Source organism: Schistocerca serialis, chromosome 6, assembly GCF_023864345.2.
Source record: "Schistocerca serialis cubense isolate TAMUIC-IGC-003099 chromosome 6, iqSchSeri2.2, whole genome shotgun sequence".
NCBI lineage: Eukaryota > Metazoa > Arthropoda > Insecta > Orthoptera > Acrididae > Schistocerca > Schistocerca serialis.
Genome location: NC_064643.1, coordinates 337284499 through 337356587, shown reverse-complemented (window position 1 = coordinate 337356587; position 72089 = coordinate 337284499).

Here is a 72089-nt window from a genome sequence, read left to right as displayed (position 1 = left end):
CTAGAAAATCTTCCACATGTTGTTGAGGCACATGTAGAAGTTTTTCCTTAACTTCAAGTGGAAGTTTGCCCTTTAATATTCGAATGATAACCTGCGTCGGGATTGGTTCATTCCAGTATTTGCTTTTATTTATATACTTCTCGAAATACTTTCTTAAAGATCCATTTTTGAAAGAAAAAGGTTGTGGGTCAAAAACTTTCTTACGTAGTCTTTCTTGTACTCCCTTATTCCAGTATTTGTGCAAGAAAGCGCGTTCAAATTGGTCATAATCTTGACACCAATCGGATGCTTCTGACGCCCACATCGATCCATCTCCATGTATGAATCCTGCAACGTACATAATTTTTTGTTGCTCAGTCCACATTCGCGGCAATATCCCTTTAAATTGCTTGATAAATACCACGGAATTGATCGACATCCTTTCCGGAATAAATATCTGGAATTGACGATATTTAAGCTTTTTTTCTTCATTCATAGTCACAGGTGTATTCTGGTGGCTACTTCGCGGCGAATGATAATCTCGATAATTTGTTTCTGGTTGATTACGTAAATATGCACCAATACATGGATATTGTTGCATGGATTCGGTTTCACTGGTTTCATCAGGAATAATGTCTTCCTTTGATAAACTGCAAGTAGTATGTGCCCCTCTAGTATTAACTAGACCTTGATGGCATGCTTTTAATGTATTTTCTATCTTTGCTTTCCAAGCAGGAAATTCATCTCCTATATTCTCCTTAATCTCTTTAACTTCTGCTTTAAGTTGTTCTTGTGCAGCTTCGTTGTTAACTTGCACGTTGGAAACCGTTTCTTTCAAGGTTTTGTCAACATAATTTCGCACTGTCTCGGTTTGCTCTTTCGCCTAATCTTCAATGTCCTTAGAGAATGCGATCTTATGTTCATTGAAAAGTTTCTCTATGTGTTTCTCGCCTTCGAGACTGAGAGTGTCTATCCTCCGAGTAAGCTCAATGACAGCTTGCTCGTTATCGTGCTTAATTGTATTCACGTCTTGCGCAATAGTGTTCTGTACATGAATAACTTCCTGCACTTGATGATTTAGTGTATCTTGACGACATAAGATGTCTTTGTATTTGTTTGTTAATTCCTGATACTGTTGTTCTTGTGTAACTATGAGTTGTGCCTGACTGGTAATCAAGTGACTCTGCTTTGTTTCCAAACTCTGGAATTTTTCAGTAATCTTATCATTTATTTCTTTTAGTTTATTAGATTGCTCCTGAGCCAAATTATATTGCGCACTCTCCAATACTTGGAATCTACGATTCATGTCATTTGCAAAAGTGGATTGCGTAGTTTCCAATGCCTTAATCCGTTGTGTTATGACAGTCAAACTTGACATCAGCTGGGATAACAAATCGGTATTCTCAGCAATTGGCGATTGTACTGGGCTTAATGAGGATTGTACCGACACAATTTTCGGTACAGTCATTTCGTTTTCGCACGCGTCTGTGTCACAGATGAAATTCATGTTGTTTGTTGGTTGCTGCATATTTCTCTGGACTTCTTTAGACATATGAATGTCGGAACTAGCAACCGTTTGTGTCGACGGCGTGAGCGCATTAATTACTGCTGGTTGCTCAGCCGTAATCGACATATCGCTAACTACGGCGGTATTAAATTCTGTGGCACTAGTTGACGATGCATTCACAGTATTCAATTCATTTTGTGGCATTGTGATGCGTGCTTGCTTACTGGCTTTGAACATAGATCTAGTTATCACCATGTAAATGAGCAATTGACAGTTTCTCCTCTAAATAAGTCCTACAAAAGTGACTATTGAACTTTTACACACGCAAAAAACGTTAATGTCCTAATGCTGTTAATGTACACTTTACAATGTGACACAAACACAGTACATAGATAACACATAAAATATTGTCTTACTATATCTACTGAAATACTGGAATTCTAGTAAAAGTAATATAGCAACACTATTTATACTTAGAAAATTAATAGATGAAAGGTCACTAAATGCATAAATGCTCCAGAAAGCTAGTAACTCAAATGTTCTGGCCTTTTTGAAGTTTCTGCTCGGCTGCTGGGACGGCGTACTCGTTCTCTTCACAAGATACTCCCGCACGTTCAGTTAGCATGAAACATACAAAGGACCATAATGTAGTTACTCTATAAAACTAGACATATATACGCACAATGAAACATTAATTACTAAATTACTAACATGGTTATATTTCATGTTCACTATGAGTGTTGTATCAGGATCGTGTCCTGTCTAACGGTAGACATTTATAAAGACTCCTTTTATTATTAGGCTAATTACTGTTTAGCTCTACAGGGCCTTTATACTGAAATCTTTCCCCACACCACCTAGTATTGTCTTTCTATGAGTGTGAGCAACTGTATGTTCACTGTTGTGGGTAAATACATACAGCGTACACAGGGCGGTGTGTGAAACTGATAGCGATTACACTCTTCCGCTGTTGTAGAAATCTGCTCCAGATGCTGCAGATACCGTGTTGAGCTGAAAGTGGTAACCAAAGTACGGAGAAATATTCTTCGGGGCTCTGATGCATAGCAATCAAATTGCTTTCAGTTCTGAGAAATGTCCAGTTACTATTGTGGATTTGAATGATCCATGAAGTGACTTCTTTTCCGAAGAAAACATCGAACTGTTTCACTAGAACTGAACGCTCCCGTCGGAACTGTTCTCAGCTGTTGTTTATTAGTAAATCACAATAGCAGTATATCGCTGGGTGTATAATAAGACGTACCTTCTTGAAATGAACAATATTTTATTGTTCTATTAACTGATTTCCTTCCATATGCACTTATATTTTACAATGTGAATCAAAAGCTCTCAATGGCGTCGATTTTTTACATCACAAGAATGGCTCTCCTCTCCTAAAATTACTCTTAACAAGAACAAAAAACTCTATATCCTAAGAATAATTATGTGAGCGCTGACCGCCACAGAGTAATAAACAATATCTTTGTCTCTCTCTCGCACTGTCACAGCAAGTTACGCTGCATGATACATCATAATACACCATTTATTAATATACCAGCATTTCAAATTTGGTTGATAGGTAATACATCATAATTAGTGTACTGCTGGTAGCATGACTGGAAAAGTTGAGAGACAGCTAGCGGTGGTGCACGCTGACGTGAAAGTGTTAAGTTATTGCATGGAGTTGAGGAATACTATTATTATTAACACATCAAAAAAAGTTTTGCATAACCTCGGTTCCGAGAGTTCCGGAACCAGTACAGAAAACTGGAGTAGAGATCAACATAAACATCATTTGCGCCCTTTTTATTGCTCATGAAAACCACACACTGCAAGTTGTACCACCATACAGCGAGACCTTCAGAGGAGGTGGTCCAGATTGCTGTACACACCAGTACCTCTAATACCCAGTAGCACGTCCTGTTGCATTGATGCATGCCTGTATTCGTCGTGGCATACTATCCATGAATTCATCAAGACACTGTTGGTCCAGGTTCTCCCACTCCTCAACGGCGATTTGGCGTTGATCCATCAGAGTGGTTGGTGGGCCACGTCGTCCACAAACAGCCCTTTTCCATCAATCCAAGGCCTGTTACATAGGGTTCATGTCTGGAGAACACGCTGGCCACTCTAGTCGAGCGATGTCGTTATCCTTAAGGAAGTCGTTCAGAAGATGTGCACAATGGGGGCGCGAATTGTCGTCCATGAAGACGAATTCCTCGCCAATATGCTGCCAATATGGGTGCACTATCGTTCGGAGGTTGGCATTCACGTATGGTACAGCCGTTACGGCGCCTTCCATGACCACCATCGGCGTACATTGGCCCCACATAATGCCACCCCAAAACAGAGAAACTCCACCCTGCTGCACTCACTGCGCAGTGTGTCTAAGGCGCTCAGCCTGACCGGGTTGCCTCCAAACACGTCTCCGAAGATTGTCTTGTTGAAGGCATATGCGACACTCATCTGTGAAAAGAACTTGATTCCAATCCTGAGCGGTCCATACGGCATATTGGCGGGCCCATCTGTACCACGCTGCATGGTGTCGTGATTTCAAAGATGGACCTCGCTATGGACGTCGGGAATGAAGTTGCGCATCATGCAGCCTATTGCGCACAGTTTGAGTCGTAACACGACAGCCTGTGGTTGCACGAAAACTATTATTCAAGATGGTGGCCTTGCTGTCGGTGTTCTTCCGTGCCCTAATTCGTAGGTAGCAGTCGTCCACTGCAGTAGTAGCCCTTGGGCGGCCTGAGCGAGGCATGTCATCGAGAGTTCCTCAGTTCACTCCAAGGAGCCTGGACACTTCCCTTGTTGATAACCCTTCCTGGCACAAAGCACAATGCGGACGCGATCGAACACCGGTATTGACCATCTAGGCATGGTTGAGCTACAGACAACACGAGCCGTATACCTCCTTGCTGGTGGAATGACTGGAACTGATCGGCTGTCCGACCCCTTCCGTCTGATATGCGCTGCTCATGTATGGTTGTTTATATCTTTGGGCGGGTTTAGTGACGTCTCTGAACAGTGAAAGGGACTGTGTCTGTGATACGGTGCCCATAGTCAACGTCTGTCTTCAAGAGTTCTGGGAACCGGGATGATGCAAAACTTTTTTTGATGTGTGTATATACTTATATCGAAAAATTAAACCGTGTCGAACTTCGAGTTCCGTACATAATATCGTCTTCTCAGAAAGTAAAAAATGCTGAATTCCCATCTACAATGTGACCTGCGCGGATTTGCGGTATTTAGCTACCGCAACAGTATGGGTGTTTGTTTCTGTTGCCGGCCGGGGTGGCCGAGCGGTTCTAGGCGCTACAGTCTGGAACCGCGCGACCGCTACGGTCGCAGGTTCGAATCCTGCCTCGGGCGTGGATGTGTGTGATGTCCTTACGTTTAAGTAGTTCTAAGTTCTAGGGGACTGGTGACCTCAGAAGTTAAGTCCCATAGTGCTCAGAGCCATTTTGTTTCTGTTGAGTCCCAGGTGGTTCGGTGGTGAAGTGCTAAAAGCCATAATAATGACTCAGATGTCAGTCCTGGGATTTTTGTTTATTACGTGTCATTTCTTTCATCTCTTGTAATAAGTGTGTGCTTCATGGGAGCCTGCGACATTTCGTCCCTTCAAAAGAATAATAGAATAACACAGGGTGTCGCTTTTACAAATGACCTCTTTGAATGCGAGTGCAGTATTTTAATTTATAAAGTAGAGTAATGCGCTACAACAATGGACAGTTTTATGTACTAATCGATTGTTAGTTTCTTCTGTCAAATGGTTCAAATGGCTCTGAGCACTATGGGACTTAACATTATGGTCATCAGTCCCCTAGAACTTAGAACTACTTAAACCTAACTAACCTAAGTACATCACACACATCCATGCCCGAGGCAGGATTCGAACCTGCGACCGTAGCAGTCACGCGGGTCCGGACTGAGCGCCTAGAACCGCTAGACCACCGCGGCCAGCGTTTTCTTCTGTCACTATTTGAATTTATTTCATCAGTGAAGTTAGAAGTTTCTCTTTGCGGTCTGCTAAAAGGCCTCCCGATAGAAGAAAGAATTGAAATTGTGGAATCATATGTGAAAACACCTTCGATTAAGGAAACTCACAAATTTTTCAGAGTCAAGTATCTCGACAGAGGAGTACGAGTAAAGAAAACAATACACAATCTGTAAATAAAAATTGGCGCACCTATTAATCTGTGCAAAATGTGAAACACCAAAGAATTCCTTCGGTTTGCAGGCCAGAAGTGATTGCAGATATTTGCCGAAGAATTGTTCAGGGGCCTTACTCGTGACTTTCCCCAACAGGTGCATGTAAGTAAGACGAGTTGCCAGAGGATATTGAAAAGTCTTAATTTGAAGCCATATCATGTGACGGTTGTGTAGCAATTACGGGAGAATTACGGTCAGAAACGCATAGATTATTGCACGTTGCTTTTAAATAAAACGATGGTTTGTTAGACCCTTTCCATTACATTATGAGCGATTAAGCATGGTTTCGCCTTTCAAGCCATTTGAATTCACAGGACACGAGGTACTGGGCAACGGAAAATGCTAACATTGTGTATCAGCAACCACTCAATGACGAAGAAATCGGCGTTTGGTAGGGTGTATCATGAACGCACATTATTGGACCGACGTATTTTCTTAGGCTACCCTAAACACTGTTACATGTGTGGAAATTTTTTATACATTTTGTGCTCAGTTAAGTGAATATGGAAAACAATACTGCTTCTTCAATCAAGATGCGGTAACATGCTGCTCGTCCAAGGTATCTCTGGATCGAGTTCATGATGATTACACTGAGGAACGAACTGTCAACAAACATTTATGGCCACCATGCTCGCCGAATCTAACAACTTATGGTTTTTTTCCTGTGAAGACACATCAAGAGCAAGATCTATGAAACAAAACCACACACAATACAGGAAATGAAAGACATCAGCTGTGAATTAGTCGCCATCGATATCCGAACTTTATGCCGGATGTATCTGCATATGCTTAGATTTGCACAGCTGTGTATTGGTGTTGCAGGGAGGTCACTTTCACTATATTTTTCACTGTAAGTAAATGGTAAGTTTTTTCAAGCCATTTGTTTCTGTAATTTCCTTTGTACTCAAGGGGGTTACGTTCGTTTGCGCCACAACGTGTATCCTCACAAAAAAGGAGATTTCAGTGAATTGCGCCCCTCCCAGGTCACTAATGATGCACTTCGACAATATCATACTTTATCTCATATCTATATTCAAACAGCTTACAATATTTCGAGAAATGTACAAACAAAATGAAGAAAATCCAGTATTGTTTACAGTACAGAAATTCGTTTCATTCAAGTTTGTATGCCGCCCTGTAATGCAGAGGTTGCTGTATGCATTTTAGTAGCTTTCTTGCGCTCTGAAGCCACATAATTCAGGCACCGAATCGCTACCTTTTCATGACACATACCGACTGTTATTCGCTAGGTTAAAATCAGTGTCTCATGTACTCAAATGGGCTTGGAACAGCTCATCAAAGGAGCACCACAACTACCAATAGAATAAGACACTTCTTGAAATGTGGTATTTATCACGCTGATAGCCACGTGTTAATTGAGGACGATTTCTTGCTTTCCATTGCCACTAGTGTTGCACCCTACCAGAAATACGGTTAGATAGCTTCGGTACACTGGCGTAAATGACATGGTAAATGGTAGGACTACCAATAGTATTGGTAGCTTTTCTAGGGAAAGAAACTTAAATGACTGTGTAAGAGAGAAACTGGGAGCCGACGAGTTCTCTATCTATTTTTTCCCCAAATAAGTAGCACCGCACATCATTCGGTGTTAGTCTGTTGTGTATTTTACACCCATACAGAATACAAACTGCACTTTAAAAGTAATAAAAACTACGTGATCATGTAACTTCTGCCCTTTTATGTACCCAAAGCAATTACTTTTGATTCAAGTGCAGTTTTCATGCACTAACATAGAAAAATGTACTCAATAGAACGTTCTTCATTACAATCAAACGCAAGAGTTTCCTGTTGTTATTAATAAATGCAAAAGTTGTGTATGAATAATAGAAACATGTTTGATATAAGTTTGAAAAAGTATTAAAGTGATATTTGATTTTTTGTTTTGTTTTGTTTTGTGACTATTTTTATTTTACCTTTTCGTTGAGTAAATTGCGTTTCCTAGCGCTATATGGTAAATATATATTGTTTTTTTTATTTTTGCTACAACAACTCTCTGTCCCACATCACAAATCAACAGTTTTCGAATAAAACCTGAATTAAACATTGACTGCTTCAGTATCGTTGTAAGTATGTTTGATTATTAAGTGACAGACTGGAGGATAATAATGTAGAACAAAAATGTTCCTCAGGTTACCTAGCCCTTTATCTATCCTCACTTAATTTCTAGACGGTTCACCACTTCCGGTTTTAAGTGAAATCTACTAAGACACCGATTTTATATGCAAAGAAAGCGACAGTTATGAGGTAACGCCCAACTGATACGCAACACACTTAACATACAGGTACAGCGGGTACGACAATAACTGATGGAAGCTATTAGGAAAACGACAGTAGTTTACCTTTATTTACGATAGTCTGCGGTAGCCTACGGTAGTTTTACAACTCTTGTTGTCACAGATCACAGTAATAATGTCCGCGGCTCGTGGTCTTGCGGTAGCGTTCTCGCTTCCCGCGCGCGGGGTCCTGGGTTCGATTCCCGGCGGGGTCAGGGATTTTCTCTGCCTCGAGATGACTGGGTGTTGTGTGTCCTTCATCATCATTTCATCCGCATTCACTCGCAGGTCGCCTTAGTGGCGTTAAAGAACTTGTGGAGCGGCGGCCGAACCGCCCCGCGAGGGGTCTCCCGGCCACCAATTCCATACGCTCATAAATACAGTAACAATGTTCATACAAGGTGTATAACTTTGCTTCCGCCGTTTTTCCCCCAACATTTGAGGCTTTAATGAAACAATTTGGTTACACACGTATCATTCAAAGTATTTTCCATAGCTGGTCACTACTTTCTCCCATCATTCGGGCAGTGTACGAATCCCGCGTCGAAAAAATGTTCATCTTTTGAAGCGATCCACGAATAGATTCAATTTGTGACTTCTTCATAAGATCTGAAGTGTTGGTCAGCCAGGCCATGAGCCATTAATCAAAACAGGTGATAGTCAGAGGGAGTAATGTCTGGAGAACACGGCTGGACTTCCGATTTTAGCGTTTCCAAGTACGTTTGACCTCTTTTGCAACGTGGGGTCGAGCGTTGTCGTTCTGCAAAATCACTTTATCGTGACTCTAGCTCTATTGCGGCCGTTTGTCTTTTAATGCTCTGCTCAAACGCTTTCATTTCGTTCGGTAACGAGCACTTGTGATTGTTTCACTTCGTTTTAACACCTCATAGTACATGACGCCGAACTGGTCCCACCAAATACAGAGCATGATCTTGGAGCGGTGAATATTCGGTTTGGACGTCGACGTGGAAGCATGGCCGAGATATCCCCATGATTTGCTGCGTTTAGTGTTATCGTAATGAACCCATTTTTTGTCCCCGGTCGCAATGCGATGCAGAAATCCCTTCCATTTTTGCCTCTGAAGCATCGGTTCACAAACACACAAGCGCTGTTCAACGTCTCTTGGTTTCAGCTCACACGGGACCCAACTTTCTTCTTTCCGAATCATGCCCATAGCGCCTTGAGACGTTTTGAAATGGCTTGCTATGTCACTCCCACTTTCACTAATAGCGTCCTTACAATACGTATTTGAGATCATTCGATGAGACTCAGTCGCTGTTTTATTCATACTGAAACAAAACAGCAACACCTCCCGGAAATGACGAGAATTAGGCTCGTAAACTGACATTCTCAATCAAGAACAACTTTATGACGTAGACACAAATCTACTAATGTTTCAATGAGATTATGCTGCCCGAGGTCCAAGCTAGCTGCCTGACGTCTCCGATCTCTTTCTTTCGACCGCTACTTACCGTTATCGCCAACTTGCGGCAGACGGCGGAAGCAACGTTATACACCTTGTAAATGAAAGTGGATCTATCCTGGGCCATTATACACAGGCTATTACACAACTACTTCAAGCAGGTCCAACTAATTCCGTCCCTGCAAAAGAAGTAATATTCACTCCTGAGAGGAAAATATCGCCAGTTCAACAGAGGAAGGGAAAGATGTCGGTAATAATGTACAGTAGTTAATTCAAAAAGAAAGATCATCTATTATGAAAATGTTAGACTCTGGCGAGTACAGCTGGAAGAATTTAAAACGAAAGTAGCTTGCTAGTAAATACGAAAAATTTTCTCTGCCAAGACTGTGATGAAGAGCTTCTTGAGCTACTCACAGAACTCTATATTGAGCGTCGAGAGTTTGAGGAGCGGAATGAATCTTTTTCATGTTAAAAACGTTATGGGTACTTCATTTTTCATCTGAGTTAGTTAGTATTTCCTTCTGATGAAATATTTTCGCAAGTTTCTGTATTTCTTATATTATGTTTTTCACAAACCTTAACTAATAAGCAATTAAATGAAATATTTCTGCCGATTGAGGCACTTATAAGTAGAGAAATCTCATATTCTCTCTGAATGTATAACCAAAATTAAGTAACAAAGAATCATGGAAGGTACTTCAGATTTAAATAATACGTAAATGTGCCCCGGTAGGAACAAGGCCGTGCCCCGCGGTCGGTTAAGACTCTGCATTTGTGTGGGTTTCTTAATTAGTTGCTCATTACGGTTATAGTTTACGTTCAGAATATACTACGCAACAGCCAAATGTCTACATGAATTTTAGTTAAAGTCTCACTGTCAAACATGAAGATTTGTTCGATATGTGACTAATTAAATATTACATGGGCAGTGTTTCCCATGTTACTCTCTTTGACTAAAATTGGGAAAAATGTCAGTTTTTCGTCGGCGAATTTCTTAGCTTCTAGAGCAGAAAAGATGAAGAAAAATCATGACATGCATGAATGACGACGCGGAAGTTGGAAATGTTTGCGAAATATTTGTCACTGCGTTACACTTACTTTGTACCTGGGTGCCGTCTTTGACACGAGCGATGTTTGCAGACTGATCTCTCCTCTTCAAACATTGGGGTACTGCTGCAACCTGTCGCCACGGCAGAGAGGGACGGTCCAAGTCGAGGTTTATTCAAACCCTGTTGTGAGATAAGACGGAGACAAAATAACAGCATTTGCATATCCCTGCGTGTCTCCCGCAGAAGCAGATCCACTCCATCAGCAAATACGCTACGGCAAGATGGGTTGGTTCAACAAGCAACAGTTGTCGATTAGGCTTACTACCTCAATGAAAAGAAAAATTACGAAGACGAATTTTTCAGACGTTAAGAGCCGTCTAAATATGTTCAGCGATTCACAGATGTTTTGAAACTCAACATTTCCGTGAATTCCTCATGTAGTGTTATCAGACGTAAAATACATGATGCAGAGAGGGCTAAAATCGGAACACCGTACAATTAAAAGTAGGGAGCGAGATCCACTACAAGAATTAAGTTTATTCTCATTTATTTCACAAGATAAATGGGATGATGAATTTAAAAAGATGTTCTAAAGTTAAGCTGAAGACTGAATTAGCTGACAACTGAGTCTCCCAAAGCATAACGTACTTAACAAACTTCTAGGAGACTTTTTGAGGGCAGTGTCAGCAGATACTCTTCCGCCTGCTATGTATCGCTCCCATAACGATTTCCTAAACTGAAAGACTACGAATAACACGCATATGGGTACATTAGCGATTGTGTTTTTCATGCTTCATCCCAAAGGAGGACGGCAAGAGATCGTTTTCTACAGTGAAAAGTAACCCACCGTCAAGCAGCTTATTATGATTCGTGTACTAGAAATGCATGTAGATAGATGGATACGAAGAGCAGTCGTAACTTTTAATTATCATCTTGAAAAAAAAAAAAGTTACGTAATTGATTGTTAGTTTGTTTGCAATTCCATGTCTGTAGTTCTGGCACACACTGAAATTCCCACAATACAATATCGAGACATACGACCAGAGAAACCAAACAAAATTCCATGTCCCACTGATAAAATGGAGTGTCAAGTAGTTATTCGTTTTCCGTATTTGAAAAGGAACAACGCTGCAAGAATATGCAGCGCCATATGACACAGTGGCTATGTCGTGCACATAGTGGAGAAATTAAAATCTGTTATGGATCAGTTCTCGAAATGTTATTGGACAAAGGTCACCGCCCACTGGGTTCCACGTGTACCCACAACCATCAAATACGCCGATCCGAGGCCGCAACGGAAATTTTAATGCTATGCTGAAACAATAAAAATGACATCTTTAGCTGCCTAGTCAGCATGGGGGGATGCAGTGAAACATGTAGAATCACCACCGCCTAAAACGGCGAAGAACCAACCAGCATAGGGCAAGGTGATACTTGTCACGATTTATTCCGCTGTGATCACTAAATTTAAGTGATAAGTTTTAGAGTTTTAGTTAATCACACAGTAAACAATTAAAACTTAACACTTAAAAGCAGCTCATGGAGCACGGTAAAATGTCTTAACAAATAGAAATTGTGATAATTGTTTCACAACAGCATTTCTAAATTTCTCTAACTTTGAACTTTGCAGAACTTTGGTATGTCTGTCAACTGTTCTTCTGTGCCGTAGCACTTTTCTCAGTATAGTGGTATTTCACATGTATGTTTGCTTTGCGAAGCTGACCTCATCTGATCGTCTGGATAGCACTTGGATTGCCTATATTATGAATGGTCTTCTCTAGTTCTTGTAGTAGGGTTTTGACGTGTTTTATTTCTTTGGTGCATTCCGCTGTCGAAATGCATTCTGCTTCAGCTGATGATGCAGCTATAGCATTTTGTTTCTTGGAACACTGACTAGTGGGAGCTTTCCATCTAGAACTAAAGTGGGTTTTTATACCCTTGCTGTCACTCATATTGAATTTTACCAGTACTTTCTTCGCATACTGACACTGATATAAAAAAAATTCATGTGAGCTAAGTACACTCCAATGGTGCTCTTTACAAACCTTAATTTTATTTGTTTGACGAAGCGTATTTGGCTAATGATTTTGGCTGCATAGCGTGATATGTATAATGTAACACGTTTTTTTTCAGCTAAAAATATGTACTGCAGGTGTTTTGTAGTTGTTTTCTGCTTTTCATTCGCATAGTTAGGTGTGTTTTGTAAATTAGGCACGTCTGTGTTTTTATAGTTTCTAGGTTTGAAGGTGGTCATCTGGAGATGGTCACTGCCGACAGAAATTAAAAACTTTTACAAAGACACATAGTGAACCGAGACTGGAATTATAATAAAGCAAAAATTTCATACTCTGACTTCATTGTTTGTATCCGTAGGTATATATATCTGGATTTTTTTACCACAGACATTTCGAAATCCATCCCAACTTTCTTCAGCACGTTTTCAGTTTTCACGAGGTTTTTCTTCCTATAATGATTCCAGCAACAGCATGTGGACCGATGTACATTTCTTCAGTTACATCATTATACTCGTATATGCACGAATCTGACTTCAGCTGAATTGGTCTTCCGTTTTTAGCAAATCAATCACAGTTTTAATCCATTTGGATGGAGCTTTCTAAGTTCATACAAAGTTTTCTTCAAAACACTATTTTTTCCATCCACTTTTTATCCTTCAGGTATCTTCATGAAAATCTCTTCATCCAGTTTCACAAGGAGAAAGGGTGTTTTTATTTTTCTCTGGTATCATGGCAGACAACAACATCAATCAACAGGCGTCTACGATAGGCAGAAAAATTCCTTGAAATCTTTATTCTCTTCGTTTTGAAAACATTTGGAAAACAGCCAGGCCTTATACGGACCATATTCTTTGATGTTAAAGATCCATTTGTTTTACCTTCTTTAGATTCACCAATTGTAGTTTCTTCTCGCTTCATTACATCCTCTTCCTTCTAGATTTTCTTCTCCTTCATTCTCTTGATCTTGAATTTCATTAACTAGATTACTGGCACTTGATTTTTTATCAATAGTATGATTTTTACAGTTTCTTTTTTCATCCTTTATTCAAATTATACTTCTCTTGACACAACAATATTTCCTCTTTCTGAATCAAACAGTCAGTGGCTACTTAAACCATAGAAAGGAAAAATTTCTTCAAGTTTCTTCAAGTGATATATCTTTTTTAAGAAACGAAAATCTTAATCCAAAATTTGAAGTGTTGACAGATTTGGGACATCCTCCCGAATCACTTTCTGCAACTGTAACATTTCAGCTGATAGTTATGGTCTATTGATTTAATATATATCAGCTTTCTATCAAATCTCATAACATTTTTCCTCTTCATTAATGTCAGATTTTGTATCCCCTTTTCCCATTGAGTTGAGGACTACAAGGAATACTAAAGTCCAGCACATTTCCTTTTCCTTCACACCATTTCTTAAACTCACAGCTGGTGTACTCACTACCTTTGCATATTGACACTTTCAGACTGAACTGATTTTCGCCGGCCGCGGTGGTCTAGCGGTTCTAGGCGCTCAGTCCGGAACCGCGTGACTGCTACGGTCGCAGGTTCGAATCCTGCCTCGGGCATGGGTGTGTGTGATGTCCTTAGGTTAGTTAGGTTTAAGTATTTCTAAGTTCTAGGGGACTGATGACCAGAGCCATTTGAACCATTTTTTTGAACTGATTTTCGCATTACAACGCATATTTTATTACGAATCTTGAAGTCCTTGACCTTTATCTTAACAAAAGTGTTACGCAACAATTAATGAAATGATCAAGTGCCGTCGTGTAGTGTCTGCATCCATTAAATATTGAGAGATCTGTCTTTCTACGCAGATCAGTAAGTATTACTTCGAGTCATCTTGTTTCTCTTTCTCTCACAGTAAAAAATTGCTTTCTTGTTAACTTTGATGTCACACTAGATTCACGTTATTTTTATGCATTAGGAACTCTACTGCACATTTTCTTGAACTTTGAAGTACAATTTAGGCCACGATGACCCAGTTTCTTGTGTCATTCTTGATTTTCTTCTTCTATCAGTAGTCATTCGATTCATGTTGTAATTGTTACTTCATACATCCCATTCTTCTTTTTGGTCCTTCAAAACTGAATATTTCATATTTACAAGTTTGAACAGAGTGAATCCTACAAAAAACACTGAGGCATCTTTTTCCGATATTACGTTTCTACTCAGTACAGAAACTTACACATCAGCCTTGAGAATATAGTTTCCATTCAGAAAGTGTCCTGTTTCCATTACCTTCATTGATTTACCTTGTCTGGTAACTTTCGCAACGCTAACATGGTCTCTCACATTTGTTAACTTGCTCACTTCATAACAGAAATGTCGTGTACATTGATATCAATAATTATGGACATTTCTTGTTTCTCGTTACCTTTATGTGAAGTATTTTCTTTGTTACATTCATACGATATAAATGCAGTGTCTTTTTCTTTCTACTACCTTTCTGTCTTCTTTCTTGTTCTCGTCAGCGATGACTACCCTTTTCTTCTCTTCAGTGACGTCTTCCTTTTTGTTTTCTTGACAGATGCCTTATTTCTTGTTTCTTTCAGTGTCTAGATCTTCTTTGATCTCTTCTAAGGCAAGAAATGATATTTTTTCGTTGTATTTGCTCTTAAAATAATGCTATTGTTCCTTATGGTTTGTCCTTTTACAGTGAGGAAGTAGCTTGAAAAGACTCGTTATTGATTCTAGAATTTACGTTTTGTTTTTAAAGTAGTGCTCTTCTTCTCTGCGTTAATTTTCATATACGTAGAACAGTGTCCTCCCTTCTTAAGATTCTTACATTACTCGAAAAGTGCCCACTTCCACAACATCTGTTGCAGATTAGATTATTTATTTTTGTTAAAATGAATGTCAGGGGCAATACCGTCTTCTCGGTGATTACGAGTCAGTCACTCCTTCTCTCGTAGGACCCCTAAAACTAGATTTTCCACGGTCTTCTCACCAGTAGATGATGAATACCACAGTGAAGAACAATGCTCAGAGCCACCTGGCAGAACACACAGTAACTTTGGTGTGAGCATAGCGTCTAACATCTTTTCCGACTAGAGATGATTCAGTTCAAATCCTATACTCTGTAGAGCACTTACTGTTCTGCCTCTCGTTTTGTCCTATTTGAAATTTCAAAATTTCAGTTTCTTCAATTGATTCAGTTCCATCCGAAATATCACACAGATCTTGTGTAATAAACAGTTCCAATTTCAACGCCCCAACTGTCGAAAGTACTGCTATCATTCAGCAAATATAACTCATAAAATCCTTAATTTTCCTGAAACATTTTTAAGTGCTCTTCTCCATTACAGTGTTTCTTAACTGATCTTACGACGCTTAGTTGTTGATTTCGCTACATTTTTACGTTATTCGCGTTCACTGTTCTTACCTTTTCTTAGATCACTAGGCCCACAACCTGCCCCGTTTTTACTTACCTGTGTTCACTTTAACTGAATATTATAAAACACATATTGATTAAGCAACACAGCCTTATATTATCTTCTACGCACATACACACCACAGATACAGACAACAAGTCGATTCACCACAGATAATTCGTATTCTGCTTTTTCACTAGTCGCCAACTTTTAAAAACATACAGAAAACATTTTGTTTTACCAGTTTTCCAGCAATGCTGAATATACTGGAGGATGTTTCCGAAGACTCCTGACGAGGTTACTGGAAGCGGTCAAGAAGAAGCATCGCGAGACGCTGATTGAGATGTTTTTGATCCACCACAACACCTCAGGTCATTCTGCGCAGGTCAGCTACACATGCTGCTTCTTTTCACTACCAAATTTTGCCACCTCGTATTCTCATGAGATGACACCAAGTGACTTCTTCCTCTTTCCTCGGATGAAGTAACCATTGTTTTGCGGCCATTTCGAAGAAGACGAGTTAATTTTCTAGATGGGACATTTCCTGAACAGCCAGAATGCAAACTTATATAACCAACGTCTCAGCCAAGCCATCCATCGATGGGAAAAATATATCGCACTTAAGCTTTAAATAGAAACATCGGTCGATGTTACGCGTTAGTAACATCCAGTCTGAGAGACTCGATTTTTCTTCGATTATACGTTGGCATACGTGTATCATTAAAAAAATTGTTTATGTGCTTAGGATAACATTTTTGTTCTTTTTGTGTGGAACAACAAACTGAGTTTTGTGGTGTCACCGCAAGGCACCACACTTGCTAGGTTGTAGGCTTCAAATCGGCCGCGGTCCGTCAGTACACATCGGACACATCGACACTGTCGACGCTAGCAGACCGAACGCCGCCATTCGGCTGTCTTACGAGACAAGCTAGCGCACTGGCCAGTACTACAGCCGACTTCAATAGGAATGGTTCACTTGTTATAGCTCCAGAGATCTCTTTTGCAGAGACGCTGGTTAGCACTGGCTTCAGCTAAGTCAGTAGCTACGACCTAGACAGGCGCCTCATATAGTTTAAGCATTGCCAATTGATCTATATGTGTGAATCAGTCAGAATTGTAAAGCAGTATTCGCAGTTCAGTCTATAACTGCACTTGTAAATATTATTCTACAAAGTCAAGATCGACGTTCATCGCTGATGCTGAATTAAAGCTGCTATTTATTTGTATTTCTGTCTTCTAACTTCTAATCACCTAAGATGTTCCAGATACATCCCATCTAGTGTAGTTCATTGATCCTCACGTCAGCCTACGTGATCAACACATGCAGTAATTGCCACTACTTGTGATCAGACTAAGAGTCAAATTGCGTGACAGCCGGGTCATCCTTCTTCCATGAGGCCCATAGTTCGGCCTCGTACACACCAGTTTGCTTTACTGATTCAGAATTAACTGTGGTTTTTATAAACAGTAGCAATATTAGTCTTGAGTAACAATGAAGCACAATATTTGTAAATAACCAACAAAAATATCTCGCTTGACGTCTTGTTTTCCATATTTATTGTTGATCTTCCGATATAGTGTCACAACTGTTGTCATCACCATCATCATCATCGTCATTATCCTCATCACCCTCTCACATACTATCAGCCTATTACCACACATTTTCCCTCTCTAATCATCTTCTCTCGCGTCGGTAATTATAAAGTCCGAATCTGCATCCGCGTAACGATTTCCTAACTCGGATTTATCACTGCTCTCCTGCAAGCACTCTGCATGTTTATTCTCGAAATTGGCATCACTGGACCGTCTTTTTTTTCACTCATTGTGGCTCTTGTAGATTTATGAACACACTCAGAAGCATAATTCATCATAGCATCTTCAAAAACATAAAATAAAAGCGTATCACAAAGCAAAAGGTGTAACTGAAAAAATGAATTACTTGTAAAACTAAACATCCAGTCAAACAAATCGAACTACACTCCTGGAAATTGAAATAAGAACACCGTGAATTCATTGTCCCAGGAAGGGGAAACTTTATTGACACATTCCTGGGGTCAGATACATCACATGATCACACTGACAGAACCACAGGCACATAGACACAGGCAACAGAGCATGCACAATGTCGGCACTAGTACAGTGTATATCCACCTTTCGCAGCAATGCAGGCTGCTATTCTCCCATGGAGACGATCGTAGAGATGCTGGATGTAGTCCTGTGGAACGGCTTGCCATGCCATTTCCACCTGGCGCCTCAGTTGGACCAGCGTTCGTGCTGGACGTGCAGACCGCGTGAGACGACGCTTCATCCAGTCCCAAACATGCTCAATGGGAGACAGATCCGGAGATCTTGCTGGCCAGGGTAGTTGACTTACACCTTCTAGAGCACGTTGGGTGGCACGGAATACATGCGGACGTGCATTGTCCTGTTGGAACAGCAAGTTCCCTTGCCGATCTAGGAATGGTAGAACGATGGGTTCGATGACGGTTTGGATGTACCGTGCACAATTCAGTGTCCCCTCGACGATCACCAGTGGTGTACGGCCAGTGTAGGAGATCGCTCCCCACACCATGATGCCGGGTGTTGGCCCTGTGTGCCTCGGTCGTATGCAGTCCTGATTGTGGCGCTCACCTGCACGGCGCCAAACACGCATACGACCATCATTGGCACCAAGGCAGAAGCGACTCTCATCGCTGAAGACGACACGTCTCCATTCGTCCCTCCATTCACGCCTGTCGCGACACCACTGGAGGCGGGCTGCACGATGTTGGGGCGTGAGCGGAAGATGGCCTAACGGTGTGCGGGACCGTAGCCCAGCTTCATGGAGACGGTTGCGAATGGTCCTCGCCGATACCCCAGGAGCAACAGTGTCCCTAATTTGCTGGGAAGTGGCGGTGCGGTCCCCTACGGCACTGCGTAGGATCCTACGTTCTTGGCGTGCATCCGTGCGTCGCTGCGGTCCGGTCCCAGGTCGACGGGCACGTGCACCTTCCGCCGACCACTGGCGACAACATCGATGTACTGTGGAGACCTCACGCCCCACGTGTTGAGCAATTCGGCGGTACGTCCACCCGGCCTCCCGCATGCCCACTATACGCCCTCGCTCAAAGTCCGTCAACTGCACATACGGTTCACGTCCACGCTGTCGCGGCATGCTACCAGTGTTAAAGACTGCGATGGAGCTCCGTATGCCACGGCAAACTGGCTGACACTGCCGGCGGTGGTGCACAAATGCTGCGCAGCTAGCGCCATTCGACGGCCAACACCGCGGTTCCTGGTGTGTCCGCTGTGCCGTGCGTGTGATCATTGCTTGTACAGCCCTCTCGCAGTGTCCGGAGCAAGTATGGTGGGTCTGACACACCGGTGTCAGTGTGTTCTTTTTTCCATTTCCAGGAGTGTATTTCATACGTAATATGACACAACCGGTCGGTTATACCAATACGTTTTATGAAATTAACACATATCTGACGGCGAGAAGCCACAAACTGAACAGCAGTGCCTCTGCTAAGTAAATAATTTAACCATCACAAGGTACTGCGGAGGGAACAGCGGCAAACAACAGTGTTGTCACATGACAAATTTAAAAAACCCGAAAGGTTTCTCAGACCGATATTACGGTTTCGAGGTTAAGGTCCAATATGGAAGTCTGATACCATCAGCAAGTTTCATGATCGAAGCCCAACTTTTTTTAGGTATTAATTAAATCTTTATGACTACCCATCAAATATTGGTAGCCGGAGGAACAGAGCCTGTGGAATGAGAAAGCGCTGTGAGGGAGTTCTCCAGACGGTGCAGTACTGTAGCTTTCTCGCTGAGGTGGATCGGTCAGCCACTGGTGGCCGCTGACCGTGAACGCTGCTTCTCGCTACGTCACGCCAGGCGGCAGGTTACTCAGGCAGTCCGATGCGCCGGACGGCTGCTCTCGTGCTGCTAATGAGCACCTGGCTACGGCCACGGGTGCAGCCGTCTATGCCAAGGACCTGCACGAAGTTCCTACCACATCCCTGAACTCTTTAATTAGACCACAAGTGGCTGCGATGGTGGATTGGGTGATACAGTGGAGGATGTATATACTATTCCAAATGCTTCAAATGGCTCTAAGCACTATGGGACTTAACATCGGAGGTCATCAGTCTCCTAGACTTAGAACTACTTCAACTTAACTAACCTAAGGACATCACACACATTCATGTCCGAGGCAGGATTCGAACCTGCGACCGTAGCAGCAGCGCGGTTCCGGACTAAAGCGCCTAGAGCCGCTCGGCCATAGCGGCCGGCTATGCTATTCCAAACTACAGTCTTTCCATAGGACTAAAAAATAACCAACTGCATCTACAAACTTAGAATAATGCTGAAGTACATGGGAACAACCAACATTAGACGTGAAAGTTGCGATTTGAAACTACACTTCTGCCGATTAATATTACAATGCCATGAAGACGGTATGCTACAAACGTCGTGGCATGAAGTGTGCACTGCATGCTGAAACATGCAAAGCTCAGAAAGGACATAGAACAAACGCCATTTACGTTCTGTGTATAGGTGGTATTACGAAGGGGGTTTCACATTCGGTGCTGTTTTTCTGTAAAAAGGTCGCCAGCCGGTGTGGCTGAGCGGTTATAGGCGCTTCAGCCTGGAACCGCGCTGCCGCTACGATCGCAGGTTCGAGTCCTGCCTCGAGCATGGATGTGTGTGATGTCCTTAGGTTAGTTAGGTTTAAGTAGTTCTAAGTTCTAGGGGACTGATGACCTCAGATGTTCAGTCCCATAGTTCTCAGAGCCATTTCTAAAAAGGTCGTGTAAAAAGGTTGAGTATGGATGTGTGTGATGTCTTTAGGTTAGTTAGGTTTAAGTAGTTCTAAGTTCTAGGGGACTGATGGCCTCAGATGTTAAGTCCCATAGTTCTCAGAGGCATTTGTAAAAAGGTCGTGTTATTCCTCGTGTTAGACAGATACCAACACGTGTCGGAATTCGACAGGTGCAATGTCGTGTCTTATCGGTAGCTCGTGTAATTCGGGATCCTATGTCTGTCTTGAGAATTTGGTATCAATGGGTTCTGCAGGGTCGTGCTCAACGCCTTGCAGAATTTCAATGACCCTTTTTGAGCAGCTCCCGGGAGGATAGACGCATTGTTCGCATTGTCTTTCAGGAGGATACTGCGGTGTCAGGTACCTTGAGTAAGTAAATTGGCTTATTTGCTGGTAGACAAGTACCTACACGAAAATTGCAATGGTGTATGGAGCATCACGATCTGCCAGTATGACGACCATAGTTGTGGTTTCCTTTCACGCAGCATCATCACTAACGCATCGACTGTGGTGCGGACATTGGTAACACCACAGAACAGTTAAGTGCACAGCATCATGACAGATAGAACCGTTGGTGGAGGTACTGAGGAGAACTAACATTGCCACTTAGGATTCTCATCGTCATACGTGCCCATTACCTGGCTTAATGATACGGGTTGTCACTGCTTACACAATACAACCGCCCCTGTTTCGAATAGCCGGTAATTTGGAAAGCAGCTCTCACATTTCTGAAGAATTAAGTCCGACAGTTGTGCCTTATCTTAAGTTTCCATGGCGTAAAGTTTTTTACCAGCAAGATTACGCAAGACCGCATGCTTACCATAGTGTCCTCAAATACGTCTGTACAGAGGGTTTCCGATTGTTTCCTTGACCACCACGTTCTCCAGACCTCTCACCCATTGGTCACATAGATAATCTCGTGAGAAAGCAAACCAAAGGTGGCGATTTTTTGCCAGAAAACGTGGAAAGTGCAACAGGTTTACTAATGAGACTGACTATATCATGCTTGTCCGTCCTCTTCCGAAGCACTACTGTGCAATGTCCGACCAGCATCAGATGGGAGTGGCGGAGGACATAGCCACGGATATGATACGCGAATTCTGGTGGCAATCATTTAACAAAGGCGTTCTTCGTTCTTGTGGTTTCTCATGAAATTTCAGTCACCTTCTTTCTCCTCCGATTGCGAAAATATTTTGTTGGCGTCCACTTCAATAGGGAGAAGTGACCACCACAATGAAATTAGAACTCTCACGGAAAGGTTTAAGTGCTCGTTTTCCTCGCGCCCTCCGAGAGAGGAACGGTAGAGAAATAGCTTGAAGGTTGTTCGATGAACCCTCTACCAGATGTTTAATTGTGTATTGCGGAGTAACCAAGTAGATGTAGATGTAGATGTGGATGTAGATGTAGATGATCTGAGCTCATCCTAATGATATTATAAATTATTATTACTGCACAGTGCATAATGTTCTGCAAAAGAACTGTGGAGCCATTAGGCCTGAGGCCGGCCAAGCCTTCCTCCTTGTTGTTCCGTTTTGTAAACACATTTTCTATAAGGAGAAATGCCCAGCAGGCTGACCCACTGGACAACTTAGAGTAGGGTGGCAATGGTGCCTTGTTGTTTCCCGTTTTGGGAACGCCCTCTCTCTAATAAAAGGTATATCGCAGACACACTGGACTGCAGAGAATAGCCTGCTGGCAGTGAAGTGGGAGATCATGTTGGTATAATTGATTGCAACGAGTAATAACTAGTACTTCTGCAAATGAAAGTCGTCTCTGTTAAATCGTTGCCGTGGATGCAAGATTTATCCAGGCATTATTAGGTGTCGGAAATGATATGTCATACCATTTCAGGTATTCTACTCAAAGGTAGACATAATGGTACTTCGCTCTATCCAGTTTATTAGAGACATACAGAATTTGCAGGACGGTCTTAGCACCACGCACTCATTTGTACTGCATCTGACAAGGCGAGCTAGAGACTATTTATTCTTTAGTATTGTAAGATGAACATCAACAAAAGCAAAACAAGGATAATGGAATGTAGTCGAATTAAGTCGGGTGATGCTGAGGGAATTAGATTAGGAAATGGGGCACTTAAAGTAGTAAAGGAGTTTTGCTATTTGGGGAGCAAAATAACTGATGATGGTAGAAGTAGAGAGGATATAAAATGTAGGCTGGCAATGACAAGGAAAGCGTTTCTGAAGAAGAGAAATTTGTTAACATCCAGTATTGATTTAAGTGTCAGGAAGTCATTTCTGAAAGTATTCGTATGTAGTGTAGCCATGTATGGAAGTGAAACATGGACGATAAATAGTTTGGACAAGAAGAGAATAGAAGCTTTCGAAATGTGGTGCTACAGAAGAATGCTGAAGATTAGATGGGTAGATCACATAACTAATGAGGAAGTATTGAATAGGATTAGGGAGAAGAGAAGTTTGTGGCACAACTTGACCAGAAGTAGAGATCGGTTGGTAGGACATGTTCTGAGGCATCAAGGGATTACCAATTTAGTATTGGAGGGCAGCGTGGAGGGTAAAAATCGTAGGGGGAGACCAAGAGATGAATACACTAAGCAGATTCAGAAGGATGTAGGTTGCAGTAGGTACTGGGAGATGAAGAAGCTTGCACAGGATAGAGTAGCATGGAGAGCTGCATCAAACCAGTCTCAGGACTGAAGACCACAACAACAACAACATTGTGCGGGAGAGCGAGATTCATGTTGCTTCAGACTGTGTGAAAGCGGTTTTGAGTTAATGCGCTGACAGTGAACTAGAGAGTACGTTATCGTTTCATTTCAAGCATCTGTTTCACTTTGCTTGGATCCATTCTGAAAGTTAATAATATTTGATCGGAAAATTGTACTAGTGAAAACGATAATTTTGTTGTGTATCAATGTAAGAGAAGGACTTCCACAGCTTTGATGTATCTCATTGCTTCAGTCTTTGCTTGAACCTTCATTGATTTAAATTCAATCACTCAAAATTTCCACAGTAAAGTAAATGATACTTGAAGACCAGTGCGATCTTCAATTTTACCTACCAGGTTCATAAAGTATTATTTGAATAAAGAGGAATAGTAGGATCTTGGAGAAAATACTCTTAATAATAATGGTTAAGAACTACGCCAATTTTCCTCTTTTAATAATTTTAACCCCCCCCCCCCCCCCCCCCCCCATGAACCATGGACCTTACCGATGGTGGGGAGGCTTGCGTGCCTCAGCGATACAGATAGCCTTACCGTAGGTGCAACCACAACGGAGGGGTATCTGTTGAGAGGCCAGACAAACGTGTGGTTCCTGAAGAGGGGCAGCAGCCTTTTCAGTAGTTGTAGGGGCAACAGTCTGGATGATAGACTGATCTGGCCTTGTAACACTAACCAAAACGGTCTTGCTGTGCTGGTACTGCGAACGACTGAAAACAGCCGTAATTTTTCCCGAGGGCATGCAGCTTTACTGTATGATTAAATGATGATGGCGTCCTCTTGGGTAAAATATTCCGGAGGTAAAATAGTCTCCCATTCGGATCTCCGGACGGGAAATGCTCAGGCGGATGTCGTTATCAGGAGAAAGAAAACTGGCGTTCTACGGATCGGAGCGTGGAATGTCAGATCCCTTAATCGGGCAGGTAGGTTAGAAAATTTAAAAAGGGAAATGGATCTGTTAAAGTTAGATATAGTGGGAATTAGTGAAGTTCGGTGGCAGGAGGAACAAGTCTTCTGGTCAGGTGAATACCGGTTTATAAATTCAAAACCAAATAGGGGTAACGCAGGAGTAGGTTTAATAATGAATTAATAAATAGGAGTGCGGATAAGATGCTACAATCAGCATAGTGAACGCATTAATGTGGCCAAATTAGGCACGAAGCCCACGCCTACCATAGCAGTACAAGTTTATATGCCAACTAGTTCTGCAGATGACGAAGACATTGATGAAGTGTATAATGAGATAAAAGAAATTATTCAGATAGTGAAGGGAGACGAAAATTTAATAGTCATGGGTGACTGGAATTCGATAGTAGGAAAAGGAAGAGAAGGAAACGTAGTAGGTGAATATGGAATGGAGGTAAGAAATGAAAGAGGAAGCCGCCTGGTAGAACTTTGCACAGAGCATAACTTAATAATAGCTAACACTTGTTTCAAGAATCGTGAAAGAAGGTTGTATACATGGAAGAGGCCTGGAAATACTGGAAGGTTTCAGACAGATTGTATAATGGTAAGACAGAGATTTAGGAACCAGGTTTTAAATTGTAAGACATTTCCAGGGGCAGATGTGGATTCTGACCACAATCTATTGGTTATGAACTGTAGATTAAAAATGAAGAAACTACAAAAAGGTGGGAATTTAAGGAGATGGGACCTGGGTAAACTGACAGAACCAGAGGTTTTAGAGAGTTTCAGGGAGAGCATAAGGGAACGATTGACAGGAATGGGGGAATGAAATACAGTAGAAGAAAAATGGGTAGCTTTGAGGGATGAAATAGTGAAGACAGCAGAGGATCAAGTAGGTAAAAAGATGAGGGCTAGTATAAATCTTTGGGTAACAGGAAATATAATGAATTTAATTGATGAAAGGAGAAAATATAAAAATGCAGTAAGTGAAGCAAGCCAAAAGGGGTACAAACGTCTCAAAAATGAGATCGACAGGAAGTGCAAAATGGCTAAGCAGGGATGGCTACAGGACAAATGTAAGGATGTAGAGGCTTATCTCACGAGGGGTAAGATAGATACTGCCTACAGCAAAATTATAGAGACCTTTGGAGAAAAGAGAAGCACTTGTATGAATATCAAGAGCTCAGATGGAAACCCAGTTCTAAGCAAAGAAGGGAAAGCAGGAAGGTGGAAGGACTATACAGAGGGTCTATACAAGGCCGATGTACTTGAGAAGAATATTATGGAAATGGAAGAGGATGGAGATGAAGATGAAATGAGAGATATGATGCTGCGTGAAGAGTTTGACAGAGCTCTGAAAGACCTAAGTCGAAACAAGGCCCCGGGAGTAGACAACATTCCATTAGAACTAATGACAGTCTTGAGAGAGCTATTCTTGACAAAACTCTACCATCTGGTGAGCAAGATGTATGAGACAGGAGAAATATCCTCAGATTTTATGAAGAATATAACAATTCCAATCGCAAGGTAAGCAGGTGTTGACAGATGTGAAAATTTACCGAACTATCAGTTTAATAAGTCACGGCTGCAAAATACTAATGAGAATTCTTTACGGACGAATGGACAAACTGGTAGACGCCGACCTCGGGGAAGATCAATTTGGATTCCGTATAAATATTTGAACACGTGAGGCAATGCTGACCTTACGACTTATCTTAGAAGAAAGATTAAGGAAAGGCAAACCTACATTTCTAGCATTTGTAGACTTAGAGAAAGCCTTTGACAATGTTGACTGGAATACTCTCTTTCAATTCTGAAGGTGGCAGGGGTAAAATACAGGGAGCGAAAGGCTATTTACAATTTGTACAGAAACCAGATGGCAGTTATCTGAGTCGAGGGGCATGAGAGGGAAGCAGTGGTTGGGAAGCGAGTGAGACCGGGTTGTACTCCATCCCCGATGTTATTCAATCTGTATATTGAGCAAGCGGTAAAGGAAACACAAGAAAAATTCGGAGTAGGTATTAAAATCCATGGAGAAGAAATAAAAACTTCGAGGTTCGCCGATGACATTGTAAGTCTGTCAGAGACAGCAAAGAACTTGGAAGAGCAGCTGAACGGAATGGACAGTGTCTTGAAAGGAGGGTATAAGATGAACATTAACAAAAGCAAAAAGAAGATAATGGAATGTAGTCGAATTAAGTCTGGTTATTCTGAGGCAATTAGATTAGGAAACGAGACACTTAAAGTAGTAAAGGCGGTTTGCTACTTGGGGAGCAAAATAACTGATGATGGACGAAGTAGAGAGGATATAAATGTAGACTGGCAATGGCAAGGAAAGCGTTTCTGAAGAAGAGAAATTCGTTAACATCGAGTATAGATTTAAGTGTCAGGAAGTCGTTTCTGAAAGTATTTGTATTGAGTGTAGCCATGTATAGAAGTGAAACATGGACGATAAGTAGTTTGGACAAGAAGAGAATAGAAGCTTTCGAAATATGGTGCTACAGAAGAATGCTGATGATTAGATAGTAGATCACATAACTAATGAGGAGGTATTGAATAGAATTGGGGAGAAGAGAAATTTGTGGCACACCTTGATTAGAAGAAGGGATCGGTTGGTAGGAAATGTTCTTAGGCATCAAGGGTTCACCAACGTAGTACTGGAGGGCAGCGTGGAGGGTAAAAATCGTAGAGGGAGACCAAGAGATGAATACACTAAGCAGATGCAGTAATGTTAAGACCTGCGTAATCGAAGCAGCCTCAGAAAGACTTGGTAAAAGGAGTAAAACAGACGGGGAAAAGACTCTGAATTTGGAACATGGAAATTAAGGAAGCCATTAAAGAAAGCAAGTAGCTTATTTGAAGTTTCTACAGACAAAAACATCAGAGAGCTGGGAAAAGTACAAAATAAAAAGGAATACTGCGATAGTGTATAAAGCACACCGAGAGTCGTGGATCGTGTTCATAAGCGTCTTAGAACACGACGTACACGGTAGACAGCAATGTGAACACACAGCAATGAAAGCCCTGGACAAGAAAGACAAAGAAACACCTCATTGAACATTATACCCAATTAACGATGGATAAACTATAATACATACTTATGGTGTACACAGAAAGTTGAGGATGACGCTGGAGAAAGAGTGCACAATGGAAACGTAGATATTATTGCTATGGATGAGCTACAAGAAGCTTTGAAAGACATGCAAAGTAGAAAAGCTACTGAAATAGATAGAATAAATACTGAACTAATTAAAATAATTAAATAAGATGGTTGTCACAAGGTAAAGACTTTTACAGTTAGTAAATGAATGTAGGACGAAATGCAGGATCCCAGATCCTTGATACACAGCAGAAGTAATTCCTCTTTTCAAGAAAGGGAAACGTAATGACTGTATAGACTGTCGTGGCATCAGTCTTCCAAACACCAGCTACAAACCATAGTCCTCCCTTGCGGGTCTGGGTGTTAGAATAGGCCCGAGGTATTCCTGCCTGTCGTACGAGGCCACTAAAAGGAGTTTCACACGTTTCAGCCTTTATTTGATGGTCCCCTGTAGGGTTTGACCTCCATTCTTCAAAACATCCCGAAGAACGAGCCAATTGGGAAAGGACGCCTTACAAGGTGCATCGTGTCCATCGTGCATTGAGATCTTTAGCCCAGTTTCTCGTCGTCGTATTGCAGTCCAGCCCATTCTCCATCTCTTGGGCGAGGGCACCTTCCTGGGTGCGTTTTCCATCGTGCACTATGCTGTTTCGATTTCTGCGTCGACAATGATCATGGACGTCTTTGCACCTGATATCCACCATGGTAGCCAGTCCGTTGTGATGGGGCCGCCATGTACCCTGTTGGTTGTAGCCCCATGACCACACAGATATCGCTCTGCTGATGCCTGCGCCGTTAACTCCCCACGTATGCCAAAGGGTAGATGCCCATCACGCTGGGGCATTGGGACTCCTGGCAATGGCCATCCTGCCAGGTGGCCTTTGCTGCAGCTGGGTGGCACCGGTGGGGAGGGCCCCTGGTCAGAGTGGGTGGCATCAGGCCGGATGACACGCGATGAACCATTGTGCACCGTCTCTTGCTCGTGGTGAAACACCAGCAGTCTCTAAGAATTCACGAGCTCAATTCAACACATAGAAGTATGACCCCAAATCGTTCCCCTCCCTGGACACACCATGGGAGGAACTTCAGGCTAAAGATGACAGCGGATCTTATTCGCCCTAGTACCTTGTACGTTCGAGAGTTGATGGGGAATCTTTCATGACGATGAAGCTTCAGTTTTTTGTTGAGCATTTAGAGGACAAGTTCGGGCTGGTGGAGGCTTGTCCAAAATGAACTCTGGGTCAGTCTTGATCAAAACAGCATCCTCTGCATAGTCATGGGAGTTACTCGCTTGTGAGAAGCTGGGGGATTTCTGTACCCATCACGCCCCATAAGAGCTTAAATATGGTCCAGGGTATCATATTTCACAGAGATCTTCTTTTGCAGTCTGACGATGAGCTGCGCGCCAATTTAGAGCGACGAGGTGTACATTTCGTCTGGCGTATCCACCGGGGTCCTAGTGATAATCAGGTTGCCACTGGTGCCTTCATCTTGGCCTTTGAGGGTGTTACATGCCCCAAGAAGGTCAAGGTGATGGTATACTGGTGTGATGTAAAGCGCTATATCCCTCCCCAATGTGGTGCTTTAAGTGCTGGAAGTTCAGCCATATGTCTTCCCGCTGTATTTCCAGCGTCACATGCCGAGATTGCGGACGCCGATCACGTGCTGATACTGCATGTGCCCTGCCTACCATCTATGTCAACTGTGGAGAGCACCATTCACCTTGCCCGTCTGACTGCAGGATTCTCCAGAAAGAAAGGAAAATCATGGAGTATAAGATCCTGGACCGACTGACCTACACTGAGACTAAGAGAAAATTTGAATCCCTGCATCCTGTGCGAATGACATCGTCTTACGCCGCCGCTAAACAGTTCTGGCGCCATCAGCTCCACCAACCAAGGTCACCTCTCAGAGCCAGAAGACTACACCTGCCCCCTTGATGGTGGGGGGCGTTTCCCTCCCTGTTGCTCCTGCACCACCTACTTCAGGAGCAACACCCCCCCCCCCCCCCACAACCATCGGGGATGTCCGTCCCCACTTCTAAGACAGAGAAGCGTAAGTCTTATTTGGCTTCTCTCGCTAGTAAGGGGTCACTCCCTTCCCAGGTTTCTTCTAGTGGCAAAGATGACACCCGCCAGTGGCTGAAGAGGCAAAAGCAACTGGTCATAGGGCTTCACGGTCATCCTCAGTCCCGGAGACTGAGCCAGTGAATTCCTCCCAACTAGGGAAACCCAAGAAGCAGCGGGAGAAATCCAAAAAGAAAACCCCTAAGAGCCAAGGAAATTGCAGTGGCACCAACACCACTGCTACCTACAAGCTCTGCGACTGAGGATGGGGTGGAGATTTTGGCGTCTGCTGAGGACCTAGATCTCGCCAGACCCTCAGACACAATGGACATATACTGTTCATGCAATAATTCGATGGCAGCAGGTGCCTCTGAGGCGTAAACTGCCTCACTGAATGTTCCATGCCTTCCCAGTCTGACGATGTCATCCTCCAGTCGAATTGCGGCGGTTTTTTTCACCACCTGACTGGGCTACCACAACTGTTAAGCTTTACGCCTGCAATCTGCATTGCCCTCCAGAAAATCTGGTTCCTAGCATTGTGGACCCATGCCCTCCGTGGCTATAAGGGATATTACAGGAACCATAGCGACTATAATCGAGTGTCTGGTGGAGGCGTTTATGTCCTAAACTCGGTCTGTAGTGAATATGTGCCCCTTCAAACCCCTCTTGAAGCTGTGGCTGTGAGAATGACGACGCAGGAAATAACTGTCTGCAATGTGTATCTTCCTCCAGGTGGTGCAGTACCCCTGAATATATTAGCTGCACTGATTAATCGACTCCCTAAGCCTTTCCTACTTCTGGGAGATTTTAATGCCCATAACCCCTTGTTGGGTGGTACCATGCTTACTGGCCGTGGCAGAAATGTCGAAACTTTACTGTCGCAATTCGACTTCTGCCTCTTAAATACTGGGGCCGCCACACATTTAAGTGTGTTTCATGGTAGCAACTCGGCCTTGATTTATCAATTTGCAGCCCAGGACTTACCCCATCTATCCACTGGAGAGCTTATGACGACCTGTGTGGTAGTGACCACTTCCCCATCTTCCTGTCACTGCCCCAATGTCAGGCACACAGAGGCCTGCCCAGATGGGCTTTGAACAAGGCGGACTGGGGAACTTTCACCTCTTCTGTCACCGCTGAATCTCCCTCACACGGTAGCATCGACGTGATTGTTGAGCGGGTGACTAGAACAATTATTTCTGCTGCAGAAAACGCGATACCTCGCTCTTTGGGCTGCCCGAGGCCTAAGGCAGTCCCTTGGTGGTCGCCGGAAGTCGCTGAAGCAATTAGGGAGCGTCGGCGAGCTCTACGGCGGCATAAGCGGCACCATTCCCTGCAGCACCTCATAGCTTTTAAACGGCTCCGTGTCCTTGTTCGCTACCTTATCAAACAACGGAAGAAGGAGAGTTGAGAGAGATACGTCTGCACCATTGGGTGCCACACGTCACCTTCCCAAGTCTGGGCAAAGATCAAACGTCTTTTCTGGTACCAGGCCCCAACAGCTGTCCCTGGTGTTACCATAAATGGCGACTTATGTTCCGACGCAAATGCGATTGCTCGATCCTCTAAGTCGGAGGATTACGCCGCAGCCATTCGCACGCTCAAAAGGCGGCTGGAATGGAACGTCCTCTCATTTACTACACGCTGCAGTGAATCCTATAACGCCCCATTTACAGAGTGGGAGCTTCTCAGCGCCCTTGCACATTGCTCCGACACAGCTCCTGGACCTGATCGCATCCACAGCCAGATGATTCAACATCTCTCTTCTGACTATAAGTGACCTCTTCATCTTCAACCGGCGCGATGGCGATGGCGATGGCGATGGCGTCTTTCCATCGCAATGGCGGGAAAGCGCCGTCATTCCGGTGCTCAAACCCGTTAAAAACCAGCTTGATGTGGATATCTATCGGCCCATCAGCCTCACCAACGTTCTTTGTAAGCTGCTGGAACGAATGGTATGTCTGAGGTTGAGTTGGGTCCTGGAATCACGTGGCTTGCTGGTGGCTTCCGCCAGGGTCGCTCTACCCCTGATAATCTTGTGTCCATCAAGTATGCCATCCGAAACAGCCTTCTCCAGACTGCAACACCTGATTTCCGTCTTTTTAAATTTATTTAAAGCTTACAACACGACTTGGCAACATCATATCCTTGCCACATTGTATGAGTGGGGTCTCTGGGGACCCCTCTCGATTTTCATCCAAAACTTCCCGTCGATCCGTACTGTCCGTGTCCAAGTTGGTGACGCCCATAGTTCCATTCATACCCAGTTGAATGGAGTCCTGCAGGGCTCTGTAATAAATGTGTATGTACTAAGTGCGTATTTTTAGTGGCCATTAACGGTCTAGCAGCAGCTGTCGGGCCCTCCGTCTCACCTTCTCTGTATGCAGACGACTTCTGCATTTCGTACTGCTGCTCCAGTACTGTTGTTGCTGAGCGGCGCCTCCAGGGAGCCATCCACAAGGCGCAGTCGTGGGCTCTAGCCCACGGCTTCCAGTTTTCAGCCGCAAAGTCGTGTGTCACGCACTCCTGTCGGCGTCGTACCGTTCATCCAGAACCCGCACTTTACCTTAATGATGATCCACTCACTGTAATGGAGACATACCAATTCCTAGGACTGGTTTTCGACTCTCGATTGACTTGACTCCCTCCTCTTCGCCAGCTTAAGCAGCAGTGCTGGCAGCACCTCAATGCTCTCCGTTGCCTGAGCAACACCAGTTGGGTTGCAGATCGCTCTACGCTGCTGCAGCTTTACAGAGCCCTTGTCCAACCCGGAACTGACTATGGGAGAGTTATTTACGGTTCGACAGCGCCCTCAGTATTGCATTTACTCGACCCTGTGCACCACTGTGGGGTTCGATTAGCGAAAGGAGCTTTTAGGACGAGTCCAGTGACTAGCGTTCTGGTGGAGGCTGGTGTCCCTCCACTGCAGATCAGACGTGCGCAACTGCTCGCCAGTTACGCAGCACACATTCATAGTTCCCCTGAGCATCCGAATTACCGTCTCCTTTACCCGCTCGCGGCAGTCCATCTCCCGCATCGGCGGCCCAAATCGGGGCTAACGATTGTGGTTCTCATGCGGTCCCTTCTCTCCGAACTGGAGTCCTTCCCTTTAGTGGTCCGTTAACGTACCTCTCCATGGTGTACGCCTCGCCCGCAGCTTCATCTGGACCTTTTGCATGGCCCTAAGGACTTCGTTAACCCCGCCGCTCTCCGCTGTCACTTCCTCTCAATTCTTAACATCTTCCGGGGCTCTGAAGCGATTTACACCGTCGGCTCAATGGCTGATGGTCACGTAAGCTTCACATATGTTCATGGAGGACATATTGAGCAGCACTCCTTGCCAAATGGCTGCAGTGTTTTCACCGCAGAGCTGGCGGCCATATCTTGTGCTCTTGAGTACATCCGCTCATGCCCTGGCGAGTCATTTCTCCTGTGTACTAAAATGGCTCTGAGCACTATGGGACTTAACTGCTGTGGTCATCAGTCCCCTAGAACTTAGAACTACTTAAACCTAACTAACCTAAGGACATCACACACATCTATGCCCGAAGCAGGATTCGAACCTGCGACCGTAGCGGTCACGCGGTTCCAGACTGAAGCGCCTTTAACCGCACGGCCACACCGGCCGGCTCTCCTGTGTACTGACTCATTGAGCAGCCTACAAGCTATCGACCAGTGCTACCCACGCCACCCTCTGGTAGCGTCCATTCAGGAGTCCATCTATGCCCTGGGACAGTCCCGCCGTTCCGTGGTGTTTGTGTGAAAACCAGGACACGTCGGAATCCCCGGCAAAGAACTTGCCAACAGGCTGGCCAAATAGACGACACGGAAACCGGTTCCGGAGATAGGCATCTCCGAAGCTGACCTGCGTTCTGTCTTACAGCGCAGGGTTTTCCGGCTTTGGGAGACGGAATGGCATAACAGCACGCACAACAAAGTGTGTGTCATTAAGGAGACTATGAATGTGTGGAAGACTTCCATGCAGGCCTCTCCCAGGGAATCAGTTGTCCTTTGCCGGCTCCGCATTGGCCATACGTGGCTAACGCATTGTTAACTACTCCGTCGCGAGTACCCACCTCAGTGTCGCTGTGGCTCCCAAATGACAGTCGTCCACCTCTTGCTGGACTGCCCACTTTTTGCCGCTCTGTGGCAGACTTTTAACTTTCCCAGCACCCTGCCTTCCATGTTTGGGGACAATGCCCCCACAGCAGCTTTAGTTTTACATTTTATCCGTGAGATGGGTTTTATGCTTCTATGTAGGTTTTAGCACATGTACTTTGTCCCTCTGTGTCCTCCAGGCTAGTGCTTTTAGGGTGGAGGTGTTAATGTGCTACAGAGTGGCTGGCTTTACCTTTTTATTCTCATGGTTGGCCAGCCACTGCTTTCATGTTTTACTCTCTTCTGTTTCTAGCGTCTCTGTTGTTTTCTTGCCCTCTTTTGTCCGTCCGTTTTATTCTCACGCTTGTGGCCTTGTTTTATTAGAAATAAGGGACCGATGACCTCGTAGTTTGGTCCCTTCTCCCGCCTTTAAACCAGCCAATCAACAAACTAAAAGATAATCAATAACCACATGAATATTATCACAGAAGCTATTAATTTTTCAGAACGAAATGAATTTAGATCAGATCCTTAACTTACAGATAAAATGCTTGTAATTAAAACAATTATAGAAAAACACAGAGAATTCAGTAGAGAAATCCATACGATCTTTATCGACCTTGAGAAGAATGTCTGAATGTGGATAGACTTGATCTAATAGAGAGAGTGAAAAGTCCTTGCAAAAAGATACACATTGTAATAAACACAGGTATGAATCTAGCTGAACTAATTTTGCAATAAATACAACTTTAAAATTTCTATTAATAAAACGAAAATAATTGCATTGTGAAGAAAATATCTAGTCAGATCAGAAGTTATGTTCGATAACTCAGTTGTAGAAAAAGTATGTCAAACTTTTTATTTTGACTTTTGATTTTGACTCTCATATTGAAAATAAAATGAACAAATTGCAAGTCTGTGATACCATTAGCAGAAAATTGAGCCAAAAACTCAAAGAGAGACCATTACGAAATTCTATAAATCTATAAAGTGATGGTCGTTCCTCTGTTATCCTAAGGAAGCAAAAAAAAAAAAGTGTCGGAAGGGAAAAATCGGTGTTCAACTGTCCTGATGTCAAAAACCACATGAAAACCAAACCAAGTCGCTTTTTATTTGTCCTGGGGCAAAGCAAAATTACATTAAGTTTTAATTGTCCTGGGTCCAAAAACTTCGTAAAAAATAAAATGACATCGGTTTCTAATTTTCGTGTGACTTGCACAAGATGTGTTCAAATGCTGGCCACCGTTTTCTGTCACAAGCTGAAATCGAGAAACAGCTTGTTCCAACACGTCGTAGAGGCTGGGAGGTCACGTTCAGAGTGCATTGCTTAATACGTGCCTTCATTTCAGCTACGTTCGTAACTGGAGCACTGAAAACAACATTTTCCAGATAACCCCAAAACCAGAAGTCACATGGTTTAAGATCAGGTGATCTGGCTGATTATTCTAGCATTTCCGAAATACCTCTACTGCAGCCGTTTCACTGCCTGGGAAATGAGGAGCACCATCTTGCATAAAAATGATCCTATGGAAACAGACACGCTTTGAAAGCCTGGAATGACGTTGGTACACAAAAGGCTCTTACAGTGTTTTCAAGTGACGGTACAGGTAATAAGACCCGCAGGACTCATCTCCTTCAAGAAATACGGCTCTACGATAAGCGACACCGTCAACTTGCATCACGCAGTCACCTTTGCAGAATGAATTGGTACCACTGGATATGCGCATAGATTTTTCGTTGCCTATCTTCTGCAGTTCTGCGTATTGACATGACCTTGTAGATGGAAATGGGCTGCATCTGTCCACAATATGTTCCATGACCATTCATTCTCCACTAACATGCGAGTAATTCATTCCACAGTGAACGTCAATCTGCCTTGTTGGCAGGTCAGCAAGAAGAAACTCCTGAACATGGATGATTTTGTATGGATAGCAAAGAAGAGACCTGGAGACACGGGAAGATTTCCGATTGGTTATATAAGGGTTAGACACAGATTTAGAAACCAGATTTTAAATTGTAATGCATTTCCAGGGGAGACGTGGATTTTGACCACAGTTTATTAATTGTTAACTGTAGATGAAAACCGTAGAAATTGGAAAAAGGTAGGAAATTAGGACGATGAGACGTGGATAAGTTAGAAGATCCAAACGTTGTTGAGAGTTTAAGAGGTAACATTAGGCAACGGTTTACTAGAACAGAGGAAAGGAATAAGGCAGAAGACGATTGGGTAGCTTTAAGGGATGAAATAGAGAAGGCAGCAGAGGATCAAACAGGTAAAAGGACAAGGCCTAATAGAAATCCTTGGATAGCACAAGAGATATTGAATTTAATTGACGAAAGGAGAAAATTTAAAAAGGCAGTGAATGACGCAGACGAAAGGGAATACAAACGTTTAAAAAATGAGATTGACAGGAAGTGCAAAGTAGCTATGCATAAACGACTAGAGGACAAATGTAAGGATTTAGAAGCATATTGTACAACGGGAAAGATAGATACCGCCTACAGGAAAATAAAAGAGGTCTTTGGAGAAAAGAGAAGCAGCTGAGATGGAAAATCAGTCCTAAGCAAAGAAGGAAAACTGAAAGGTGAAAGGAGTATTAGAGAGTCTCTAACAGGGAGATGGACATGAAAGCAATATTATAAAAAGGAAAATGAAATGTGAGATATACTGCACGAAGAATTTGACACAGCGCTGAAAGACCTAAGTCGAAACAAGGCCCCGGGAGTAGACGATATTCTGTCAGAACTACTGATAACCTTGGGAGAGCCAGCCATGACGAAACTCTTCCATCCCGTGTGCAAGGTGTTTGAGACAGGCGAAATACCTGCAGGTTTCAAGAAGAATGTGTAATTCATAAAGCCTTTGGCGATGCTGGCTGGAATACTCTCTTTGAAATTCAGAAGGTATCATGGGTAAAATACCGGGAGCGAGAGGCTATTTACAACTCGTACAGAAATCAGAATGCATTTAAACGAGTCTAGGGGCAGTAAAGGGAAGTAGTGATTGAGAAGGGAGTGAGACAGTTTTGTAACCTATCCCTGATGTTATTCAATACGTGCATTGAACAATCAGTAAAGCAAACCAAAGAAAAATTTGGTGTAGGAATTGAAGGCAAGGTGAAGAAATAAAAGCTTTGAGGTTTGCCGATGACATTGTAATTCTGTCAGAGACAGCAAAGGGCTTGGAAGAGTAGTTGAACGGAATGAACAGCGTCTTGAATGGAGGATATAAGGTGAACATTAACAAAAGCAAAACAAGGATAATGGAATGTAGTCGAATTAAATCAAGTGATGCTAAGAGAATCAGACTAGAAATGAAACACTTAAACTAATAGATGGGTTTTGTTTTTGGGCAGCATAATAATAGAGAGGACGTAAAACTAGACTGGCAATGGCAAGAAAATGGTTTTTGTAAGAGAAAAATTTGTTGACATCTAAGATAAATTTAAGTGTTAGGGAGTCTGTTCGGAAGGTATTTGTCTGGAGTATAGCCATGTATGGAAGTGAAACATGTATGATAAACAGTTTAGACAAAAAGACGATAGAAGCTTGCGAAATGTGGTGCTACAGAAGAATGTTAAAGATTAGAAGGGTAGGTCATGTAACTAATGATGAAGTACTGAGTAGAATTGGGAATTGAAGAAATTTGTGGCACAAATTGACCAAAAGAAGTGATCGGTTGATGGGCGCGTTCTGAGACATCAAGGAATCACCAGTTTACTACTGGAGGGAAGTGTGGTTGGTAAAAGTCGTAGAGGGAGAGCAAGAGATGAACACAGTAAGTAGATTCAGAAGGATGTGAGTTGCAGCAGTTATTCGGAGATGAAGAGGTTCACACAAGATAGATTAGCATGGAGAGCTAATTCGTACCACCCTTTGGACTGAAGACCACAACAACAACAGCAATGCAGTATGTTTCGTACGATTTTATACACCGTGGTCGCAGGCGTGTCCAACGTTCGGGCAGTTTCCCGTGCATTGCATGTTTACACACCTCTACTCAATCCCTCAATGTTGCAGTCACACCGTCGACTGACATCGGACCAACTGCTTTCCTCCCGCTACCTCAATGCACTCCAAGAGAACCTTTTTTCCAACTGTCTAATAGTTATCTCTAGATCGTTAGCAGACAATGGAGCAAAGCCTTTTTTCATATCCTTGAGCGTCCGTAGCGTCTGCATGGTCACCGTTCATGTAAAAGAGCTTTACCAGTAGCGCGCGGTCGTTCATGGAGACAGACCTTTTTGTGCCTTTAACGCAAACTGAAGACCAGCCGTGTGCCGCGCGTCTAATCGTGTGCATACTGTAATGCTTACAGCGCCATATGTTGGTCAAATTTTGGTTAATTTTTTTTTTTTTTTTTTTGTTCCATGACCTTTCTCCCTACGTCAGTTAACATTGCGCTTGTGGATCTTAAGCCCAGGGCACACAGCACGAGGATGCAGACACAGCCTGTGCACGCCAGCCACGGGAATTCAGCAAGTACCGGGAATAGCACCAACCAGAGCTCTGCTGATGGCATTCCTCCGTGCAGTCGGTGCGGCTCTCTCTGTGTTGTCCTCTCAACTCGACAACGGGGCTGCCCCGTTTGTCGCTCGTCCTCAGGATTTGCCGCCAGCAGCCAAGCCTGGTGCAGTAGTAGGAAACCGAACTCTTGTGGGGGAAGGGAGTGGGAACCGCTATTCGAATCCCCATCCAACCGCCCAGGTTAAGGTTCTCCATGGTTTTCCTACTTCACTGATTGCAAATGCCAGAATGGTTTCTTCTAAGGGCACCTCCTCTTATCATCCTTAAGCCGTACTTCTGTTCCACCTCTAACGACGTCCAGGTTAAGGTTCTCCATGGTTTTCCTACTTCACTGATTGCAAATGCCAGAATGGTTTCTTCTAAGGGCACCTCCTCTTATCATCCTTAAGCCGTACTTCTGTTCCACCTCTAACGACGTCGTCGTTGACAGGTTGTCATACCCTAATCTCCCTTTGTACTACAAAATGTCTCTGTCGTCACGACATGACGTTTCCTGCACGGCTGTAGAGCACCAACAAGTGAACTGCGCCTGTCAATATAGACTAACCGTTCTGCATACACACATCCAGATTTCAACAGCTGATATTCTCCCCAGGGAAAAATAAGCATTAATGGCTTTCTTTTGCCACGTGTACTTGGAGTTACTGACGAACTTAAAAACCTAGGCTGTATTATTACTCTGCAAATCACGTAAATACTGATGTAATGTTGTTGAGTATGCTGTCCTCAATCACCAACAGAAATATCTGCGATTATACCCTTTACACCCAGTACATCTTAGTTGAATGAAGGTAAAAACTTGGGATTTATTATACCTTAGTCATCGAAACTAAAAGTTATCGTTGGCGAGATATGTAAGCTGCCGTACGTGATGTTGCTGTTAGGGGTCTACCTAGTACAGCTGGCTCGATCGCTCACTCGTTCATTTGGCTTTTCCGACAGTTACGATAACATGCCGAAAATATTGCTTTTCAGCAGAACAGAGCACAACCACATTGGAACCTGCATGTGAAAGCATTTCGTAGCTATGCACTGACTCAATGGTGGATCGTCTGAAGCGGACATACCGATCTTAAGTTTTACCGTTGGCCTCTAAGGTCATCTGATACCACTACATGGAGCCATTCCGTGATGATGTTATGAAATTTTAGGAATCATAAAGAAGGTTAAATGTGTCAATTTGAGGTAAGGGATCAAGGGTTTGGTAACGACTGAGCTGGGAGTTATAATACTCCTGACAGTGGACTATATGTACCAGTACTGTTGCTGTTAAGACTGCAGGGAGGCAACTTTAAGAGGTGTTAGTATGGACCAAACGGAGAAAAGAAACCCAGTAAAAAAGACCTCTAAAATGTGTACATTAAGAACTATGATGACTAGTTCATCTTCGCTACTGTGAATCGCATCTCTTCTGCTAAATAAGTGCTCATAGCTTGCAAGATATGCATTTTAGAGCCCATGTTTACAAGATTGTTTTTCTTGTTCTGATCCATACCAGCACTTCTGATAGTTACCTACCCCACAACCTCGGGAACAACACTACCGGGACAGAGGAAACAGAAATATTTTCGCATATAAATTGCGACTCAGTCGTTTCCGTCAAACTGGTACATTTCCGCTTCTCCACCACCCATGGAAGTTTGTAACGTATCATGGAGTCACACTGTGCGTGATTTTGTTGCAGATATTTGTGGAACAATGCGACGCCGCACGGCAACAGCACTCACTTTACTAATTGTACACAAGCTTACAAAAGTGTGAGACCGTTTTGATAATCGTCCGTACATTTATTGTACGTGTGATTGGGTGCACATTGAACCTTTGTAAAAGGTAAATCAGTACTTTCATCGTAAACATAAATGTAAAAAGGACAAAATCTTCACGTGCAAGTGCGTAATCTATGAACCCTTATTAAGTTGCATGGATGTTTGAGAAATAAAAACTTTTTAGTCCTACACGTAAGGTAGAAGTTACTCCAAATTTCTATCTTTATTCATGTTCAGAAGATACAGTTTTGAAACGTCCTGTACTTTGTTTGAGGTACTATTTTCATCTGTGGTAGCTACTATTAGCTGACTTACAATATCAGCGTCGCAATGCCATCTGGAGCACACCAGCATTAAGACAGATACTGAGATTAATGTTATCCTGACTGTTCATTTTACTAAGTAGTTAGTCGGCACTCTTCCAAGTTAACTCATGTTTCGAATGCAGAACACAGTGTCATCATGATCACCTCCTCCTCCATGATCTTTATCTACCTCAATCAGTTTACAGCAGTGGTTCCTAACCTCTATGAGACCTTTACCTTAACGAACAGAAAGCAAAAAGTTGTGCTGAATAACACAAATAATGTTTGGAGGGTGGCAAATTCTAGTGAATGGGGAGTTATCACAAAGGGAGTCGCACAGGGTTCAATTTTGGGTCCTCTGCTGTTCCTTATTCATGTGAATGACCTCTCTCTAAACGTTCAGCAAGCAGTACTTTTTGCAGATGACATGAGTGTAGTAATAAATCCCATTACAGAAAAAAACCGCTGAAGATATTTCTAAGGATGTCTTTCAAAGAATTATTAAGTGGTTCTCAGAAAATTGACTCTCCCTTGATTTTGAAAATTCCATTTCTGTACACGGAACAGAGTTATACTGACAATTGGTGTAGCATATGTACAGGGCTCAGTTAACAGGGTAGATTTCTCCAAGTTTTTGGGTGTTCACATTGATGACAACTTGAATTGAGAGAAGCATATTACTGAGCTTCTCAAACAATTAAGTTCAGCTTCTTTCGCTCTTCATATAATCGCTAGTCTTGGTAATAAACAGATCAGCCTCCGAACACAGCAAATATCAACTACGACCTCCACCCCACACCAATTCCCTCCCCACCCCTGTCATCAACATCAACAATTAGCTACAATTTAAAATGAAGATGTATTTTCTTCAGACACTTTTATTTTAGAAATGACGAAAGATAAAAAATAAGTCAATGAGACAATTGGTTCTGCTTACTTCTAACAAACCTTGTTACAGAACGATAAACCAATTCTCAGTGCACTGCAACAAGGCCTAACTACGACTCCTTCTAAGAAAAGAAAGCATATTATCGACATTGACGACACACACTTGTTACAAAACATGTTTTTTTCTGCGCCACACCTCTCCGCAGCGACATTTGCTTTTTGCACACCCTGCACCCACATATAAAATAAACCGAGCTGAAATGTACCCACTATAGTTTGCAAATCACTTTATTTATGGACTCCTTATTTATGAAGTGGCAAAAATTGGAAGACTTCAGGCTGCCAACGCTTTTTGGATGACTCCTGCCACCAATAATAATAATAATAATAATAATAATAATAATAATAATAATAATGTATAGGCTCCACAGCAATGCAAGAGCTATTGAATAGTTTGTTTCGTTACGCTGTCAGTTAGTTCGTTTACGTGTTGCGAAGTGAATAATGAAACAATTGCTGCTCCATTGCGGGAACTACCTGCTATGTAAGTATATGTGATATATAAGTCTCAATTTTGCTGTCAGATACGCAATGAACAAAGTACAGTTATGGGTGGGACGGGTGGACTGTGTGAGGACGAAGATGTTAATACATTCGTTTCACAAGCTGTAATCTCCTCCAATTTGTGTCACGTGTTAATGCTAGTATTTAAAAATGTCACTGTAATAAGTATTAGCTTATTCCTTTTTAAGCGATCCCTTCTTAAACGATGCCTACAGCCTAAGATCGTCACCCTCCCCAGATTTCAAGTTTCTATCCTAGCGGTTTGGGCTGGGTGATGATTAATCAGTCAGGACATTTTCTTTTACATATCGAGATTATCGTCTAATAACGTTATCATGAAAATAATGGTATATTAAAGATAATTTCGTTTCGTGGCCAAAATGCAATCATCATGTCACACTCTCAGAAAAACTCAGGTTTTATGGAATTGAAGGCTATACACACAGCTGGTTTGAATCATACTTAACGAACAGAAAGCAAAAAGTTGTGCTGAATAACACAAATAATGTTGGGAGGGTGGTAAATTCTAGTGAGTGGGGATTTGTCACAAAGGGAGTCGCACAGGGTTCAATTTTGGGTCCTCTGCTGTTCCTTATTCATGTGAATGACCTCTCTCTAAACGTTCAGCAAGCAGTACTTTTTGCAGAACACATGAGTGTTGTAATAAATCCCATTACAGAAAAAAACCGCTGAAGATATTGCTAAGGATGTCTTTCAAAGAATTATTAAGTGGTTCTCAGAAAATGGATTCTCCCTTAATTTTGAAAATTCTCACTATGTCCAGTTCTGCACACCGAATAGGGTCATACTGACAATTGCTGTAGCATGTTAACAGGGCTCAGTTAACAGGGTAGATTTCTCAAAATTTTGGGTGTTCACGTTGATGACAACTTGAACTGGAAGAAGCATATTACTGAGCTTCTCAGACAATTAAGTTCACCTTCTTTCGCTCTTCGTATAATCGCTAGTCTTGGTAATAAACAGATCAGCCTCCTAACGTACTTTGCATATTTCCACTCAATAATGCCTAATGGAATAGTTTTATGGGATAACTCACCACTTATAGATAAAGTATTGATTACACAAAAGAGAGCAGTGAGAATAATTAGTGGTGTTCACCCAAGTAAGTCATGTAGGCACCTATTGAAGGAGTTAGGTATTTTAACTGAACCATCAGAGTACATATATTCGCTAATCAAATTCGTTATAAATAATCCATCTCAATTCACGAAGAACAGTATTGTTCATACGTGCAACACTAGAGGGAAAAAAGACCTTTCCTATCCGTATTGAAGCTGTTAGTTGCTCAAAAAGGAGTACATTATTCAGCAACCAAAATCTTTGATCATTTGCCCAACAACATAAAGTGTCTGGCTAGTAGCAGACCAAGTTTTAAATCTAGCTTAAAATAATTTCTTTTGGACAACTCCTTCTATTCCATGGGCGAGTTTCTGTTTCAGAACTGGTAAAAAAAGGAAATAATAATTTGTACCTCTAAAAGTAGTTGCATGGGCACAAATAAAAATTTCAGTAATGTTAATATTAGCACTATTCATGTGTGTATATATATCTGGTAATCTGTCTTGTTCCACATCATATCGATAAAATAATCATGAAAATTATCTACGCAACATGACTTAACTTAACTAAACTAAACTCTTTTCTTTTTACCATTCAAAAACTTTCATTTTACCTCTCAGGGGGTAATTACCCCCTGCTTGGAAACCACTACTCCAAGACATGTCACTCCACAGTCAACAAAATTCTTCTAGGCTGTGGACTGCATTGGCAATATATAAAACTGTAACTCTTCAGGCTGTCCCGGCGAGAGCTTGACATATGGAGTAATCGGGACTACTGCCGGATGTTTGTGTCGCTCTGGCACAAAAAATGGTTCAAATGGCTCTGAGCACTATGGGACGTAACTTCTGAGGTCATCAATCCCCTAGAACTTAGGACTACTTAAACCTAACTAACCTAAGGACATCACACACATCCATGACCGAGGCAGGATTCGAACCTGCGACCGTGGCGGTCGCGCGGTTCCAGACTGTAGCACCTAGAACCGCTCGGCCACTCCGGCCGGCTTCGCTCTGGCACAATATTCAGGCCACGTAACTCGTTGCCTTCTTCAGGTGCTACCTGAGACTGCGTATTGGAGGATCTTGTCCAGTATTTATGCCCAGCGCCCTCTGGGCATAAATAATGGACAATGTCCTTCAATACGGCAGTCTCAGGTAGCACCTGTAGAAGGCAACGAGTTACGTGGCCGGAATATTGTCCCAGAGCGACACAAACATCCGGCAGTAGTCCCGATTATTCCACATGTCAATATACTGTATAAAATTGTCCGACATTTCGGCCACTATTGCAAGAGGCCTTCCTTAGGGCTGTGGAGAGCTGACTGCTGAATTAGAGAGACTTTAGATCTTATATGGTAGCTGAGGAACCTGTTTGCTTAATTTGATAGGGTACTTGACGATAGGAGGAGGGATCTTAGGAATTCTCAATTGGTCCTTAAATTATTCCTTGTCATTGGTGGATAAAAACATGTGTGATTGGTGTTAACCTTATTTATTACCATTAGTGGAAACAGGCGAATTAGAAGCGAGCGGTAGCGGTGACGTAGCGCTGTTTCCTTGTTGTCAGGTGCGGGTTGCGGCGTGCCTGCGCCCTGTGTACGTACGACTTACCGCTGTCTCTCCCGCGCTTGTGAGTTGCTTTGTGTGCGCTGTCCTCCCGCAGCACTGTCACTGTTGGCAGTAAGCAGAAACATCAGGAAGCTTGAATTGCTGCGGCTAAGAAGAGGTAAACTGCTGAATGATTTCGCCTCCTAGAAGAGATATAGGGACACCATCGTAGGCACCAAAATTCTTACAACTGACGTACCATATAAAATCGAACAAAGCTAAGAATATTTGTTTACAAGGGAGTAAGGTTTTGCTGAGAGAGAGGATCCATTACTTTCGTATTAGACTCGACAACAGCAACAGGAATCTGTGTGCATTCCACCTCTTCCTGACAAGAAATCTGGAGATGAAAGACAGGGACAAAGTCGACAGGTTAAACTTTCAACAAGCCACATGATCGAGCGACAGTATCACTGACCGTCAGATGAGGAAGTTCGCCAGACTACAGCCGCAATCTACAGAAGAAGAACCGATGCTGGACACGCGACAGACAGTGGTCAACCTCTCCAGCCACACCTTAATCGACGCAGCCACACAGATTCTGGCTGAGGGGATGAATTTCGCAATCGCACCACAACGAGTTCCGAAAGAGTGTATCACAGAATCTGTCAAGACTTCTGTACGTCGTCTACCCCATGCAGAAGAGGAAAAGATCCGAAAAGAAACGGTATGAGTCCCGACACATGCAAAGCCACCAAAAGGAAACATCAGCAGGGAGGAACGCCGTGCTGTCACGGAGATGAAGAAGAACCCTCACTTAATGGTGACACAGGCAGACAAGGCCAATCCCACCGTGGTACTGGACACAACAGACTACAAGAAATGGTTCAAATGGCTCTAAGCACTATGGGACTTAACATCTGAGGTTATCAGTCCCCTAGACTTAGAACTACTTCAACCTAACTAACCTTAGGACATCACACACATCCACGCCTGAGGCAGGATTCGAACCTGCGACCGCAGCAGCAGCGCGGTTCCGGACTGAAGCGCCTAAAACGGCTGGGCCACAGCGGCCGGCAAGATGCTACAACAAACGAATGGAGGATCTTCTTAGAGAACCTATTTATAGGAAACCTAAGGGGGAAACAAAGGCGGTTTTCTTTGCGGCGAGATCTATTTACGAAATTTCAATCACCAACTTTCTCTTCCGAATGCGTAAATATTTTGTTTACACCCACGTAAGTAGGGAGAAATGATCAGCATAATAAAATAAGAGAAATCAGAGCTCGAACGGAAAGATTTAGGTGTTTCTTTTTCCCATGCGCCATTCGAGAGTGGAATGGTAGAGAAGTAGTATGAAAATGGTTCGATGAACCCTGTGCCAGGAACTTAAGTGTGAATTGCTGAGTAACCATGTACATATAGATGTAGATCTAGCTGCCAAGATAATCAAATCGACACAAGCACAGCTGAAGCGAATTAGAATGAACTTCGACAGGGCCAAAACACTCATCCTGCAAGTTCCAGAGGCACCAAGAATATATGGGGTATGGAACGTCCACAAAGAGGATTTTCCTTTAAGTCCCATAGTGGATAGTATTAATTCACCGACCTACAAGCTAGCAAAAGAAACGGCACCGAAGCTTCGCAGTCTGGTAAGCCACACAGATTCACATGTCAAGAACTCCACCCATTTTGTGATACGTTTAAAAGGAAAGATGTCTTAGCTACTTACCCGATGTAAAGTCTCTATTCACGAATGTACCTGTGTCAGACACGATGACCATCTTACAGGAACGTGTGGCACCTGAAATCTACAAACTAATGTGCCATTGTTTCGGGTGAAAGGGGGAGTTTGAATAGTTATGGGTTCCCTTCTCTTACCTATTGCGGCAGACATCTTCATGGAGGCATTTGAAGAAATAGCTCTCCAGTCTGCTCCATTACATCCTGATTGCTGGCTCCGATATGTTGATGATACCCTTCAAAATTGTGCCACATGTAAAGGAAGAACTACAGAAGTTCCACCAACATCTCAATCAACAGCATAGTAAAATACAATTTACTATGGAGATTGAAAAGAATGGGGTGTTGCCTTTCCTCGAAGTGGAAATTTACCGAAAGCCTGATGGTAAACTTGGCCAAAGAGTATACAGAAAAGCCACCAGCACAGGCAGGTACCTCCACGCCTCCTCCCAACATCATCCTACGCAGAAGAAGTCCGCCCTTCACACTTCAGTCGGGACGACCCAAGGGATCACCGATGACGAACATCTGAAGGCAGAACTACGAAACCTCAGATCCATTTTTGGAGCCAATGGTTGTAGCAAGAATATTATACATAAAAATATCATGACAAAGGATGAAGTCAATAGGGAAGAGCAGAAGAAACCACAGAAGGTAGTCTTATTACCGTATGTTCAAGGGGTCACTGAAGGTGTAGGCAAAATTCTCCGATGAGCCGGCGTCAAGCCTATCTTTTGGAGCAGTAAAAGATGTTCTGGACTCAACGAAATATGCCGGAGTCTACAAAATCGTTTGCGAATGTGGACTGGTGTATGGTAGCCGAGACGGGACGACCGATCAGCACTCGAATCGCAGAGCATAAAATATGTATCCATCTGGGACAAGGCACCATCTCTGCGATAGCAGAACACCAGGATGAGCGCGATAAAAAAAAAATAACAATATTCCGAGAAGCCCGCGTACTGACGAAACAGCCATTTACATTAGGGAGGAAGATTAGAGAAGCGGTAGAAACAGCCAAACGACCCGCCAACATGAACAGAGAAGAAGGGTAGAGGCTTCCGGCGTCCTGGCTGCCAGCAGTGACAACGCTACGGCAGGACAGCGAGTGCAACGCTACTCATACAGGCGCCCAGGAGACCGCTGTGCTCGTATGTACTCAGTGTGCAGGCACGCCGCAGCCCGCACTTTGCAACAACTAGAAAGTAAGCTACTCCGTAATATCAAGTAACTCCGTGATAAACTGTATTTCTTGTGTCACGACGTAGCCTCAACTCCAAAAGTTCCAAGATTTTGCCAGCAGATGGCAGAAGCATGCAGGACTCTAGGAAGGCCTCATGCACTATCTCTCGGGCGTTCAAGGAAGTTCTAGACATGTGTTCCCTCAGTGTTTTCGTGTGAGCGGGTCACGCACAGGCAGTGAAGTCGCTACTGAACATATCAGTTTCGTACACGCAAGTGTTCCAGTGTATAAGTTCCATTTTAACACCAGTAAAAGGTAAGATATGTATCATTCAGTATAAAATTTACTTGTAAGTTGGACCATGCGTTGACGGTGTATGACCTTAGCAATGGGTTCGTTTTTCTTAGGTTGGACGCTGAAATGGCGCCAAAGAGGAACAAAGCGGCACATTCCTACACAGCTGAAACGCTTAAAGAAGCTTTGCGGATGGTGAAGAATGAAGGTTGGACACTGTACAAGGCTAGCAAACGTTTTGGGATCTCGTGGAGTACACTTAAGGATTATCACATAAAATTTTCGTCTGATCCAGGAAATGCAACTCTTTCGATTACTGGAAAGCCATTCGTTATGCCACCTGAACTTGAACTAAAAATAGTTAATTATGTAACAACAATGCAGTCTTTGGGCTTTGGACTTACAGTGAACCAAGTGAGACGCATTAGGTATAGGGCTGCTGAAGCTGCAGCAATCAAGCATCCTTTCTCAAAAGATAAGCAGATGGCTGGCTGGTTTTGGTGGGATGGGTTAAAGCAGTGATATACTTTAACTCTCAGAACACCAAAAAACCTGTCTCTTGACCGTGCTGCAATAGCAAATAAACCCCATCTTAATGACTTTTATGACAAGATAAAAGAGTTAATGAACAAACTGAATTTAGGGGACAAGCCAGCACGACTATGGAACTGTGATGAAACGGGGCTGTCTTATGTTCTGAAGTCTGGCAAGGTTGTCAGTCAAGTGGGCAAGAAATACATTTACAAGCAAAGTTTTGGAGAAAGGGGAACCACAGCGACTCTCCTTTGCTGTGTTAGTGCTTCTGGAAGGAGCATCCCACCAATGGTAATATTTAAAGGGGTAAGGATGAGTGACAAATTAGCTGAGTCATCTATGTCTTCATTAAGCCGCCTCTCTCCGAAAGGTTGGATAAATGCAGATCTATTTCTGGAATGGTTTCAACATTTCCTGGAGTGCATCCCACCCCATCGACCAATAATATTGTTTATGGACTCACATGCAAGTCATATGACCCCAGAGTCGCAGTCTCTGGCAAGTGATAATGATGTCCACATTGTCACATTTCCAGCCCACACAGCTCACCTTCTACAGCCTCTTGACATTGAGGTTTATAAACCACTGAAAGAATCGTGGCGGAAACAATTGGCTAGATTTATGACTGATCATCCTGGAGAAAAACCACTTCGGTATGATTTTAATAGACTCCTTGCTGCAGCTTACCAAGACGCCTTCCAGACCACCAGTATCTGCAATAGCTTTGCAAAGACTGGAATATTCCCCTACAACAGAGATGCTGTTTCTGATGATGCTCTTGCCCCTTCCTCTGTTACACAGGGACAGAAACAAGAATTATCTGCCAACAAGACAGTTACTGTGGAAAACATTCTAATACTTCCAGTCTGCCAAAAAGATCGTAAAGAAGTGAAATGTGATCCTTCTGCAAAAATAATTTCACCTAGCAAGAACAAGCCATCGACATCAGGATCAGGTATATCGAAGAAAACAGTAAACAAGGCTACTGCTAGGTCTATATCCAGACCACAGAAAAATGATGATAATGGATGTGGTGCATGTGATGGTTCATATGCAGATGATGCTAAGAAGAAAAATGGAGCCGAATGGATCGAGTGCCAGTTTTGTAACGTATGGTACCATGTGAAGTGCCAGAAAGTTTTAGATAGTGTCTATTTTATGTGTGATGGGTGTGAGCAATCAGATAGTGACTAATAACAGCTCAGCAGCCATAAAACAAGAGCTGAAATTTAGCTTGTGCATATTTTCTGGAAAATATTTTTTGTTTTTATTACTATTTTGTACAGTAGAATATTTCAAAATTGCCAATAAAAGGTAACATATACTTTTACATATGATTTGAACATTTACATTACATTAAAAACTGGTTTCCAAAGCTTACAACGTGCTCTTAATGATAAATAACATACTATCACGGAGTAACTTGAACACTATCACGGAATTACTTGAATATCACGGCGTTACCTAGTTCTACTACCAAAATTTGTAAGTTAATTGCAAGAAATAACAAGTCGATATTTGTAATATACAGGGTGAGTCACCTAACATTACCGCTGGATATATTTCGTAAACCACATCAAATACTGACGAATCGATTCCACAGACCGAACGTGAGGAGAGGGGCTAGTGTAATTGATTAATACAAACCATACAAAAATGCACGGAAGTATGTTTTTTAACACAAACCTACGTTTTTTTAAATGGAACCCCGTTAGTTTTGTTAGCACATCTGAACATATAAAGAAATACGTAATCAGTGCCGTTTGTTGCATTGTAAAATGTTAATTACATCCGGAGATATTGTAACCTAAAGTTGACGCTTGAGTACCACTCCTCCGTTGTTCGATCGCGTGTATCGGAGAGCACCGCATTACGTAGGGATCCAAAGGGAACGGTGATGGACCTTAGGCACAGAAGAGACTGGAACAGCACATTACGTCCACATGCTAACACCTTTTTATTGGTCTTTTTCACTGACGCACATGTACATTACCATGAGGGGTGAGGTACACGTACACACGTGGTTTCCGTTTTCAAAAAAATGGTTCAAATGGCTCTGAGCACTATGGGACTCAACTGCTGAGGTCATTAGTCCCCTAGAACTTAGAACTAGTTAAACCTAACTAACCTAAGGACATCACAAACATCCATGCCCGAGGTAGGATTCGAACCTGCGACCGTAGCGGTCCTGCGGTTCCAGACTGCAGCGCCTTTAACCGCACGGACACTTCGGCCGGCTTTCTGTTTTCAATTACGGAATGGAATAGTGTGTCCCGACATGTCAGGCCAATAGATGTTCAATGTGGTGGCCATCATTTGCTGCACACAAATGCAATCTCTGGCGTAATGAATGTCGTACACGCCGCAGTACATCTGGTGTAATGTCGCCGCAGGCTGTCACAATACGTTGTTTCATATCCTCTGGGGCTGTAGGCACATCACGGTACACATTCTCCTTTAACGTACCCCACAGAAAGAAGTCCAGAGGTGTATGATCAGGAGAACGGGCTGGCCAATTTATGCGTCATTCACGTCCTATGAAACGCCCGTCGAACATCCTGTCAAGGGTCAGCCTAGTGTTAATGCGGAATGTGCAGGTGCACCACCATGCTGATACCACATACGTCGACGCGTTTCCAGTGGGACATTTTCGAGCAACGTTGGCAGATCATTCTGTAGAAGCGCGATGTATGTTGCAGTGCTCTCCGATACACACGATAGAACAGCGGAGGAGTGGTACTCAAGCGTCAACTTTAGGTTACAATATCTCGGGATGTAATTAACATTTTACAATGCAACAAACGGCAGTGATTACGTATTTGTTTATATGTTCAGATTTGCTAATAAAACTAACGTGGTTCCATTTAAAAAAACGTAGGTTTGTGTTAAAAAACATACTTCCGTGCATTTCTGTATGGTTTGTATTAAACCATTGCACTAGCCCCTCTCCTCACGTTCGGTCTGTGGAATCGGTTCGTCAGTATTTGATGTGGTTTACGAAATATATCCAGCGGTAACGTTAGGTGACTCACCCTGTATATGACAGACATGATTTGTAGGACATCTCTCTTTCACATGATACAAGTCAAAATAACCTTTGTCTAAAATTCCTGAATTTCTAACAGAAAAAGCTTAGTGTGACGGAGTTACTTGACCTTACCCTACAAGCGCTACGTCACAACTACCGCCTTTTCTAATTCGCCTGTTTCCACCAATGGCAACAAATAACGTAACCAGTCAAGCACATCTTTTTCCACCAATGACAAGGAATAATTCAAAGACCAATTAAGAACTCCTTACATCCGTCCTCCTATCCTCAAATACCCTATCAAATTACGGAAACAGCTTCTTCCGCTAGCATATAGGATCTAAAGTCTCTCTTATTCAGCAATCAGTTTTGCACAGTCCTGAGGAAGACCACTAGCAATTGTGGGCGAAACGTCGGAAGATTTTCTATATTGACAATGCCGTCAACAACCCAAGAAAATTGGGTTAACGTCCCGTCGATAGCGAGATCATTACAGACGGAGCTCAGGCTCTGGTTGTGTCAAGGATAGGGAAGGAAATCGACCATGCCCCTTGGAAAAAATCTCCGTCCAGTCAAATTGGGGTAGAGTCCTGACGCCACACAGAATTTCAACCATCTTCTCATTGTTGTAGCTTGCATGGCCACTTGTTGACGTACTGCCCGTTGGCTTTTGCCTCGGTATGTTTCCCGGACCTTTTTCTGACGTTTCGTCAGCACGAATGGTTGGCACTGTCGAAGACTCGCACTCCAATCCGCTACAGAGACAAATGCCAACAGCTAATACGTCATTTTCTTGTTTAGCGCGTAAAAATGAGGTTAAGTCGCTTGGTAGGCCAAAGATTCATCTGTTGTCAGCACGTAAAAAAGCAGGATGTTAAACACGATACACTGTGAGTGTTACTCCATAAACTCTGCATTCCGGGGAGTCTTGGAACACATGTGTGTGTGTGTGTGTGTGTGTGTGCGCGCGCGCGCGTGTGTGTGTGTGTGTGTGTGTGTGTGTGTGTGTGTGTGTGTGTGTCCGTGCACCTTCTTTGGATTGTCCATTTGACTGTGCGCAGCTTCTTGTTCGCCACTCACTACCATTGCTTCTCGCACAAAGAACCCCCAATTCCGAAACTTCCTGGCAGATTAAAACTGTGTGCCGGACCGAGACTCGAATTTGGGACCTTTGCTTTTCGCGGGCAAGTGCTCTACCATCTGAGCTACCCAAGCACGACTCACGCTCCGTCCTCACAGCTTTACTTCATCCAGTATCTCGTCTCCTACCTTCCAAACTTGCCCGCGATAGGCAAAGGTCCCGAGTTCGAGTCTCGGCCCGGCACATAGTTTTAATCTACCAGGAAGTTTCATATCACCGCACACTCCTCTGCAGAGTGAAACTCTCATTCTACCCCCAATTCTCCTTGATACCCATGACACTACAAACTGTAGGAAACAAGCAACTGTCGTATTTTCCCGGTAGGCTGTTTTCGCCGCACTTCGTTTCTATCGATCCCAATGTGTCCAGGTATCCAGTACAATACTTTCTTATTTTTCTGCCTTTGTAGAAGAAGGATAGTGTCCTGCACCTTCAGTCTGGAACCGCGCGACCGCTCCGGTCGCAGGTTCGAATCCTGCCTCGGGCATGGATGTTTGTGATGTCCTTAGGTTAGTTAGGTTTACGTAGTTCTACGTTCTAGGGGACTGATGACCCCAGATGTTACGTACCATAGTCCTCAGAATCATTTGAACCATTTTTTGTCCTGCACCGTCGTAGCATCGTAACTGCTGCATACATCTGTGGGATTTGTTCTACACAGTAGTTGTACCAAGACCGCTTTACGCAAATGCCAGGCTTGTACCTTTGAGCTGACTATGGCCAATTTCCTTCTTCTTACACGTCTGCTTAAGTGATTCGTATCTAGCCACCACACCCCCATGGTGTGTTAAACTTTACGCTTGTTGGTCTTTCGTTTTATTGAACCGACTGATTATCTGGAGAGACCTCTAGGACTGTTGGAACTGGCTAAAGAGTAACTAATACAATGTCGTGGCCGCAGTGTGTATCCCGTACGGAATATTCACCTTCCCTTCCTTCCCCTCTGAATACAACGGTAGCAGGCGGCCACATAGCGTGGTATGCTGCGCCTTTGGGTGGCATTGTTCTCGCTGAACAAATTTCCGCTCTCTTCTCTCGCGCGATTGCTATCAACACTTCCTCTGCGCTGCCCTTATTTGAATCCTTCCGGGAGAGGGCAGTGACGCTGGTGGATCTGCCAAAGTGCCAGCTTTGTAGTTGTCAAGACATACTCTACATTACTTAACTAGTGACCACGATGGGCGAACGTGTCCGGGCTATAGCGTATAGATCGCAACCCAGGCACATGTACTAACGAAAGACGCTAAATATAGGCAAAGATATGCAAACTACATCTCATTACTGAAAATATGTGGTGAAAGAAAGGAAGGGAAAATAAAAAAAGGGGGAAAAAGAAGAGACAAAAATGACAACACTGTTATTGCAGTTTCTGTCTGGTTGGCTACTGCTGGTGGCTTCCTCCAATGAATTTAGTGTTCTCGCCCTTGCTAATGGACACAATATCTACGAAGAAACACAACATGATCCCGATATCGACGGGATGTTGAACCGTAATATTCCTTCCTTCTTCATACTTCTAGTGAAGCATCTGAGGTGAACAGTATACCTGGCCCGGCCAGTTCTCTCAGTTAATGTATTTCATCACATACTCGGGGCATTGATGTTTTTGAGCAGCCAGTCACTGAAATTGGTAAGAGGGCAAATGACCATGCTTTTAAAAACCAGAAGCTGAGGAAGAGTCTGGTAAGACAAACACAGTGAAGCAGCTAAGACGAAATTCGTGCACTCCTACTAGCAGGACACGAGTGTTTCCTTAAGTTCATCTACATCTACATCTACATGGATACTCTGCAAATCACATTTGAGTGCCTGGCAGAGGGTTCATTATTCCAATCTCGTATAGCACGCGGAAAGAGTGAACACCTGTATCTTTCCGTACGAGCTCTGATCTCCCTTATTTTACCGTGGTGATCGTTCCTCCCTATGTAGGTCGGTGTCAACAAAATATTTTCGCAGTAGGAGGAGAAAGTTGGTGATTGAAATTTCCTGAGAAGATTCCGTCGCAATGAAAAACGCCTTTCTTTTAACGATTTCCAGCCCAAATCCTGTATCATTTCTGTGATAATCTCTCCCATATTTCGCGATAATACAAAACGTGCTGCGTTTCTTTGAACTTTTTCGATGTACTCCGTCAGTTCTATCTGGTAAGGATCCCACACCGCGCAGTAGTATTCTAAAAGAGGACGGACAAGCGTAGTGTAGGCAGTCTCCTTAGTAGGTCCGTTACATTTTCTAAGTTTCCTTCCAATAAAACGCAGTCTTTAGTTAGCCTTCCCCACAACATTTTCTTTGTGTTCCTTCCAATTTAAGTTGTTCGTAATTGTAATACCTAGGTATGTAGTTGAATTTACGGCTTTTAGATTAGACTGATTTATCGTGTAACCGAAGTTTAACGAGTTCCTTTTAGCGCTCATGTGAATGACCTCACACATTTCGTTATTCAGTATTAGTGGCAACAGGAAAAGGTCACAGATTGAGTGAGTGGTGATATTATAGTAATCAGTAGTTTTCGAATAATTTAGCGCTGATGACCTCGACGGTGAGCGCCCATAAGCCCCAACACTCGAATAATTTATATGACTGAAATGTGCTGTGGTCTTGTGAATAGTCTTATATTTTTAAGTTGGGGAAATAGCTAAGTTTTAAGGGAAAAATCGAGCTGAACATGGTAGAGTTGTATATTGGTAATCCTACTTTTCCTGCCGCTAGAGTTACATCGCTGTTTCCTCTAAAGTTCCCATAACTAAGAAAGGGGGCTCACATTTATCAGGAGACAAGTGCTTTGGGCTCAGTACAATATTGCCGTATCGAAGGTACTGCTACCTCCCGCGACGTCAAAGTTGCCTGTGGTTTCCGTATCTACACAACGTGAATGTGATATTCCTCGTTCTTCCGGAAACCACGGACGCTAGCCTAAATTCTTCTCAACCGCTGCACCACCTGGTGTGATTTACAGATTCTCGAAATAAACCTGCTCTACTCTGAGACAATAGTTACAGCAGAAGTTCCCGGAAAATCTAACATCCTGAATTCTGTTCTGCCTTCTATACTGCCTGATAAAAAATATGAAGCACCTAGAAGGCATAGTCGGATGTCACTGTTACTTTTATAGTTACATTCCGTTTGCGGGAATGTAAATGATTAGTTGCAGTTCTCTGTGGCCACCAGAGTGAGTTAACATTGTACATGTTTGCTATTGTTACCAGGCTTGGTAGAATACATAGGGTAAAACAAAAATATACGGCACAAATTGCAGGACACATTCCTCACACACAGACGAAGAAATGATGTTTTATGAACATGAGTCAGCAAATGATTTATTTCCATGTTACAATTTATTTTCTCCGACTCATTAATCATGAGAAACACGCAAGAACAGAACGTTAGACTGGCGGGGAACGTGCAGCCTTGGTGCGACCTTGTTACGTTATGCACCGGCAGTGTTTTGTTTTACATGTCCCTGTTACCGTGCGATGTTCGTCATTGCCTGTTTACAGATAACATCAACTGTTACTGCGATCAGTACGATCGCTGCAAGCACGCGATTTACTACGTAGAGTCAATCACAGACTTGGGTCGTGCAATGGAAGTGTAGGCAAATGGAAAGATGACAGATGCCCATTTGATGTATGCATTAGCTGACGGCAGTGGCGTTCGCTATCAAAGTTTGTGCCGGGGGAGATTTCAGGACTGAGGTGCCCCGACAGGGAAACGTTTGGAGCCATTGATCGTAGTCTAAGGGGACATGAGGGATTTAAACCGGATACACGCGACCGGCGGAGTCCTAGGATGGAAGGCAGAAATTCTTCATGCAGTTGACGATGACTCTACATCTACGTGATTACTCTGCCATTCACAATAAAGTGCCTGGCAGAGGGTTCAATGAACCACCTTCGAGCTGTCTCTCTACCGTTCCACTCTCGGACAGCGCTCGGGAAAAACTAGCACTTAAATTTTTCTGTGCGAGACCTGATTTCTCTTATTTTATCGTGATGGTCATTTCTCCCTACGTAAGTGAGTGCCAACAGAATGTTTCCGCAGTCGGAGGTGAAAACTGGTGATTTTCAATATTTCATGAGAAGGTCCCATCCCAACGAAAAACGCCTCTGTTTGAATGACTGCCACTCCAATTCACGTATCATGTTTGTGGCACTATCTCCCGTATTTTGCGATAATACAATACGAGCTGCTCTTCTTTGTACTTTTTTGATGTCATCCGTCAGTCCTACGTGATGCGGATCCCACACCGCACAGCAATACTCTAGAATAGGGCGGATAAGCGTGGTGTAAGCAGTCTCTTTAGTAGACCTGTTGCAACTTCTGAGTGTTCTGCCAATGAATGGCAGTGTTTGGTTTGCTCTACTTACAACATTATGTATGTGATCTTCCCAATTTAGGTTATTTGCAATTGTAATCCCAAAGTATTTAGTTGAATTTACAGCCTTCAGATTTGTGTGAGTTATCGCGTAACCGAAATTTAGCGGATTTCTTTTAGTACTCATGTGAATAACCTCACATTTTCCTTTATTCAGGGTCAATTGCCACTTCTCGCACCATACAGATATCTAAATCATTTTTCAATTCATTTTGGTCCTCTGATGTCTTTAAAAGACGGTAAATCACAGCATCATCTGCAAACAATCTAAGACAGCTGTTCAGATTGTCTCCTACGTCATTAATATACACTCCTGGAAATTGAAATAAGAACACCGTGAATTCATTGTCCCAGGAAGGGGAAACTTTATTGACACATTCCTGGGGTCAGATACATCACATGATCGCACTGACAGAACCACAGGCACATAGACACAGGCAACAGAGCATGCACAATGTCGGCACTAGTACAGTGTATATCCACCTTTCGCAGCAATGCAGGCTGCTATTCTCCCATGGAGACGATCGTAGAGATGCTGGATGTAGTCCTGTGGAACGGCTTGCCATGCCATTTCCACCTGGCGCCTCAGTTGGACCAGCGTTCGTGCTGGACGTGCAGACCGCGTGAGACGACGCTTCATCCAGTCCCAAACATGCTCAATGGGGGACAGATCCGGAGATCTTGCTGGCCAGGGTAGTTGACTTACACCTTCTAGAGCACGTTGGGTGGCACGGGATACATGCGGACGTGGATTGTCCTGTTGGAACAGCAAGTTCCCTTGCCGGTCTAGGAATGGTAGAACGATGGGTTCGATGACGGTTTCGATGTACCGTGCACTATTCAGTGTCCCCTCGACGATCACCAGTGGTGTACGGCCAGTGTAGGAGATCGCTCCCCACACCATGATGCCGGGTGTTGGCCCTGTGTGCCTCGGTCGTATGCAGTCCTGATTGTGGCGCTCACCTGCACGGCGCCAAACACGCATACGACCATCATTGGTACCAAGGCAGAAGCGACCCCCATCGCTAAAGACGACACGTCTCCATTCGTCCCTCCATTCACGCCTGTCGCGACACCACTGGAGGCGGGCTGCACGATGTTGGGGCGTGAGCGGAAGACGGCCTAACGGTGTGCGGGACCGTAGCCCAGCTTCATGGAGACGGTTGCGAATGGTCCTCGCCGATACCCCAGGAGCAACAGTGTCCCTAATTTGCTAGGAAGTGGCGGTGCGGTCCCCTACGGCACTGCGTAGGATCCTACGGTCTTGGCGTGCATCCGTGCGTCGCTGCGGTCCGGTCCCAGGTCGACGGGCACGTGCACCTTCCGCCGACCACTGGCGACAACATCGATGTACTGTGGAGACTTCACGCCCCACGTGTTGAGCAATTCGGCGGTACGTCCACCCGGCCTCCCGCATGCCCACTATACGCCCTCGCTCAAAGTCCGTCAACTGCACATACGGTTCACGTCCACGCTGTCGTGGCATGCTACCAGTGTTAAAGACTGCGATGGAGCTCCGTATGCCACGGCAAACTGGCTGACACTGACGGCGGCGGTGCACAAATGCTGCGCAGCTAGCGCCATTCGACGGCCAACACCGCGGTTCCTGGTGTGTCCGCTGTGCCGTGCGTGTGATCATTGCTTGTACAGCCCTCTCGCAGTGTCCGGAGCAAGTATGGTGGGTCTGACACACCGGTGTCAATGTGTTCTTTTTTCCATTTCCAGGAGTGTAGATCAGGAACAACAGAGAGCCTTCCTTGGGGAACACCGGATATTACTTCTGCTTTACTCAATGACTTTCCATCTATTACTACGAACTGTGACCTTTCTGACAGGAAATCACGAATCCAGTAGCACAACTGAGGCGATATTCCATAGGCACAAAGTTCGGTTAGAAGACGCTTGTGAGGAACGATGTCGAAAGCCTTCTGGAAATCTAAAATTATGGAATCAATTTTATATCCCTGTCGATAGCACTTATTACTTCATGAGTATAAAGAGCTAGTTTTGTTTCGCAAGAACTATATTTTCTGTATCTATGCTATGTGTCAATAAAACGTTTTCTTCGAGATTCGGTACTTCATGATGTTCGAATACAATATATGTTCCAAAACCATCGACGTTAGTGATATGGGCCTGTAATTCAGCGGATTACCCCTACTTCCTTTTTTGGGTATCGGTGTAATTTGAGCAATTTACCAATGTTTAGGTACGGAATTCTATGTGAGCGAGCGGTTGTATGTAATTGCTAAATATGGAGCAATTGCATCAGCATACTCTGAAAGGAACCTGACTGGTATACGATCTGGACCAGAGAACTTGGCTTTAAGCTGCTTTGTTACACCGAGGATATCTACTTCTATTTTCTCATCTTGGCGGTTGTTCTGGATTGGAATTCAGGAGTATGTACTTCGTATTCTTTGGTGAAGGAGTTCCGGAGAACCGTGTTTAATATCTTTGATTTAGTGCCACTGTCATCAGTGACTTCACCGTTGTTATCGCGCAGTGAAGGTATTGATTGCGTCTTGCCACTGGTGTGCTTTATTTATGACCAGAATCTCTTTCGGTTTTGTGCCAGATTTCGAGACAGAATTTCGTAGTGGAAATTATTAAATGCATCTCGTATTGACGTACGCGCTATATTTCGAACTTCTGAAAAACTTTGCCAGTCTTGGGGCTTTTGCGTTCTTTTAAATTTGGCATCCTTTTTTCGCTGCTTCTGCAATATCGATCTGACCCGTTTTTTGTACCATGGGGGATCAGTACCATCACTTATTAATTTATGTGTTATATATCTCTCAAATGTTACTAAAAGACATGTAGCTACAACACTGAATGTTGACCAGATGACTATCTGGTGACCGTTTCACGAAAACCTACTGTATCCATACTATTTACAACGCGTGCAGACACTATCAGGAGCTGATTTTGCTGCATGAGTTCTCTTCTGCGAATGGTTTATCCAACTTAAGTGTCAACCCTAATTTCAGTGCAACTGTGCTGTTCAGAGATGAAACATCGTTTCAGTGAGATCAGTTTGTAAATTTTCACAATCGGCATGAATGGGCAGATTTCAGTCCTCAAGCGACTGTTGAAGCTAGTCGTCAACAAAGATTTTCTGTCATTGTTTGGGTTGCACTGTTGGTGAGTCTTTCTTGAACCCAGGCTCAATAGACAAAGTTATCAAGAATGTTTTACGTGACCTGTTAGCACATGTGCTTTTAGCTGTGCGAGAAATATTCGTACTTCATGCATGATGGAGCACCTCCTCATTTTAGCGTTAATGTCCGTCGGCTTCTAAATAGCAAATTCGGTGACGGATGGATAGGCAGAGATGGACCAATACCTGGCCTTCACGCTATCCCGACCTAAGCCCACCATATTTTTATTTGTGTGGGAATTTGAAAGCTCTTGTGTATGGAACCCCAGCAGAAGAAATTCAGAGTCTCTATGCCTGTATTATGCAAGGCCGCGAAACCATATCCAGTTCTCCAGGGATACATCAGCGCATCCAAGATTCACTACTACGGCGGATTGATGCATGTATTAATACCCACGGGGAACCTATTGAACACCTCCTGTGAGAAAGAGTGGCATATGGTATGCTGGTGCGGTTTCGCTTGCGTGTATTTCCCGTGATTAATGAGTTGGAGAAAATGAGTTGTAACATGGAAATAGAGCGCTTCCAGACCCATGTTCATATAACATAATTTCTTCGGCTACATGCGAGGAATGTATCCTGCAATTTGTGGTGTACGTTTTTGTTACACCCTGTATAAGGGTCATGAACACTGTCAGATGTTGAGCGATCACTGTGAACGATACGGAGAAGCTGTGTACTCATATGAGACAGCGTTATCAGGACCTGATGGGGTTTGAAAGAGGTCTCATTGTGGATCTCCATTTGGTCGGTTGAAATGATAATTAAATCAAGACCCTAATCTGTTGATATACATCAACAGGGGCAGTTGAAAATGTGTCCCCGACCGGGACTCGAAACCGGGATCTCCTGCTTACATGGCAGACGCTCTATCCATCTGAGCCACTGAGGGCACAAAGGATAGTGCGACTGCAGGGATTTATCTCTTGCACGCTCCCCTGAGACCGCATTCCCAAGTTAATGTGCACACACTACAGTCATAGTGTGCGACTGCAAGGACGTATCTCTTGCACGCTCCTCGTGAGACCCACATTCCCAACTTAATGTGTACACACTATATTCTTAGTGCTCCTGCCCAACACACTCATTACTCGCGGCAGACGATCTTACCGAGTCCCTTAAGCGTTCGGTCAATGCGTGTGCATCTAGCACAGGAGAAGAAGTTCAATGGCTGGTTAGCCTTAACTATATGAAGACGGTATCTGTTCTTTCCGACATGTCCGGAATCGTGCAGTATTCAGATTTGTAAGGCATTCAGTAGTGATAGTGGGCCGATGTTGCACGGCATGGGAACGTGAGGGCAGGAATACTCTTTGTGAAGGTTCCGATCGACTGGACAATGTCTGACCACCAAAAGCCACGATCGCTGTATTGTAAATTAAGTACATCCTAACCACTTCACATCTGCAGCTGCTGTCCGAGAACAAGTAATGGACTCGCTGCAACGTTCTGTATCATCCTGCACCATTAGTCGGAGACTAGCAGCAGAAGCTGGAGAAGGGAATAACCTTCACACGCATAGGATGCCGATAACCACCAGACAAACGGATACTTTTGGAATGGCGCCACGATCGAAAACCATAAAGATGAATCGCGGTTCTGTGCATCGTCGGCGAGTACAGTGGCGATGCGCGGAGAGATCCGACTGCTCCAATGTTTTGGAGAGCTCCAGCGGTGTTACTCCTGGAGTCATGGTGTAGGGAACCACAGCTAGCTAGTAGTGACTGAGGAACTCTGGCGGAACAACGGTACATCTCGGACATTATTCGTCGTCATGTGTAGTTACCTCTCATGCAACAGTCCGGTTTCCAAACCACAATGTTTGTCCACACGTAATGATGAGGTAGTCCCGTAGCCAGTAATGTACCAAGACCTTTCCCCAACAGAACACGTGTGAGACCAGCTCGGACGACAGACCTGGCCAGTTCCGGCATCCACACTGTTAACTATCAACTAGCTTCAGGAATGGAAACAGTGGCTTTAGGACAACCTTCCCAACCGAAGCAGTGCATGCAACCAAGCCGAGGGAGCTGCAGCGTCATACTGACACCTAGGCTCACACTGCCAAGTTCTACGCAAATTTGACTCGACTTCGTGATCATTAACATGTCAACAGCAAAGTTCCATTTCGTTTCCTCTTCTCCTTCCGGGTGTTCAGTTTTTTCATTAGCCACTGTACAAGTGGGTACTCAAAAGAAACCGTGGGCGGAATTAGTGTAGCACGCGTTTCTATCGCTAGGCGTGTATAACACAACTCACTGTCAGTTCAGTGCCGCATGTGTTGTTGACATGGGTTGTTCTGTTCATCTGAAGTAATTGTTTTTGCTAACACTGTTTTGTTCTTGTTTCTTTTTTTATGATGGTAAGTTTAAGTGAACAACATGCAGCTGGAAAATTTCGTTTTCTACTCGGTAACAATGCTACTGAAACTGTTTTAATGTTGAAAACAGCTCTTCAAGATGACGCTATGGGAAAAATTCAAGTGTAAGAGTGGTTTTCTCAATTTAAAAATGGTGATATGTTGATTGGTGACAAACCTCATTCTGGACGTCCATAAACTGCCCAAATCGACGCAAATATTGAAAAAAATTGGGAGCTTGTGGTCACAGACCGTCGACAGACAAATGATCAATTGTCAGAAATTAGTCGGTTATTTTGGTGCTCGGTTCAGCGAATTTTAACGAAAGATTTGGGATTGGAAAGGGTTGCTGCCAAGTTTGTTTCTCGGGTTTTGACCCACAGTTAAAAGGAGCGTCGAATTGACACACGTCGTGCTTTGAAATAACAGCTTGAAACTGATCTAGATTTTCTGTCAGAGCTCATTACTGGCGATGAGTCATGGTGCTGTAGTTACGACCCGGAAAGAAGGCAACAGTCAAGTCAATGGAAGACGTCATCGTCACCACATCCTAAGAAATGTCGTCAAACAACAAAACAATGCTGATTTGTTTTATTTTATGCCAAGGGCGTAATTCATTCGGAGTTTGTTCCCCTACGTCAGGCCGTAAATCAGACCTTTTATTTGGAAGTTTTAAGAAGATTACGCAACAGAGTCCGTCAAGGAAGACTCAATTTGTGATAGACAGGAGACTGATTCTTCCACCACGACAACACATCTGCACACACAGCCATCTCTGTTAGACAGCTTGTGGCTAAAAATAGCATCGTTCCGCTATCCCACGCATCTTACTCGCCTGACCTGGCTCCGTGCTACTTTTCCTTATTTCTATGGATGAAAAGGGGAATGAAAGGACACCGATTTGACAACATTGAAGAAGACAAGAAAAAAATGAGGTGGAGCCGTCAGCCATGTCTATGGATGACTACAAAAAATTTTACGAAAAGTGGAAGCACCGGTGGGACAAATGTATTATCTGTAATGGAGAGTATTTTGAAGGTGATAAAGTTGTTTTGTAAACGATTTCAAAATATGTAGCTTTTAAAAAAATAATTCCGGTTTCTTTGGTTACCCCCTCGTATATGCGAAACTGGAGTATACAGCGAGGTGCGATTTTCGCCAAGTTATAGCGGTCCATGTGGCTAATTGTAGGACGTACGCAAGTAATTTTGAATGTTTATATCTGCGAGTTATGAAAAAAATTGTAATGGAACTTTGTGTTTCACACGTAAGTCCTCCTGCATAGCTGGTGGAGTAGCACTTCTGGAAATAGGACTAAAGTTAGGAAATGGTTTAACCACAGCCCAGTTGATCGCAAATTTCCTTCCAGAATTAAAGATCACTTCTAACTGCCGATTTTCAACAAACTTCCGAACTACTGTTGCACATGTAAGCTTCAGTCACTGCCTCTTCAAGAAAGTTCTTCACCATATTAGTCTTACTTCATACCTGCTGTGAGCATGTGAAGAACAGAATATCATCGTTTTCTTCGGTTGCATGAATCGGTGTAATTTCATATGAATTCTGTTGAGAGATATGCTGAAACCGAAGTTGAATTGAGTCTTTATTATTGAAGAAGTCTTACAAGATTTATACTTTTACTTGTTTGTAGCCATCCTGAAAACTGGCTCAGTGAAACTAGGCTTAAACTTTTTATCTGATTGTTGTTTTATTTGTTATCAATGTAACATAGTTGATTGTAACAGTGCTACTCATATGCACAAAAAAGAAAACTAAATGCAAGGATATGAAGAAATTTTATAGTATTGTGCACCATGTACATCAGAGCAACTGTTTGGGGTCGATGCTTGTTTGTATGAGCATGACAGTCCATTATGTCACAAAACAGCATCTGTGACGCAGTGGTTTGTGGATAGTGACATTTCTGATTTGGGTTGGCCTGTCTTGATTCCCTGCTTGAGCCCAATGGAATTGCTCCAGACACCAGCGTTCAACATCACCACCTTCTCTGGTTTCGGATGTTGAGGGGTGTTCTTTATTTGCGAAACCATTACCACCCGCCAACCCAATTTTTCGATACCATAGATTAGTGAATATTTTTCTAAGTAATGTCTCATATTTTTCACTCTATTCAAATTTGGTTTCATTTTTATATGTAGGTACGTCGATATTTTGAGATGTTGAAATCGAAATATTATCTAGTGTGAATATCTTTGTATTTATTGCTATCTTTGAGGCTGGGTTTTTGCTTTTGGCGCGGAAGCGTACAGAGTAGTCAAGTTTTTGTGTTGAATATGAATAGTCTTGACTTTGTGTTGGAAATGAAAAGATGAGTATGAGTTGTGGACAATGAAAAATGTTACGAGTTTTAAGTGCAGTAACGGCTGCGAAATTGTACGATGAAGTAATGTTTTGAACATGCGAAAGTATAAAAAGCTTAATAAATGCGAATTTTTGTGAAAGATTGCCTTCGTAAGTTCTTCAAGTCGGCGTAATTAACATCCGAGTGACTCTCGCACCAACAGCGATAGTCATGCTACCTAGACAACATCTTTAGTTACGAACCAAAGCCAGAGCGAGATCGTCGTTGGATTGCAAATACAAGATAAGTGATATTATTGTTAATTTTCTTCAGTGACTGTAATCAATTGATGAAGCAATACCTGCCACATTAAAGATCTTTTAGTTGCGCAATAAAAGGTCATACTTTGAGTGCGCGACGTAATAATTTTTGAACTAATTAACTGTTAGTGGAGGTATTGTTATAGGGGGAGTGAGCGGCCATTACGCCACAGACATTCCGACACCTCACTGAAAGTGGCCCCAGCGGGGATCAAGCCCTTATATAGACGAAGCTCCAATTTAACTTCTTCTGGAAGTGTCTGAATACTTTTCATCAGAAGTATACGCTCATTTCTTCTTTGAGTCAATAAGCCAATAAAATCGCTGATATTGGTATAAAGTACACTTGCTTACACGCAAAGTTAATGTAAAAATAGATGTTACTGCCATCAGTACATTGCTTTACGGGCCTGAGTACAAAGCATCAGCGAGTCAGCAAGGACACCTGCGCGGCGCAAACGTTTCCGGGAAAACTACGCACCGTCCGCTTATGTGGGACTCGGCGGTAGCGGACGGCAGCGTAACGAAAGTGGGAAGTGGATCCGCTGCGGGCGACCTTGCAGGTCCCTGGTCCGCAGGAATGCGGGCAGCGTGTGTGCGTGTGTGTACGTGTGTGGTAGGGGTGGGGGGCGGCTTTCACGGGAAAGCTGCGGTGACCGGCCGGAAACCGGAAGGCCAGTCCGTCCTCTCCTTACGTCGCAGACGGTGCCCGAGGCAGTTCTCCCAGCGTAGCGGTCTCGGCTCTCGTCGATTGTCCACCCATTAAGATATTTCTATAGTGCTTCACTGGTCCGATGACGTTATCCATGCCTCACTATCTAATCTTGCTTTGACCACAATCTATTGGTTATGAACTGTAGATTAAAACTGAAGAAACTGCAAAAGGGTGGGAATTTAAGGAGATGGGACCTGGATAAACTGAAAGAATCAGAGGTTGTACAGAGTTTCAGGGAGAGCATAAGGGAACAACTGACAGGAATGGGGGAAAGAAATACAGTAGAAGAAGAATGGGTAGCTTTGAGGAATGAAATAATGAAGGCAGCAGAGGATCAACTAGGTAAAAAGACGAAGGCTAGTAGAAATCCTTGGGTAACAGAAGAGGTACTGAATTTAACTGATGAAAGGAGAAAACACAGAAATGCAGCAAGTGAAGCAGGCAAAAAGGAATACAAACGTCTCAAAAATGAGATCGACAGGAAGTGAAAAATGGCTAAGCAGGGATGGCTAGAGGACAAATGTAAGAATGTAAAGGCTTATCTCATGAGGGGTAAGACAGATACTGCCTACAGGAAAATTAAAGAGACCTTTGCGGAAAGGAGAACCACTTGCATGAATATCAAGAGCTCAGATGGAAACCCAGTTCTAAGCAAAGAAGGGAAAGCAGAAAGATGGAAGGAGTATATAGAGGGTCTATACAGGGGCGATCTGCTTGAGGACAATATTATGGAAATGGAAGAGGAGGTAGATGAAGATGAAATGGAATATGTGATACTGCGTGAAGAGTTTGACAGAGCATTGAAAGACCTGAGTCGAAACAAGGCCCCAGGAGTAGACAACATTCCATTAGAACTACTGACAGCCTTGGGAGAGCCAGTCCTGACAAAACTCTACCATCTGGTGAGCAATATGTATGAGACAGGCGAAATTCCCTCAGACTTCAAGAAGAATATAATAATTCCAATCCCAAAGAAAGCAGGTGTTGGCAGATGTTAAAATACCGAACTATGAGTTTAATAAGTTGACTGGAATACTCTCTTTCAAATTCTGAAGGTGGCAGGGGTAAAACACAGGAGCGAAAGGCTATTTACAATTTGTACAGAAACCAGATGGCAGTTATAAGAGTCGAGGGACATGAGAGGGAAGCAGTGATTGGGAAGGGAGTGAGACAGGGTTGCAGCCTCTCCCCGATGCTATTCAGTCTGTATATTGAGCAAGCAGTAAAGGAAACAAAATAAAAGTTCGAAGTAGGTATTAAAATCCATGGAGAAGAAATAAAAACTTTGAGGTTCGCCGATGACATTGTAATTCTGTCAGAGACAGCAAAGGGCTTGGAAGAGCAGTTGAGAGCAGTTCAACGGAATGGACAGTGTCTTGAAAAGAGGGTATTAGATGAACATCAACAAAAGCAAAACGAGGATAATGGAATATAGTCGATTTAAGTCGGGTGATGCTGAGGCAATTAGATTAGGAAATGAGACACCTAAAGTAGTAAAGGAATTTTGCTATTTGGGGAGCAAAATAACTGATGATGGTCGAAATAGAGAGGATATAAAATATAGACTGGCAATGGCAACGAAAGTGTTTCTGAAGAAGAGAAATTTGTTGGTATCGAGTATAGATTTAAGTGTCAGGAAGTCGTTTCTGAAAGTATTTGTATGGAGTGTAGCCATGTATGGAAGTGAAACATGGACGATAAATAGTTTAGACAAGTGGTGTGGGTTCCTGTAGTCATGTCCTAGTTCATGAACCATGGGCAACGTATGAGTGGCCAAGTAAGTGGTCCCGACAGTCGGGATACCAGTTACTTTGGAATAAGGCTGGGCATCTCGGACATATTCTGAGTTGTGGTCACCTTTGTGCTCATACGGCAAAGACTACCAAATCCACCGGTTAGTCCCTCAACCGTTAGGGGTAAAACTCACTGGGACTCGGGGCAAGTAAGGCTAGCAACCTGCTTCCCTGGTACTTTAAAAATGATGCTGGCAACAATCAGAGCAAAATGCCTCGGACCTTTGGAGGTGACGGAGTCCCACCTCTAACTGACAAACCAGGGACTCCTAGGATACGACTCGGCAAACAAATGGTAATGAGATTGGGAGCTATTAATATCAATGGGGGCTACTCTGGGAAGAAGGTAGAGCTGGCAGAGGCTGCAAGTAAGATGGGGCTGGATGTTTTAGCTGTTAGTGACATTCGGGTAAGGGGTGATAAAGAAGAGGAAGTGGGAGAATATAAGGTCTACCTGTCAGGAGTCAAAGCAGGAATAGCACAATGGGGTGTAGGGCTTTACATCAGGAAAGAAATGGAACCCAGCTTAGTTGCAATAAGGTATGTAAACGAACGACTGATGTGGATAGATTTGACAGTGTCTAGCAAGAAAATTAGGATTGTGTCAGTATATTCACATTGTGAAGGGACAGATCAAGATAAGATGGATAGTTTTTATGATGCACTCAGTGATGTAGTTGTTAGAGTAAAGGACAAGGTCAGTGTTCTGCTCATGGGTGATTTTAATGCCAGCATTGGAAATCGAACAGAAGGGTATGAAAAGGTTATGGGTAAATTTGGAGAGGATATGGAGGCCAACAGGAACGGGAAACAACTCTTGGATTTCTGTGCCAGTATGGGCTTAGTAATCACAAACTCCTTTTTTAAACATAAGAACATTCACCGGTATACTTGGGAAGGCAGGGGAACCAAATCTATCATTGACTATATAATAACAGATGAGGAATTCAGGAAGGCTGTGAGGGACACACGTGTATTCAGGGGATTCTTTGATGACACTGATCATTATTTAATCTGCAGCGAAATTGGTACTGTGAGGCCGAAAGTGCAGGAGGTCAGGTCCATATGTAGAAGGATAAGAGTGGAGAAACTTCAGGATAAGGAAATCAGGCACAATTACATAACAATGATCTCAGAAAGGTACCAGTTTGTTGAATGTAGTCAATTACAGTCATTGGAAAAGGAATGGACAAGGTACAGGGACACAGTACTACAAGTGGCTAAAGAATGTCTTGGAACAGTAGTGTGTAAAGGTTGGATGAAGCAAACAGCTTGGTGGAATGACACAGTCAAGGCAGCCTGTAAAAGGAAAAAGAAGGCGTATCAAAAATGGCTACATACTAGAACTCAGGTAGACAGAGAAAGTTATGTTGAAGAAAGAAACAAAGCCAAACAGATAATTGTAGCATCCAAGAAGAAATCTTGGGAAGACTTTGGAAACAGGTTGGAGACTTTGGGTCAAGCTGCTGGAAAACCATTCTGGAGTGTAATTCGCAGTCTTCGAAAGGGAGGTAAGAAGGAAATGACAAGTATTTTGGACAGGTCAGGAAAACTGCTTGTGAATCCTGTGGATGCCTTGGGCAGATGGAGGGAATATTTTGAAGAGTTGCTCAATGTACGTGAAAATACGATCAGTAATGTTTCAGATTTCGAGGTAGAATGGGATAGGAATGATGATGGAAATAGGATCACATTTGAGGAAGTGGAGAAAATGGTCAATAGATTGCAGTGCAATAAAGCAGCTGGGGTGGATGAAATTAAGTCGGAACTCATCAAATACACTGGAATGTCAGGTCTTAAATGGCTACACAGGATAATTGAAATGGCGTGGGAGTCGGGACAGGTTCCATCAGACTGGACAAAAGCAGTAATCACACCAATCTTTAAAAATGGAAACAGAAAAGATTGTAACAACTACAGAGGTATCTCTTTAATCAGCGTTGTGGGTAAAATCTTCTCAGGTATTGTTGAAAGGAAAGTGCGAGTATTAGTTGAGGACCAATTGGATGAAAATCAGTGTGGGTTTAGGCCTCTTAGAGGTTGTCAGGACCAGATTTTTAGCTTATGGCAAATAATGGAGAAGTGTTATGAATGGAACAGGGAATTGTATCTATGCTTTATAGATCTAGAAAAGGCATATGACCGGGTTCCTAGGAGGAAGTTATTGTCTGTTCTACGAGATTATGGAATAGGAGGCAAACTTTTGCAAGCAAGCATGGATAGTCAGGCAGCAGTTAGAGTTGACGGTAAATTGAGTTCATGGTTCAGAGTAGTTTCAGGGGTAAGACAAGGCTGCAACCTGTCTCCACTGTTGTTCATATTATATATGGATCATATGTTGAAAACAATAGACTGGCTGGGTGAGATTAAGATGTGTGAACACAAAATAAGCAGTCTTGCATATGCGGATGACTTAGTTGTGATGGTAGATTCGATTGAAAGTTTGCAAAGTAATATTTCAGAGCTAGATCAGAAATGTAAGGACTATGGTATGAAGATTAGCATCTCCAAAACGAAAGTAATGTCAGTGGGAAAGAGATATAAACGGATTGAGTGCCAAATAGGAGGAACAAAGTTAGAACAGGTGGACAGTTTCAAGTACTTAGGATGCGTATTCTCACAGGATGGCAACACAGTGAAAGAACTGGAGGCGAGGTGTAGCAAAGCTAATGCAGTGACTGCTCAGCTACGATCTACTCTCTTCTGTAAGAAGGAAGTCAGTACCAAGACTAAGTTATCTGTGCACCGTTCAATCTTTCGACCAACTTTGTTGTATGGGAGCGAAAGCTGGGTGGAGTCAGGTTACCTTATCAACAAGGTTGAGGTTACGAATATGAAAGTAGCTAGGATGATTGCAGGTACTAGTAGATGGGAACAATGGCAGGAGGGTGTCCACAATGAGGAAATCAAAGAAAAACTGGGAATGAACTCTATAGATGTAGCAGTCAGGGCGAACAGACTTAGATGGTGGGGTCATGTTACACGCATGGGAGAAGCAAGGTTACCCAAGAGACTCATGAGTTCAGCAGTAGAGGGTAGAAGGAGTCGAGGCAGACCAAGGAGAAGGTACCTGGATTCGGTTAAGAATGATTTTGAAGTAATAGGCTTAGCCTCAGAAGAGGCACCAATGTTAGCACGGAATAGGGGATCATGGAGGAATTTTATAAAGGGGACTATGCTCCAGACTGAACGCTGAAAGGCATAATCAGTCTTAGATGATGATGATGATGATGATGATGAAGAAGAGAATAGAAGCTTTCGAAATGTGGTACTACAGAAGAATGCTGAAGATTAGATGCGTAGGCCGGCCGCGCTGGCCATGCGGTTCTGGCGCTGCAGTCCGGAACCGCGGGACTGCTACGGTCGCAGATTCGAATCCTGCCTCGGGCATGGGTGTGTGTGATGTCCTTAGGTTAGTTAGGTTTAAGTAGTTCTAAGTTCTAGGAGACTTATGACCTATGATGTTGAGTCCCATAGTGCTCAGAGCCATTTGAACCATTTTTGATTAGATGGGTAGATCACATAACTAATGAGGAGGTATTGAATAGAATTGTGGAGAAGAGGAGTTTGTGGCACAACATGACTAGAAGAAGGGATCGGTTGGTAGGACATGTTCTGAGGCATCAAGGGATCACCAATTTAGTACTGGAGGGCAGCGTGGAGGGTAAAAATCGTAAGGGAGACCAAGAGATGAATACACTAAGCAGATTCAGAAGGATGTTGGCTGCAGTACGTACTGGGAGATGAAGAAGCTTGCACAGGATAGAATAGCATGGAGAGCTGCATCAAACCAATCTCAGGACTGAAGACCACAACAACAACAACAAGTCACAACTGGGATTAGTCTGCTCAGACTTATGCTAGAGTGTTATAATTTTTATGAACTTGAAATGTCCCCGTAAAAAAAATTATAAATGACTGTGCTGGTAAAACACTTGCGCTATTTGATTTTCAAACAGCTGAGTAAAACTGAACATACGCAGACATTTCTCCCTTCCCTTATTCTGATCATCACTAAACTGACACACAATATTTTTAGAGCAGCGCAATCTGACTTTCAATAATTCCTACAAAAGAATGGCCCTGACTAACAATAACCTATACCTTTTATGAATCACTTACCTCACAAAAATCTTCGTTACTCGTACTACTGCAATACAGCGAGCGCCAATACTACCAGCTAAATAAAGATTCTAACTACTGAAGGCACTAACTACTGATAGGCATAGTTAGCAAATGATAGATTTTGATAGAGAACAAACAATGTATTTACCTTAATAGAGCTCAAAAGTCATATATATATATATATATATATACACTCCTGGAAATTGAAATAAGAACACCGTGAATTCATTGTCCCAGGAAGGGGAAACTTTATTGACACATTCCTGGGGTCAGATACATCACATGATCACACTGACAGAACCACAGGCACATAGACACAGGCAACAGAGCATGCACAATGTCGGCACTAGTACAGTGTATATCCACCTTTCGCAGCAATGCAGGCTGCTATTCTCCCATGGAGACGATCGTAGAGATGCTGGATGTAGTCCTGTGGAACGGCTTGCCACGCCATTTCCACCTGGCGCCTCATTTGGACCAGCGTTCGTGCTGGACGTGCAGACCGCGTGAGACGACGCTTCATCCAGTCCCAAACATGCTCAATGGGGGACAGATCCGGAGATCTTGCTGGCCAGGGTAGTTGACTTACACCTTCTAGAGCACGTTGGGTGGCACGGGATACATGCGGACGTGCATTGTCCTGTTGGAACAGCAAGTTCCCTTGCCGGTCTAGGAATGGTAGAACGATGGGTTCGATGACGGTTTCGATGTACCGTGCACTATTCAGTGTCCCCTCGACGATCACCAGTGGTGTACGGCCAGTGTAGGAGATCGCTCCCCACACCATGATGCCGGGTGTTGG